The sequence below is a fragment of the Artemia sp. Qi Xiang Cuo genome, chromosome 4 (genome assembly GCF_049724085.1).
Source record: "Artemia sp. Qi Xiang Cuo chromosome 4, ASM4972408v1, whole genome shotgun sequence".
Lineage (NCBI taxonomy): Eukaryota > Metazoa > Arthropoda > Branchiopoda > Anostraca > Artemiidae > Artemia > Artemia sp. Qi Xiang Cuo.
In genome coordinates, this window is record NC_142797.1 from 44,945,933 (window position 1) to 45,018,021 (window position 72,089).

Genomic DNA, 72,089 nt, shown 5'->3' on the forward strand with positions numbered 1-72,089 from the left:
GCTTCTAGCCCATGCAGTGGCCGACACAGGTTCAGTACATCATCTGCATAACCAATCAAAGGCAAATCAATACCACGCAGGATATAAGTCATAAAGGACTTTGATTGTGGCCTTAAAATACTGTTATTAAATGCTGTCTGTGACGAAGTAGCACTTTGTCTTACCGCCTTCTTTACTGGCAGAAGGGGATTTCCACGCGGAGAAACGGCAAAATAGTAGAGGAGGGGGTACCAGCGCGATCAGTACAAAATTCGGTTATCAAAAGAACGTATCTCCGATCAGTACACCAAATATGGTCATAGAGTCCCTAGGGAGAAAGATTACGTAATGGGGTCAATGACCTCTTTTTCCCAGGTCGAGTTATTTGATGTTTCTATGTGTAATAGCTCCGGGGCGAAGGTTGTACAGGCGCATTGAATTCTCACGGGGACAGTGTTATTGATCTGGGACTCGAGGGGGAAGTGAATGTCCGAGAAATTGATTGCGTAATCGAAGGGGAAGTGGATTTCCGTGAACTTGATTTACATAATCGATTGGTGAATTATTGATTCACGAGCGTGGGGAATTATGAAACAATATGGTCATAGAGTCCCTAGGGAGAACACGTGGTTAATGGGGTCAATGACCTCTTTTTACAAGATCGATTTATTTGTTGTTTATATGTGTTATTAATCGGGGGGCGAATGTTGCACCTGCGCATTGAATTCTAACGGGAACAATGTTATTGACCTAGGACTCGAGGGGGAAGTGGATTTCCGTGAAATTGATTGCATCATCGATTGGGAATTTTATTGATTCGATAGCGGGAAACAGGATCACGTGTATCCTAACGAATCAGGGACAGTCTAGAGTCAGCAGTCAGAGTGAAAGGATTGAAAAATGAATAAATTTGAGAAAGAGAGAATTAGATCAAATCTAGTGTTTATGGAAAAACATTTGATTTTGGATGATGATTTTCTCAAGTTATCTCTTTAACGCAGGATATTCACTTGGGGAGCACTTGACAATATAATTAGGAGTGATTCCCCCCCATTGGACTATTGTATGAAACGTTTAAAATGTGATTCAAATGCATATACTCAATTTATAGATATATTAATTGGAAAAAGACAGAATCATATTGTGAATATACTTTGAAAATATTGCCAATTGATTCAATGTAGATGGCTCCCCCATCATTCAAAGGAGGTAACGTCACAGAGCTACTCCTCCCTCCTTTCTTCAAATTTGAATTTATCGAACGAAGAGGATTAGTCTCGTGTTAGCGGTGAGTGAGTTGACATCGAAAACCGAAAAATGTTCTATATATGTCCATTGTGCATGTACACTCTTGGCGGTTGGAATCAATGTGAGACTTGTACAATTATAGATGACTATAGTGAAAAGTGTAAATTATGTAATCATTGTAAATTACATAGAGGCTATGCAGTACAAATTAAAGGATGTAATTCATGTCTTGAGGAGGTGTGTGACTCACATCCTAGAGGCCACATGTGCTCCAATTGTCACAATGATAAATGTGATCAGTGGGAGAATACTTACACAGCTATGATTGGAAAGAACCCCAACCGTGATTTCAGTTTATTTCTACGAGATTGGTATCGTCGCGGATTTAAATTATTCTGGGAAGAGGAACCTGGTCTACGATTCAACTGTTGGAACAACAAGACAATATGGTTTCTAAGTCATCGTTGTGATGACACCACCTGCTATGACTATAAGCCAAGTGATTTTTATTTTGCTGTGACGGAATGTGATTCACCATTTGAAAACACTTTATGTGATATTGCTTCAAATAGACAGATTTAAACTCTTGAATTTCATAATATGAATGTAAATAGTATAATTGAATATACAAAGAGATATGACAAGAGTGAAGTTACATTGTACTGTAGAAAATGTGACCCTGACTTTGCAGTCAATCAATATCAATATACATTGATTCCAAATGATTTACCGAAATTAGTTGTTCACGACACTTGCCTATACATCGAAGATGAATAAATCTAAAGTGGAGATTTAAAGACATTGTTGTATATATATACATTTTATTAATAAAAAAATTCACAAACATTTTTTAAGCACTTTACTCTTAGGGCACTCAAATCAATACTATATAGGTCTGAGAGGATTTTTTCCCCTACAAAGTCGTTCAGACGAGGATTGTCACTATAAATGTGGAGAAACTGCTTGTAAGTATAGCCATGATATCGGAACACACAACATTGTAGTGCATGGAAGCCGCAGCTTTTAGTCGTTAGATCCTGAACCCTCTTCCGATTTTGAATAATAGTTTTCCCACTACTCTCAATATAGTTGCTGATGTGAGGTGTTTAGAATGTATAGGATAGCCCAAGAGGATCAAAAAATTCGATATTCGTCATTGTTTGATAGATGCACAGCTAATGACCCGTCAGCACAGTTGACGGACTGCTATTAACAATAATCAAGGTCTTGTTCACGCTTTGAATTTTTCCGAGATAGTCTGAGGGGAGACAATAGAAATTGTACTGGGACATGCAGTGGTCCATATTAAATATACTGATTATTTGACTGGTGTTCATGGCGCCAAATTTAGTAGAACGCCGCCTTCGGGAGTGATTTCTTAATGGATTTCATATAGATTTAGTGAGATTAGTGCAATACTCTCAGCCAATGGGTCGGCAAATGTACACTCTAAACGCACACTCCCCGTACGTACTATACTCAAATCCTGTGTACCCGACAAATCCAGTACAATGATACCATGTGTCTTAGCAAACATATATTCGGTTATATCATTTTCAAATAGTTGCGAATCATGATCTAGGGTTTGCATGGTCAACTCATATAATGTTCTATAGGATTTATCAAAAGATAGATTGTAGAGTGGGATGCCGTTTACTTTGAACACAAGAGATTAAAGTCCAAACATCTCGAATTTATGTGGACATTCAGTCCACGATCCTAGTGCACTGGCACTTTTTACACAGGTCAAAGCTAGTTTTGATAGACTTTAACCGTTGATAAAGGATGAGTCGGTGAAGGTACGTAACCCCAGTTCAATATGGAGTTGAGTGGTTATTTTAAGAGGACCAAGTAGTTTAATATTGTTACCATTTGTTCTCAGGTTTTGTACTGCCAATGCAACAGAACCTTTGACCTGCTGTGTGCGTACATGTAGCACTGCCAAGGTGTGGGAGATACTCGCAGCGGGATTACCAGCAACGTCCTTTCTCAGAATGAAATAAAAGGGTGCAAGCGTCAATTTTATATCCAATTTAACAGTGGGCAGCAGCCATTTGGGTAAATTAAATATTTCATGATATATTTTTCCAACTAGATGTAATTCACTAGTTGTAGCATTTTTAAGTGCATCTGTACTATCAGTATTAGTAATATATTCATATCCATTGGAGGCGCCTCTCAATTCCTTGTATGACTTGGGTGTCATCAGCATGAATTGCATATAGATTGTATAATTTGAGAGCGTTCTGCTTGTGCTCACCAGCGTTACATTGATGTAGACACTAATTTGACGAAATAAATTATGTAGTGTACAATTTTCATATGATATTCCATCGGACCGATTCGGCATTGAATTATCTGATTTTCTGACTTTCATTTGCAAATCTATAAATGTTGAAGACAAATCTATGAATTAGTCTTCATTGGAATAAATTTGAAAGTGGATATTGTCGGAGATGGGTTGTTGTGGATAAAATTGTTCATAGTATCCATGCTTGACACTCACATCAACATTTTCAGCATTGAATAGATTCAATGTGGCGGTGCTTGAATGTTGGGAATCCTTATGTGTTATGTAGGACATTTTATGAGAAGAAATCTAGTTTCGATCTGACAACTTTCTTCATGGGGCTTCTGGTTACACTACGTGTCGGCTTTTTCCTTCCTTTCTTTGACAAAAGGGGTGTCTTTCGTTTCCTTCCTGAGCGGTGACTGATGAGGGATGCGCTGTTTCGTGACCTTTTTAAGCCTTTACCAGTTTGTTTTAATCTCTCGCCAAGGGTTCACGCACTTGACCTATGATTTTCCGACGCACTTTTTTTAAAATCCTTGCCAGAGCCCCAATCGTATAGTGTAGAGGATGCAAAATCTGTCACAGCCGGTACAAGATATTTTCCAGCCAGTGGTAGTGAAGAGAGAAACAGCTTAGAAAACCAACTTCCAAGACCGTAGCCAGACCTTGACGAGCGACCTTTGTAGAAGTCCATTCCATTGCCCTGCTGTCTTGGGCCAAGAGTGTTAACATAGCAGTCAATATCAGGACAAGTGAATACCACTTTTTTTATTAGACATCTTGCAGTTGAACGATGGGTCGAAAATGGCATGTAATCACAGCCAAACTTTTTGAAATTGCTATTGGATCACCTAATTCGGTTCTTAGTGTTAACTGACAGAGTTCCAAATAGGAAGTGTTCACGGGAATATACTGAAGATGCTTTATATTGTAGTGGTGAACATGTTCTTGATTGGTTTTTCGTTCAAGAACTCGCAGGAGGTGATCGTTTGCATTACCATCCCGAGATGTTTCCACAAATGAATTATAGAGAAATATTCAAGTGTCCGTGGAGAAGGCAAGCAGGTAGTCAGCGAATATGAAATTAGGGTTTCCGGCACTTCTACCATTGATTATATTGAACCTAAAACCATGAACATCCTTTAGATTATAATTGAGAATAACGTTTTCGCTGGCAATAGGTGAACTAATGTATATCTTGCTCTCCTTGTTTGAATAGTTGAAAGGAAAAGCACCTTTTTTACAAGTGGAAATTCTTTTATTGATAGTACGACATAAATCATTCATACAGGCAAGTTCCTCGTAGGGTAATTCAATATATGAATAATCCAACCAATTGATTTTTTGAATTTGTTCTTGATCACCTGGTGGTGGCGGTCTATCATATTGTATAATTTTTATTTTATATTTACAATCCTTTCTCAGGATGTCCTAGGTATTTTTGAGAATACAGTCGACAATAGACACTTCATACTTTCAATCGAAATTAATGGTGGGGAAGAGATTCGTCCAAAAATCACTTTTTCTATTCAGATCATTGTAGAGAGGATCAGAAACATTGGACATGAAAGAAACATAGAAATCATTGGGCCTTGTTAATATCTTCAGCACTGATCCAAGAATCAAAATCCGAGTTGTATCCTATCCAGCGAACAAGCAATTGTTTCTTACCGTGGCGTGTACGACTCTTTAATATCTTTTCAATTTGATAAATTTCACTAGTGTTACTAACTTTTTGAAGTTCATATTCATAAAGACCGCCGAGAATATCATCATCTTTGGTGTCTCTAAGTCTATAAGTTATGTGTTTAGTGTTTATGATTTTGTACAATTTAAAAATTTAGGTGCTCCATAAATAATTTCCCTATTAAAAAACATTTGTGGTTCTATTAATTAGAACAGTATCCCCAACATTGAATTTCTTCTTCTTCTTCTCTTTTTCACCTTGGAAGTATTGCTTTAGAAAAGCATCAAATGTATTTTTATTGTAGTGAACATCCGGTGGTGTAGAGTTGGACAGAGATCGATGGGGTCGTTTATTATAAGTAAACATTATTTTATAAAAATAATGAAAAACATTCGGCGTATTTTTAAGTTTTCAATATATTTAAATTAAAATAAGACTCGGTATTATCAAAAGTTAGGCCGAATCAGCCTTTATCGGGCTGTGACTATGATAAAGTGTTGTATTATATTTCTCTAGTACTTTTGCAACATGAGGATTAACAAATTCACTGCCACGATCCGATTGAATTTTTCTATACGAATCCTGTTCGAGAATACTTTCAATGGCCCGAGCAACTTCAACACCTCTCTTTGATCGTAGTGGTCTTGCATATGCATAGCGACTAAAGACACTGATTGCCACTAGAATGTACTTGTACGGTGTATTGTGACGTTGTTGAAGTGCGTCTAGAGTCAGGAGATCTGCTTGCATTATATCCAATGGGTAAAAGGCTTTAGTTTGTCGATATTGTTTGGCACGAAGTCTATGATTCCGATGTAGTGTGTAACTTGGTTCATTTTCTAGATAGTCTTGTACACTTTTAGGGCGAACACCAGTGACTTTGGAAAGAGTTTTGGGAGAACTTAAACTTCCCACCTCGCCAATATTTTCATAAACACCTTTCAAAACTTCATCCATTTTGAGCGTAAACACGTAGTGTAATGTCCACTCCCCTTTTGCACACTGGCGGGCGAATCAATTCGTCTTCGCTTTTGACTAGCAGCCACAGGTGTTGTAAAATTAGTGGTGCTGCTAGTATCTTCTTCTTCTTCTTCTTTTTTAAATGGTGTTGTTGGATGTTCATTTATTTTCTTTATAATTTGCTTATTGAAAATAATACTTCTGTGGAAGTTTGATACACACAGAAAGTTGTATATACGATCGTCAAATGATAAGAGACCTTTACGATTCGACACCATATCACAAATTAAATCAATTAGATTATAACTTTTCCCCTGAATAATAAGTCGTTTCCCTGTGCCCTCGACTTGAACTTGATCACCAGTTTCCAACATGAGATAAGATAATACTCTTTTACTCTGTTCTCGATAGGTCACTGGCAATAGGTTCCCAATTTTCAATACAATTGAATTCAATTCCTTCTCCTTTGGTGCTGCTTCTGCAGAATCTTGAGATGTTTCCTGTTTAGGGGGATCGACGACGGTGGCAGGTCTCTCACGATCAGTTTTATGTTTTTCCACACTTCGCAATGCATCTTGAAGTAAAAGCAGTTTTTTTTCATCGGCAATATTCTCATCGTTAATGAATTTGCTTAGATTGTCTTCAAAATTTTCGAAGGGCGAGAGGACAAGTTCAAATGGTGTAAATTTATAGGGTTTTGCCATCTAGATAAAACTGTTTACAAGTCCTGCAATTATCGGTAGTAAAAGTGTGAAAAAGCTACCACCCACCTGAAGGAGGCGTGTTCGTATAATTCTTTTTCCCATTTTTTTTAAATCCCATGCGCGGACCCGTGCAAGCTGGTTGGGTGGATGTTTTCTAAAAACATATGGTAGTTGAACAATGCACACCGTTAAATTTAAACAAAGTTCAGATATTATATTAATGAAATCACTGTCAACCCCCTGTTTGAGTATAGCCTTCCTAAACAACGGTTTTGAAGTGCTTAAAACGGAAAACATATGCCGTTGTTCGTGAATTTTCTTAAGTGTCATAATGATGACTATTAGTCTTTTCTACTGTTCACCGGCAGATATACAGTAATTTCATTGTTGAAAATGTCGGTGACTACACTTAGATCCTCGGGCGTGCTCTGATTAATATCAAACAAATTATAACCATTGGGCTGGATAGTCACCTGAGTTTACGCCTAAACACTACTTTGAGTAGTGCGACGTTTTTGCGGACTTGTTATATTGTGTCGCTAGAGCTAATACCGGACAACTAGATAGAAAATATAGCCGGTGCAATTAAATGCATGTGATTGCATACATTTGCTCTGATGTAACAGAGTGTGTATAACTATGGTAATGGAACTGTCCTCATGATAGGAGTGACTTGTGAACAGTCGTAGTATTTCCAGTGAGAACTGTTCAATGGATTCAGCCAAATCATCAATAATCAACCACGAGTTCGATTCAATACTATTGAAAACATCAAGTCCTCGTATGATTTGTATTGGTATGGTTATGGCAATAGATTTTATTTTATCATAGGATTCCTGCCAAATACTATATCAATAGTTGATTTTTTTTGGCTTTTCCAAAAACATTTTACAGCAATTTTTAATTATTCTAGTTAAAAGTGTTGTTTTCCCCGACATTGACGGTACACACAGAAACGATCTGAAGGGTGTTTTAAATTGATACATGCTGCTGACAACAGTCTGACTGCAACTAACTGTAAATCATATGTGCTCAATGAATAAGTAGCAATAATTTTCCCCGTCTATTCAAGAACAACAAAAAACAATATTTCATGGCAGCATTTATTTCGACACTGCATGAAAACAAATATTTGTTCAGTCAACATGAACAATAATAAAAATAATAACACAAGAACAGTTGACAAAATTTCATGGTCAACATTAAAACTCTATTTGCAGTCAACATGAACTACAATGATAACACTTTATAATAAAGCACTTTTTGTCTATTAGCAGCACTTTTTGTCTTTAAACACTTTTCTGTACAACAACAACACTTTTTGTCCAGCAACTTAAACACTTTTTGTCTTTAAACACTTTTTTTAGTACAACACTTTTCTATACAATAACACTTTCTACACAACAGAAAATACACACACTTGGAAATTGCTAGCACAGTTGAACATGATGAATTTTAAAGGTGGGATCCCCCCCCCCCAGGGCCGCGGGGCCGAAGGCCGGCCGGCCGTGGGCGGGACCCCCCACCCCTCGGGGGGGCCGCGGGAAGGGACCCCCCCCCCCCCGGGAGCCGCGGGGGTGACATTCTCTAGTTGTCATCACTGCTATGGGGGTTAGTGGTTGAGGTAGGGCGTGGCTTAGATGTCCAGTTGAGTGACGGTCGTGACAGGTTGGTTAGTGGTTAGATTGTCAGATTAGGTTGATTTATCCAGACCAAGTTGATTGCGATAGTCAATGCATTCAACTCGATCTGAAATACGGTAGTGACCATGACGTAGGACACTCACACCATTCTCGAGCACATAGAACTTGTCGGATAAACATGACATTGCATTCTTTTCTACTCTCACAGTATAATTTCTATACTGTAGAGAGCGAATTGCAAGCACTTGTGCTCTTGGCACTAGGCTACTTTCTACACAGTCTTTGTACACACTAATGTTAATATTGCTCTTTAAACCGTGTGTAAACACCCCTTGCCTCTCCTTCTTTTCTTCCCTGCGATGAGTTTCCACTCAAGAAACGTTGTGGCCCGGGCACACTCATATGGAGGTTACATAACTTCATGTCTCAGAGTTTAACAGGACGAGGTTGGTGTGGGATTGACGTTTCACAAACTCAGGGTCGAGTGATGGGTTCCAGTTGGTGAAATCCATTCGATGGATGATGTGTTCCCCCTTTTGCAAATCACCAAACACATCTTCAGTCCCATTTACCTTTAACAGCAAAGAATCTGTCTCAACATAGTCAACTTGAACCTCCCCTCCCGTGGCCATTGCACCTTGCACACATTGTAAAAGAACGACAACATGAGCTTTTTTGAAATTTCCATGACTGAACTACCACCTGCTATATTCTTGTTCAGTACTACATTTCGCTTTCACCTGTGTAGAAGAACCAAACCGGTCTCTATGCTCGTGAACGAGGTACACTTGTGGTCGGCCCTAATTCTTGCCCACTCTCGCGGGTCAGTCACGACATCACAGCGAGATCTATTGCGTCCGCTCTCACACATTTTGTCAAACTCGGACTTTAGGATGAGCTTATACAGGTCCGTCTCCACCATTGAATTTGCCCGAGAGCGTGTATCGACACAAGTATCGATAAACGTTTTCAAGTAAGGTCGCTGATTGAAATTCAGGACCCTAGGTATTTTAGTGATTTTGAAGACATTGTTCAACATCCAAAGCAAAAGCACCTGGTGAACAACGAGAGTATCCGGAGTGTCCAAATCATAGAACTGTTTCTGGGGGTTGTGGGTCCAATGAATACACATATCCACCCCCACTGACAGAGTGTAGGGGCTCTGCGAGCCCTTGCTCCACGGTCGCGTGATCCCGGGAAAAACAAATCAGTGACTTATTCGTGACGTGACAGTGGACTGTGAACGTCTATTTAAAAGAACCATCCTTGTGGCCCAGTGTCCTCGACTGCGGTAATGTCGGGGACCTCAAAAGGTTTCTCAAGCCATTGATAGTTCCCACAAGGCAAAGAGAGTGGGACATTGCCGAGGGGTACAGCGAGTTCATGTCCAAGAACACTACATTTGACTTTGCACCAGTGGTGCTGTGTCCACTCGGATCAGTTGACAAGACACTGTCCCCATAAAAAACATACCCCCCCCCTCATTGAACGCGCTACACAAGGGTGCTGGTCTTCGTCCGTGATTAGGCCTATGTCCTCCCTGCTAATTTTTAAAATTAAATCCAGCACTAACTGGGGTGTGGAAAAATAGTAGCCGATATCTAGTCCGAACTCTGAATCGATCTGATCTGTGTTCTTACAGACTATATCCAACAGAGTTAAAACGTCACTGGCCAAGTACAGTCTACAAGAATCCCATCAATTGTTACAATCCCACTTGGACCACACCTTCTTGGTAAACTCATACTCCTCGGCTGTGCATTCACTGTTGGTCAGTGACTTGTAAAAAGCTTCAATTGGAGGTAGTTTCTCCTCACTTAAGCGTGTGTCAGAACAGTAATAATCGTACGTGTATATACCTTTGCAGGTCAACAAGTCATACATTTCACCGTCTGGAAAGTGCTGTTTAAGCAAGGGAAAGCTATCAAAATTTTCATTTTTTGGCACTTGAATCAATTGAATCAATGCCTCGGGGAAAAAACTAAAGGAATCTAAAAACCTGATTTTATTCCAGCACGTACGACCATTATTCACTGCCTGCCATTTCAGTTCGAGAAGCAATAACTTCTCGGCTGATTTGGGAATTATGTTGTAGGTAAATGAACTATTTACCCACGGACAATATACTCCCCCTCCCTCCCTGTGCATACGTGCCAGCGCTGGTAAAATAAATTTTAAATCATAATTTGAATTATGAATAAAAACAGGGATAAAAAACTGCTGGCTAACATTTAAATTACACGATTGATGCGCACCTCCTCGCAATTTACTCCCCCCCGCGGATATTTCCTGCCCCACCAGGTCCTTCGCTCAGACTGTCCCCCGCCCCCCACGGGGAGCGGTAGGCCCCTTCTCTGTAACCTCCCCCTTACAAACCCCCCCAATGTTTTTATTTTTACTCGCGAGACGATCCTCTGCAGACAACACCATTGGATACTGGGTATTTCTCACGCAAGAAATAGCACCATTAGCCGTACCAATCAGTTTTGTCAGCGCCTTGTCCATGCACTCCCGCTCATCCAAGGTTTCAACTATTTCTAACAATTGCATGGTGTTAGAATTATCTCTGTGTGCGTGAGAATAGGACACTGCAATAGCCTGATGTTCTTTGACTCGGTTTGGAAATTGTGGGTCATTCACTTCCACCAACTTAGCCTCACAGTCCATAGATATTTTATTGCACTGAAGAAGGGTGTTCTGGAAATTTTTAAAACGTAGAATTGCCTTATCCCCTTAAACCGTTTCCACTGTCTGAGATCCGTGGCGGTTACAATGCTTCATATGACCCCACAGTTTTATATCACTACGGAATTGTGAGAAGCATGTCGGACAGTAGAAACGGACCCCTAGAGCTCTACCACCACCAAGAACTCTACTGATGTCAGTGATACGGTTAAAATAACCAATTGTATTTGGTTGACTAGGTGGTGTGTATAATAACCAAGCCCAGTGTTTAACCAAATCAACTGAGGGGCCCCTTACGGGGAAGACCACCCCCTTCTTTTTAGAACGAGTTCCATCTTCAAATTCAGTTTCGTATTGTACCACAGTAACACCGATGTTCAAGTGGGCATTAGCCCTTTCAAACATGTCAATGGAGCTTAGCGTTACTGGATATTTTCCTTCTAAGCAAGAAAAATCTGCTACTGGAAAACGGACCCGTCCTTCCCAGGTACAGCCCAATTGTCTAAATTCGTCTTGGTAGCGTCCCGGGCTAGAGGCTCGAATGCTGAGATGAAGAAAGCATATCTGAAACACATTTGACCTGTTTCAAAACAAATCTTTTGGAACCCTTTACAAACTTCGAGAGCAGTATTTTAATTTAATACTACTGGCCCTACTCCCCCCCCCCCTCTGAAAATAAATTCTATATTAAATTTATATATATTAACGCTTAAATTTTCAATAAAAAGAACTACTGACCCACTCCCATTTTCACTAAATTTATCGAGATTAGCTATAATTTGATCCACCCAATCAGTGAAAGCATCCTCAAAATTTTTTAAATTTGAATAAACCACACGCATCTCGGAATTTACAAAATGATAATAAACTTCGCTTTTTCCCTCATTCAAATAAAACACTTTTAGAACAATGGAGACCTTAATTGAATCCCTACCACCCCACAACTGAATCTGGTTCTCCAGAAGTGCACGAATTTTATATACATAGCTGTGTACAAGTACTATACGGTCATAAACAAAATTATAAGACACATTTTTCTTAAAAGTGTCCACGCACATTGCAGTTAACCCATGAATAAGCTTCAATTTTCTTGTTGACATCGGAACGTCCGGGCGAGTTTGACGCCCCGGGCCCGAGGCGAGAGGTCCCCCTCCCCCCCGCGGGTCAACAAACACAGGCGACTGCTCCACGTCAGTTGTTCGAAGTGGAGTCGTTAGGGTATAGGAGGTTGGAGGGTTACCTGTAAAATAGTATAAAATTTGTAAAGTATTAGGGCTCAAGTATAACAGCTAAACTGTTCTATTATATAAATTATTTAAAAAATAATCAAAAAACTCATCAATATTAGATTGTACATCCATTGAATTGATAATACCTAGCCAGTCACTGATGTTTGAATTGTCATGAAGGTCCAGGGCCCCGTCCTCCTCGTCGTCACTGGACGGAGAGTAGGGGACCAATGCACCAATCTCCAAATGAAAAAATAACTTATTTTCAGAGTGTTAAAATCATCCCTACATCTTTTAAATTTGGATTTTTATTGCTTAATAACACTTTGTTAATACAACTGAAGATAATCTAAGATATGAAATAGAAGGCGACAATTTGGTCGTTTATTTTCATAGTGTTCAAATTTTTTTTTTTTTTGGTGCTTACCCTGGCGCTTCTCGGGGCCCGTGGCGCACCCCTGTGGCGCTTCCCTGACCCGTGGCGCATCCTGTGGCCCATTCCTGGGCCCTTGAGCATCTCTGTGGAGCTTCACGAGCCCATGGGACATCCCTTTGACACGTCTCGGACCCGTGGCGCATCCCGGTGGAACTTCTCGGGCCCGTGGCGCCACCCCCCACCCATACCCGCCCCACAGCACTTCTTGGCCCCGTGGCATATCTTATATTAGTATAAGATATTTACAACCTAAAACATCGCATGACATAGTATTTTTTTATTTTGTTAGAACAATTACTCAAAATAAATTTTATTATTAATAAATATTATATGCTCTGTGGAAAAAAAAAAAACATTTTTTTTAAATTAAATCACACTCGTCATGGTACACAAAACCTTAATATAATAAGATTTATTTGAAATATTAGTATAGTCATTGTGAAGCAGTATTTTATCTCGCTATTGAAACTAACACTACATATTATAACCAGAATATAGCGTCTTTTTTTGTCCTCGCTCATATAATATATAAAATGGTAGAAAACATGACAGAGTTGATTTTTTTTTTTTTAAATCAATTCCTCCAATAAAATTTATTATTAATACTTTTTATCTGCTCTGATGAAAAAAAATGATTAGAATAGGATGGCCTTCTCCTGTCATTATACAAACCTCCGTAAGATATAAAGTTTTTTTTTGTAATATTAGTAGAGGCAAGGCGAAACAGTAGTTTATATCCAAATATAAATTACCAAACCTTACTATTATCACAATATAGTGCCTTTTTTTTTTGGCTTAACTAATCAAAGTTAGCAAAAGGGCGAGTGCGTGCACTTTACGTGATTCAAAATGTGTAATATTATATTTACTTTGGAGAGAAAAAATAATTAAATATTACCGCTGAGATATACTTTTACGCAGTTTTCGAACATGTTGCATGTGGAAAAGGGCTATAAAAGTTGGATGAAATTGATAGATATTTCTATAATAGTTAGGAAAAAAACGCTTACAGTTTTATATCTCGATTGCACTTGGGTGCCAGATGGCCCGGGTAGCGAGTGTTGGAGGGTGGATGGAACGACATCGCTATGGTCCTGTGTGACTGGTTCGGATAGTTCATTATAGGTAAGAAGTGATTCCTTTGGGGTATATTGATGAAGATTATACATGAATTATAGGGTCGGTGTTCTCAAAGTCTGTAGTGGGATGGCATCTTCAACTTTTGTGGTATTTATTTTAGGTGGTCTTTAGTCTTCACACTTTGAATTAAAAAGAAGAGAAACTAACGTTATCTAAATAATTCGCCCCCCTTTTTTTTACAGAAAGAAAGTTAGCACCCTCATCTATGCAATTTTGTTTAGTTTATCACTAAGAAAGCAAAAAGTAAAAAAATTTCGTGAAATATACTAAGTGCATCCTTTTTGAATCTGAGAATTATGGTCCACTGAACCGTTCAAAAGCCGGCAGTGTTTGTATCTTTATCACACACCCCAGAAAAAAAAAGTCCACGGAAAATAACCCCCACGGAAAATATCCCTGAGAAAAGACATGGTAAAATACCTCCTCCCCACACACGCAAGTTCTATCATACTGGGTTATGATTTAATAAAGTATCCATGAACCTTTAACAATACCGAAAATTGATTTTTTTGATCACACCCCCCCAGCACAAAATAAACAGTACAATAACCCCCACGCACCCAATAAATGAGAAAAAAGCCATGTGCCAAAATCCCCTCCCCCACACCAGCCCGATCTGGTCCAAAATCTAAGAAATTTAATCCAAAAAGTTAAAAAAAAAAAATATAGAGACATATAATAATTGCATACTTTTTTGAATCTGAGAATTACGGCTCACGGAACCATTCCAAAGCCGGCCTAGTTTGTCTAATTATCACACCCCCCAGAAAAAAAACCGACCACGGAAAATAACCCCCCCTGAAAGAGCCCTGAGAAAAGACATGTACAAATATCCCCTCCCCCCCACCGAACGATAGGGTACAAATGCGAGTGAATGTATGCATACTAGGGCAATATAACTTTTTCTTAAACCAAGTACACCATAATTGTAAATTGAATAAAAAGTTTGTTTTCACCTTACAATGGGGGTGTTAGACTTGACATTCTCTTTTCACGCGAAACTGCTTTTAATTTAACGGGAAAAAGTATCATTTTTTTCAGCGGAAGCTTTTGCTATCCAAATTCATAAGGATTTATCAAAGCCGGATGTACTTTAAAGGGGATGTCAGAAATTATCAGATAGATAAATTTTTGCAAGAAATCTGTATGTCAAAGCCATAGCGGACTGTATATTAAGGGAATGACAGAAAGTTGACAGTTGCTTTTAGATAATATACTGAATTTATCAAAAACAGAATTAAGGTCGTAAACAGAGGGGGAAGGAAGGATGGGGTTTACATAACGAAAAAAGAGCGTATTTTACGCCTTTTATCGAGTATGAACATCATATAGTGGTGTTTGTATAGGGGGGGGTTTAACCGAAAAAGGTAGAGGGTGACCACGGAAAACAATTTTATTTTGAAAATAAAAATAATGAAAAACAGAACTTACATTGCTAATTGTGGCTGCCAAGACTTCAACTTCATCAAATTTATCCATTGTTGTTTACACAGCGTCAAAATACTTTCTGATAAATGAATCACAATGCATGTCCGTTATATATGAAATCTCAAAGGTGAATTGTTATGTAACGGGAAAATCATATGTAAGCACGTCTCTGATTGGCTGAGAAGGAGGATGTATCCGACTCGATGATTGGCTGAGAAGGAAACACGTGATCTAACTGTTTCCTATTCCAGGACACCATGACATTCACCCCTTGCATGCACATGCCCAAAACAACAATAATAAATAAATCCCTCAGACCTAAGATTAAAGAAACCTTAATGTTTCTTAATTCCACCCCTCATGACTCAATAAGTTCCCCGAGAAATTATGTAAATCAAGTTCTCAGGAGAGCCTATCCATACAACACTGAATCCATTTTTGTTTATTAATTTAAACTAAGTGGATCATTAATATACCCTAGCGAATATGTAAATAAATTTAACAGGACAGGCTAGCCAAACAACAATGAAGCCATTTTTGTTTATTAATTTCCCCCTCGTGAATCAATAATTTCCCCTAGCGATTATGTAAATCAAGTTCTCAGGGCAGGTTAGCCGAGAAAAACAGCAAATAACTCGACCTTGGAAAAAGAGGCCATTGAGCGATTACGTAATCTTTCCCCCTAGGGACTCTACGATCATATTGTTTCATAAGTACACATGCTCGTGAATCAAAAATTAACAAATCGATTATGTAAATCAAGTTCACGGAAATAAACTACCCCTTCGATGACGCAATCAATTTCTCGGAACTTCACTTCTCCCACGAGTCCTAGATCAATAACACTGGCCCCGTTAGAATTCAATGCGCATGTGCAACCTTCGCCCCGGAGCTATTACACATAGAAACATCAAATAAATCGACCTTGGAAAAAGAGGTCATTGACCCCATTACGCAATCTTTCTCCCTAGGGACTCTATGACCATATTTGGTGTACTGATCGGAGATACGTTCTTTTGATAACCGAATTTTGTACTGATCGCGCTGGTACCCCCTCCTCTACTCAAAATCATATAAGAGACTAGTACACTCATTAGCTAGTAGAGGGAGCGTAAGTCCCGCTTTCAGATTTTCATACATGTCAGTCAGTGGGGCTGGGATGCAGGGGTCCACAAAAATAACCAACACCAAACAAAACAAAACCGGCCAAACAAAAATGAAATATAATCTCCTCGTGGAGAAGTAAATAAAATGCGTGTCTTACATCATGGGCAGCTAAAGCAATACTTTCACCGTGTTTTTTTTTTTTGCATCAACTAAAGCAAATACCAAGGTAGAAAGGGTATGACCACACCCAAGGTGAGACTGAGAACTGAACTGGTGGGCCTGAACTGTACATTTAGTTCACAATTCATCAATTGTAAAATTCTCAAAATTTTACAAAATAAAGTTGCAACTGCTATTGGGTGGAAAGACGAGCACTTAGAAAGAGGTTTATTCTTCTTAGGGATAGGAGTCAAACATCCAATTGAAAAAGAATCAGGGACAAATCCCAGATTAAACATCATTTGATAAGGGAGGACTAAGTGTTCCATAAACAGTTCACCAGACAGTGACAAATGCTGTGCAGAAATCCCATCAAATCCTCTGGGCTTTTTTTCCTCATTTTACCAATTGCAGAAATTATCAGGCTCTTGTGTAATAATCAGTCCCGGACTGGAAGCATGCTAAAAAAAAACTCAGAGTTTCACTTCATAACTATTTTGAAGACGTGGATCTGGAACAAAGAATTTTTTTTTGTAATGCTCAACCCATGAGAAAAGGGGTATACGAGACGGTATTTGACTTGGCATATCTTTTACAAGACTGGACCATAACTTATTTGGCCAAGACCGAACTTGACCGAAATTGACCGAACAGACCGAACTTTTGAACAAGACAAAATAATTGAACTCTGATGCAGAGAAAACTGCTTTAAAACTGGCTTTTAATATAAATATATAGTTTTCGCAGACACCCAACGCGTGGTTTATACGCTTCAATCCAAACTGAAAATCAAAACTTAGCAGAAAGCAAGTATTTCACAAATTATAATTAGTTGACCAGCCGGGCTCTTCAGTCTTAAGTTTTACTCGCCTAATAGGTACTGCCGATTTTTCTGCAAGAGCTAGGGCATGAGTAAGCTCACTAAAATAAATGTCCAGTCTAACTCGAGAATCACGCATATTCTTTCTTTAACTATCAGGCTCTTGTGTAATAATCAGTCCCGGACTGGAAGCATGCTAAAAAAAAACTCAGAGTTTCACTTCATAACTATTTTGAAGACGTGGATCTGGAACAAAGAATTTTTTTTTGTAATGCTCAACCCATGAGAAAAGGGGTATACGAGACGGTATTTGACTTGGCATATCTTTTACAAGACTGGACCATAACTTATTTGGCCAAGACCGAACTTGACCGAAATTGACCGAACAGACCGAACTTTTGAACAAGACAAAATAATTGAACTCTGATGCAGAGAAAACTGCTTTAAAACTGGCTTTTAATATAAATATATAGTTTTCGCAGACACCCAACGTGTGGTTTATACGCTTCAATCAAAACTGAAAATCAAAACTTAGCAGAAAGCAAGTATTTCACAAATTATAATTAGTTGACCAGCCGGGCTCTTCAGTCTTAAGTTTTACTCGCCTAATAGGTACTGCCGATTTTTCTGCAAGAGCTAGGGCATGAGTAAGTTCACTAAAATAAATGTTCAGCCTAACTCGAGAATCACGCATATTCTTTCTTGAACTCCGCATCAACAAATCAAACGGTATACAAATTTTCGCGAGAACATCATCGCACGCATTCTGGAAAAGATTTGGAGACGCCCTGTCCCAATCTTTAGCATAAAATACAGGTTGCTTTTTCGGAAGCCGGTTAGAATAAGGACCACATTTACCAATCAGAGCACTAAAAGACAAAGGAAAGTGATCTGGCGTAAAATTGGAATCACTAACAACAATTTCCGCGATAGATACAGATGACGTATGACAAACATCGTCCAAGTTAGATGTACTACCCGAATTATGGATGTAAGTAAAACTCTCATTCTTCGGTGCAACTACATAATCATCACTGAACAGACCGAAAATAATACTTGGGCGATCATAATCACCAGAAGAATTAAGCGGGTCGGTTAGATCACAATTGAAGTCACCAGTCGCGATAGAGCATAAACCCTGCTCTTTTATTTTTGGTAAGCATTTAGATAAACGACCAGTACTAATGGCAAAAAATCTCTCAGATCGGTCGTTACGATAGTTCGTGGGCAGGTAAATGTTTAGCATAACAAAATTCTGGATTCTAATTGTCATCAAATGAAAGTAAGGAGCAACATTAAAACTGAAAATGAACAGAAATTATTACGTATATGAGGGGGTTCTCCTCCTAGTCAATGCCTCGCTCTTTACGCTAAAGTTCGAATTTTGTTCAAATCACAAACCCCTGAATCACAAAGGCCGTTTAATTAGAATAGATAGCGCTTTTGAAAGTACTAAAAAAAATTTTAGCGTAAAAAGCGAGGTATTGATTAGAGGGTGAACCCTCTCACATACGTAATAATTTCTGTTTGGTTTAAGTTTTAATGTTGTTCCTTACTTTCAGTAAAATACTTGTTTTTTTTATTTAATTTATAATCGTTTTTTAAATAATGCTGGGAAATCCTGCACCCCTTGATAAAAATTTCCCTTCCCCCATGAAAATATCCTCCATGGAAAGATTCTCCCATGTAACCCCTCCTCCGATCCCCCGCCCCCCACACATCAGAAAAAGTCCCTCCTGAAAACGGCTGTATACTCCCCGATAACCAATACTATATGTAAACAATGGGCAAAGTTCATAACTTGCAGCCCTTCCCCCGGAAACTATCGGAGATGAAGTCATCCTCAAGGATATATTTCTTAGATTTGCGACTAAGTTGAACAAAAAGCCTATCTCAAAATTTTGATCAGGTGACTTTGGGAAAAACCTGAGCGTCGGAGGGGGCCTAGTTACCCTCCATTTTTTGCTCACTTAGAAAGGGAACTAGAACTTTTAGTTTCCGTTCGAATGAGCCCTCTCACGATATTCTAGGACCACTGAATCGATACGATCACCCCTGGGAAAAACAAAAAGAAAAAAAAAACAAAAAAATAAACACGCATCCGTCACCTTTATTCTGGCAGAAAAAATACAAAATTTCACATTTTTGTAGATAGAAGCTTGAAACCTTACAGTAGGGTTTTCTGATACGCTGCTTCTGATGGTTATATTTTAATTAGGATTCTATCACTTTCAGGGGGAGTTTTCCCCTTTTTTTGAAAATAGGAGAAATTTGTTCAGGCTCGTAACATTGATTCAAATATATTTGAAATCAACATAAAAATCCAATTCTTTTGATGTATCTACTGGTATCAAACCTCTGTTTCTTAGAGTTTTGGTTACTATTGAGCCGGGTCGCTCCTTACTTACAGTTCGTTGCCAAGAACTGTTTGAAAAGGTCACTTATTGAATTAAAAATAGACGAAGGAAGACATGACTTTACAAAGGTTGCTAGACCACCACAAGACCGAGAGTGACGAGCAGCCACCGATAACACTTTATTATTGGTTGATCCAAAAGGCTCAGGCTCAAAGTAGTTGCAAAGTGCTCCAGAATGCACATTATGTCACAATTAGATAAAGTCATTTAAAAACACAGACTGATTTACCAAATTTCCATTTAGATTCCATGAGATATTCGCATTAAAGATGGGTGGTCCTTGATTCATTTCTTCATTGCACCTTGAGTGGGTGGGTTTTAGACTCATTTTGATAGGGGCTTAGCATTGCTTATCGTCTTATTAGCCGGACCCCTTACACCTTAGCATTATGGCCTTTCTTTTTTCCCAAAATGAAAAACTTATCTTTCGTTCACCTATTATCCTTCGTGGAGGTGTGGTCTGAAGCACTGCAACGACCACAAATAGACGGTTGTACCCAGTTAGCCACTACGTGACTAACTCCATGGCAGGAAAACTACCTTTTCGAGAGAAAGCTGAACTCTTTCGCAGGCAGCTTCTAAAACCGTTAGGTACTTCCCCTTTTTAAAAAATCCTATTCATAATCTTTAATAACTTATTTCTAACCTCAGAGGCACCTTATTTAAGAAACTCATCAGTACCTGGTGCCTTATTATTTTTTAATCCTTTTAGTACTGTCGCTAATTCTTCCTCCCAAAACAAATCTTCCTTCACTTCCAAGGTCATTACAAACTTTTTCCATTTTCCTCTATATCTTTTCCTGCCACTCTATTTCCGTTTAGCAAATTCTCAAAATGTTCTGCCCATCTCTATTTAACTCTTTCCTTATCGCTAATTGTGGCCCCGTTCCTATCTTTAACTGGGCCAAGTCATCTTTCACATTATCTAATTTTAAACTCTTAAGTTTAGTATTCAACTGTTCCTGGAAAGTTTCTCTCGAATTCTCATCCTGGAGTCTACAGACATCATCATTTCCGGGGAGGTAGTTACCCTTCCAAAATTTCAGCTTTAAATTAACTTTTGACAGAACTAGATGGTGATCTTTACTTTTAACATCAATAACAGCAATCCTATATACCCTAGTATCTTGTATTGATAATGCCAGTCTATGGTTTACTATAACATAATCAATAAGCTTTGCTGTCTTACCATCACGTGAATAACAAGTTAATTTACGATCCATTTATGACCAAACACTGTATTAGTTATACCTAGATTGTTATACCTACAAAATTGCCTGTATCCATTACTGTTTTCTTTTCCTACGCCGAATTTACCTAGGCTAGGATATCATCCATCCCTATTTCTACTGACCTGGGCGATTAAATCTCCTAGTAAAAACATCCTATTTCTACCTGAGACCCTGTCAATTTGATCCTGTAACTGTAAGTAAAATTCATCTGTGTCGCTAGTATTCCCGTCAGTCGGTTCTATAGAGGCATATACTACTATAGTAGATACCCTGAACTTTTCCATGATAAAATAAACAATTAGTATTCTATTATTAATACCTTCCCAGCCTAAACAAGACTTACAAGCTTCTTCATTCATCATGAGCCCTACTCCATGTCTATATACCCCATCTTTCCTGCCTGAGTAAACAAATTCCGTATCCCCTAATTTCATGCTTCCTACCCCTGGAATATGAGCTTCTGTAACTCATAATAAGTCCAATTCGAACCGTCTGAATTTTTCAGTTAAAATGTCGATATGATAGTCATTTTGCAACGTCGTAACATTCCAAGTTCCAATTTTCATGTTCTTTAAATCATTGAAATTATTTTGGCCTCAGGGAAAGCCAATGATCCCGGATACCACTGCAGGACGGGGATCACATAACTTTTTAAGTCTACACCGAAGTGCTTAAGCCGGCTTAGAACCGGATAGCAAGAAGTCCAGTATGGATGTAGGCTTTGTGCAATCCTGGGCCTATCTTGGTCACAACATGGTTTTCAGCACTTCGCGATGCTCTTCTATCAACAAGAATCGAAATCCTGCACAGACAATCTCAAGCCTATTACCTCCTACTCATTATATATTCATTCCTACAAATATGATACTACTGCGGGGAGGCAGCCCATAGTAGATAAAATATCTATGAAGAGGTTATTCAGCCCGAAGAAACCCGTCAAAACAGACCAAGCCCAGAAGAATTGTTGATTAATGAGAATCCCGTGCGAATGCTGTGTCGTTTACTAGGCTATGATTTCCTCGAGGCGTGCCACTCCTCAAGTGGGAATAAAATTGACTGCAAAGTCCCCAGTCTTGCAGTTACCACGAAAAGGGTTGAGGCAGCCCTTGCAGAGGCCGTTGTTCTTAGATCTGGACCTTACACCCTGCCGCAGTTGTCCTCCTATAGAGGATCCTCCCGCGATGGTGTTCTGCATCACCATGCAATTTAACCCATTACTGGGAGAAGGTTTGTAACTCATGGGACTTGTGAACACACCGGTGGGCCCTATTGACTGTACATTTGAGGAGCCTTCTTCCTCCTCCACCTGTATTTATAACCCTGGGAGAGGGATTCAGAAGATTTTAATCTTCAATAAATCTCTCAGCCTTGAATATTCGATGCATAGGAAACCTACGCATAATGATAGGTATTTGCATTTCTCTTCAAATCACACTCCTTGCGTAAAAAGAGGAGTAGTTATATCTTTAGTCAATTGCGTAATAAGAATTTTCTCAAAAGCTCATATAATCCCAGAATTGAATTATCTGAAGGACATTTAGTTTTGCAATGGATATCCAATCAAGTTACTGGAATCCATCAATCCATGAATTGAAAATCAAGTATTTTGCTGTAGGTATCAACACATGGCTAATGTAGAAAAAAGCCAAGACAGATAGTCCAAGTAATTGAGAGGCAAATGTTTAAATGACACGGGTAAATGGCAGGAGTAAGTATGAATCTCTTATTGGACGGCCAAAGGCCTGAGATTTTTGATGCTGCCTTGGCTCAACATGTACATGACAATCCACGCAATTTCATTTTATCTGACCATACCTCCATTAATGCCCCCGTTAAAGGTCTCATGCAAGTTTTCAGGGAGACAGTTAAAATAAAAAAAAGCACATTCACCGAAAGGTAGCTCTCAATAGAGACACCGGAGAATCCTATTTAAGTCCCATTTACACTGAACTAATTAATTCGAATCGTTTTTAAATAAACCAACAAAATCATATTTTGCAACCCAGCCTGGTCTGTGATGGCGTCTTAACTGAGAAGTGATTAGCTTTTAAAAATGCTCTATATGAATTAAAAAATTGGATTTACCATTCAGTATTGTATTTATATTCAGTTCCCTTTCACCTTTAAATTGAGAGGGTCGTCATATTTTTGTGTTTGTTACGTTTGATTTTTGATATAATCATTGGATTTTATTAGTAATTTGGATTTTATTAATAATTTGTATTTTATCGTCGGGCACTGAGGACGGTCAAGCAGAGGTCTTGACCGAAATATCTACATTATAGTCTACAATTTTCACTGGCTTGTATTATCCTTATTTCTCTCTTCTATACTCTTTTTTGTTTTTTCAAAATATCAGAGTGACTTTTTCCAACATTAAAGTTTCGAACTTGTACATCACCCTCAACATTCCCTGAAAGTAGTCACTAGTAGATGTAGTAATTGTTGCAAGTAGACGCAGTCAAAGTTGCAAGTTGTCGCAGTTGGAAGCGGTCGCAGTTGCTGTTACAACCGGTCTTAGTTGCTGCCGCAATAGCTGTAGTAGTAGTAGTAATGATCATGAAAATTTCAAGTTAATACCATTTACTACAATACTACAGACGCGCCTTTTGATAACTTAAGCCTTTTCAAATACACCCAGGATCAAACATTCCCCGTTCCCCAATGACAAATCCTGCATATAAGAAATGCACAAATTGAATAGTTTACATTCCTTGCCCTGGGAGATGTGGGGGCATAACATTAACAGATACTTAGCTGTTAGACGTTCTGACTATTTGAATAAAATAGCCTTTTAGGCTTCTTAAATGAAAGGTCAAAAGGGGGGGGGGAGGCGGTTGCCCTCAGTTCCTTTTTCAATGTTCGTCTCGACATGCCTTTAAAGTTTCAGCCTAATACCCTTAGCTGTTCCTTAGATACTGCAGTTGTGTTACTTTGACAACCCTTCTGCACACAGATTGTTTTGATTTTGTTTGACATCCCCCTCGACATTTTCTAAAAGTTTCACCTGAATACCCTTAGTGTTTCCGGACACTCAGGATCAAACATGCCTCATTTTCCCGATAACCAACCTTGCATATAAGCAATGGGCAATTTCTGTAACTTACATTACTTAAGCCAGGGACTGTGGGAATTTATGTCATCTACGAAGGTATAGTTATTTGACTTTCCGAATATTTTGAACAAGATGGCTATGCAAAATTTTGATTAGATATATTTGGAGAGAGTGCAACTAAAAAAGAAACGGGATGGAGACTGCTTGGTCTCCGATCATTTTTTGCCCTGACCGGAGGAGCGACAATATAGATATCTTGGTGGGTTTGTCTGAGAGAGAGAGAGCAATGCAGGTACATTTATAATACCTGAAACATAAGGGAAAACTTTACAGAAACACAACTATCGCAGATCTTCATGACCCTACTTTTCAGTGTGGCGTCTGTTGGACGAAGTTTTTCTACCTTGAGAAGATTGAAAACGTTGCTAAGAAATAAAATGACGAAGGAACAATTCACCAGACTTGCCCTTCTTCATGTTCACCAAAATATTGTCATAGGTGTAGAAAACATTATTGATATATTTTCTAATAGTGAAAACAGGAGGCGAAAATTCGCTATATAGTGTTTATGGTGTTTCTTAAATTATTGTCCCAATATTAATCCATCCCTCTTCTATATTGGCAAATTTTAAACTCACCAGTTCAGTTTTCAAATGTTCCTGAAAGTTTCTCTCAAAGTCTCATCCTAGAGTCTACAAACATCCAAGCCTTCCGGAAGATAGTTTTCCCCGGAAGGCATTTTTTGTTATTGGATTTTGTTAAATTGTATGCTATGTATTAAAAATTGTTAGATATATAAAATATTATTAATAATTTATCATCTTGGCATACGAAAAATATTGTTCAATGCGCTAAACGTTTTCAATTAAATACATATGGCACTTATTCCGTTTAAAGTTTTGAGAGAGAAAAGGGAATTCGACACTGCTATCTCTTGTGCATTTGGTCTTTCTTGGCCAAAGGACTTAAGGATTTATATTATTAACTGATTGAAAAACGTTTTGGTCCATTGGGGAGTGTATACCACCAAACAATTTTTTATTTATCTTAGCCTCCTCTTGACCAGGGGGTTGTGACTGCAATATTCAGACTTATAAGGCAAAACAAGGTTTTCAGCCTTTTTCTGGGCCTCCTAATATTGCACCCTTCCAAATAAATATGCTCGGCATCCTAAATCTGCAAACAATATTTGACAATGTCAAGCCATTGGGGTAAAATGGTACTTTTTGAAAGCAATATAGAGGTTGCCTGTGCCTCCAAGATATTTTATTTAATTTCAGGTTAAATCAAAATTTTAAGTCAACATGGCTGTAAGTTTCAAAATGATTAGGTCTACTAAGTTTTTTTGGCCCATTTTAGGACCTCATAACATCATTCCTTCTTCCAGCAGAACATCTGGTCACCTTAGCCTAGGCAACAATTCTTGGAAATGTTAAGCTAATTGAAAAAGTTTCTCTGGACTATTTTCGACCCTATATTTGGGAGCTATGGACGCCAACTAATATTTACAGCTCTTCTTTAGGTGCTATTTTCTTGGGAACCAAAATCTCTGTTAGGTTTTGTATTGTACATCGGGGTCTTCATGGCCCGAGAAGTTAAAGACATAAGGTTCAAGTCAATCACAAGAAGTTGGCCCATTTTGGAGCCCCATCTCAGGGGCCAATGCCCCATACTAAAATTACTATTATAAACTAGGTCTCACTTGGCTGATGGACTTATTGTATTAAGTTTCAAACTATTCAAAATATTACTGTCTTTCGCCCTTCACGTGCCCTATTTTTGAGGTGTGCATGCCCTCTGACTATTTTCTTATCTTAGTTTCATTTTGGCCTGGGGGTTTAGGGCTCCAAATTTTAATTTAAATAAGGGAAAAAATGTTTTCAGCCGATTTCCAGATCAGATTATACTCAATTAACCCTAAAGGGCTAGGCACACGTAGCTGATTTCAGGAACTGATTTCCAAATCAGCGCCGATTTTAAAGGAAATCAGCGTCGATTTGAGGTTGAAAAATTTTCACAAAGATTTACAAAATCAGCGCTGATTTTCATCTTGATCATCACCAAAAAATAGGGATACAAATAAATAGTCAGCCAGAGGTATCTGTGGCGAAAGACCCGACTACTGAGCTTGAGAATTAAACTGAGAACTAAGCTAGGATTAATGAAGTAACTATTAATATACTCCAGTTGACTATTTGTGTCCATGATTTTTTGTTTTGAAAATTTGGCGCAATAAAATTTTCTTTCAACCAAATTTTTCTTACCGCTATCGTTTGTCCACTGATGCTGAAATCAGTTGCCGAAATTATCTACGTGTGCCTAGCCCTTAACAGAAAATTTGTGGTAATAATCGGAAAGTTCAAGCCAATCGAAAAAGATAAAAAAAAAAAGCTCTTCCGGCCTATTTCTGACTCATAGGACATCGAATTAACGTTTCAATTGCTGGGTCTTTTTTACAGGGACAAGTAGCAAGTTTGTCGACCGACCTTGCTGCAGCGAGGATCGAACCCTGGACCCTGTACTGCCGAGCAGTTTTCATTACTTGAAAAAAACATTTTACGAAGAAAAATTTAGTAAATAATCTAGGAGGAAGGAAACAGTGAACAAATATGCGTTCCCAGGGAATATATACAACTAAATTCAACGTTTGTTCCCAAGGAAGAACTGAAATCCAATTTCCTGGATTTCATAGCGGCCTCGGAAATAGCATGCTACTATCCCAACTTTAGATGCATTTGGGTTCCAAAAGTAGCAAACTTTTATCACGATTAACGGTCCTAGAAAACACCGGCTCAGCTACTAAAGGCTTAAATTTAGCAAGAATTGTTATTATTTTAGGTCAATTATATTATATTAGGTCAATTCTACCTCCTATTTTCAAACGAACCATTATTTTTCCATTTTTTTCTTTTTTAATTAGGGTCCCCTTGATCCAAGGTCATCCAGATAAGAATGTACAAATATTAAACCAGCCGAGAAGAATATGCTTTGCCCATTGTTTTTGGGGACCCATCCCCACGACTTTTTTTTTTGCGTTAGAATTCCCGTACCGCAGAAATCCAGGGGTGAAATTTTCAAGTTATATTAGGAAAGCTTTTGATTTTTTTTGGGGGGGGGGGATATATCCTATTTCTTGCGCATTGCAATCCTCCTGGTCCGAGGGCTTAGTGATATAATTTGTGAACTGATCAGAAAAAAAGTGTTTGGTCTTTATTGGAACTCATTTTCAAAGGAAGGGGAGGGAAATATATTTTCAGTAACGGGAGGGGAGGACTTACTCCTGAATTTTTTTTTGTATTACACTCCCCATAGCCAAAGAACATCTAGCTGCGAGTTTAAAACTAATGAGAGACTAAAAGTTTTTTAGCCTATTTAAGGGCCCCCCTAAAACTTTCTCCCTCCCTAAAAATGCTGGTTACCTTGGTCCAGGCAATGTTTCTTGAAAGTTTCAAGCCAATTGGAAAACTAGTTTCTCTGGACTATTTTTGGACGCTATATTTAAGGAGCCTGGGCCCATAGCCAATAAAGAAATATATTTCGGAAAAAAAATTCTAGAAAGACTTTTGACCCTTTCGGACCCCAGTTTTATGGTTTTACCGCTTTTGGGAAGCATTTTGGGTGTATTTTTGAAGAGGTATTGCATATAAACAAGAACCTTTCTTAAAGTTAGGACCCACTCGGGCAGGGAGCATTTGCAAAATTTTTGGGGCCCTTGCTCCCAGCCTAATTTGTTTTTCGGTACACGAGGCCCTCAATCTTGTTTTAGCAACTTTATAGGTGTTAATTTTGAATCTTACGGAGAAAAGTTTTTTTTTTAGCCAGTTTTGCGGGAGAACTGATATTTTTTTTCACTGGAGTCCTCAGAGCTAAGGAAATTAGGATATGGGCTTAAGAAGTTATAGGCTGGTGATTATTGTTAGGTTTTGGGAGCGTATAGTGAAGACGTCACGAATGCGGTTACTTACATCTGCTTATTTAGAAGCTTTTAGAGATGAATCTCCGAGTTCATGGCCGTACTAGGTAAAGAGGATCTTACAAGATGGTGGAGGGGGCGAAATGTGGAATAATGAATTTGGGCTAGATAAAGAGGTTGCAAAGATGATAGTTAATATTTTACGAGATTAAGAGACAAATGTTTGGCAGTCAATGAAGGAGACATGGGGTGTAGGGTCTTTTCAGTGAATTTAAAAAAGAGGAACTGAAGTTTATAATTAAATAAGGGAGAATAGTCTACCACTCGGGGTAAGAAGGATCTATTTAATGAGAAGTTGAGGGCAAGATGGTCCTTACTTTTGCCCGATGTGTGGAAGCATGGATGAGCATGTGGGTCATGTGATATTTGTGTGTGTAAAATTGAGTGAGTTGAGAGATTAAGTGCAGGGAAAGTGTGAGTTTGATGAGAGATGACTGGAGAATATAATGAGGGATTAAGGCTATGCAAGTTTTAAAAATTTAGGAGGATGTTTCAGGTTGGTAATGGAGCAGAGAAGTAGATTTATGTGATTTGTCTTTCTCTTTGTCAGTGTTTTTATTATGTTTATTAAATGACAATTATTTAAAAGTGAATTTTTTTCTTTTGTACTGCCATGGCTCCAGGGCTTTTAGCGCAATAAAACTTACTTACTTACTTACTTCATTTTCCCGCTATAAATGTGAATGTAAACAATTGACAAGATTCGTCTTACGTGCGGCCCTTGATTCAAGAATTGGGGAATATATCATCTCTATAGCCATATCGGTTGGACCTTTGACAATTTTGAGTAGAATTGATATCATGATATTTTGATTGAATATCAGACGGAGCTGAAAAAAATAGGGCCCGGGAGAGAGACAGGTCACCCTAAATCAGTTTCGGTCCTTAAAAAAGGCGTTAAAACGTCAAATATCCAATCGAATGTGATCAATCTGAAATTGTTATGACCTCCCTTTACATACACTGTGGTTGGAGAATAACTAAACAAAAATTGGACATAAGGGACACGTGACCCTTCACTCACGCAGCACTACACCCTCTGGATAAAACTATTTGAAACACTCGATATTCTGCCTTATTTACGACATTTTCCTGAGGAACTGTCAGAGTCATGTCATCCGTGGAAGTATGTTTGTTGAAGCTTTTGACTATCCTAAATACAGGAAATTTTGATGGAATGTTGTGGTGGGCTATGAAGGGAGGGTATTAAAAAGGACACAAGAGGGGGACTTTTAAACCTTCACTCAATTTAGTGTTTCATGAGGGCACTAGGTCTACCAATTTGCAATCAAAGGAACCTTGTCCTAAGTTTTTGACCAGCCCTACCATATGATGTAGCTGGATCTAAAAGAAAATGCATTAAAGATACATGGTTCCTTACTTTAGGCAATTCTAGAGTATTGTCTGAATAAAACTGATACAAAATAACGACCAGTATTTAGAGAATCGTTAGTTTCAAGCAACATAGCAGTAGTGGCTTTTTATGTTGGTTGTTCGGCTCTGAAGCTAAACTAAAACCATAAAAATAATTTTCCTTGCAAGGATATAAAACGATCCCTTTTAAGCTTTCACTAGAATTTTTGAAAGCGGTGACAAGTGATTAGATAATAGTTATTCATATCCGTTGAATCTTGTTTCTTGTGGAGAGTAATAATCATGCACTTCACATTCATCAGGACATAATCAAGCTAAAAATATTCAAATTCAACATTAGCAGCATCGACCGAAAAATTGAACCGGCAATAGTTTTCGATACATGAGCCATAGGCTAAAGAGTTTCCAATTCCAAGAACTGCAGGCATTTAATTACTTTCGGAAAAAGAAATTTGAGGAAAGATTATTCCTGTATATATTGAAGTAAAAATAGTACATTTGATTTTAGACTGTAGAGCATTAGAGGCCAAACGAAAACATTTTTTTTTTTTTTATACACAACCTCCCAGAAGACAACACAAGAAACAGACAACAACACAAGCTCCCAATGACTTTTGAAAATCAATAGCTCAAAATGTGTTATTTTAATTTGTTCATCCCGTTTTCACTTTCAATAGATTCCAAGTTCTCGAAAAACAGTCAGAATTCTAAGAGATCTATAATAGGAAAATCTTTCAAATTTTCTTAAAAGTTTAACCAGAGATTCTCTTTGGTTTAAAAATTGAAAGTGCTGTTTTTCTGCGTGAAATCATATTTATTATTTATGAAGACTGTTTTTAATAGTGCATTTCAATAGGGATTCACCTGTCCATGGTTTACCCGGGATTTGTTTTTCTTAATGATAATATTTCCTATAATCGCACAAGTCGTTAAATGTACTATGATTAATACCATGAACTTTTACTCAATGATGTATTGAAGTCTTTATCGCTGAAGACCAGGCTACAATCGCTATATCCCAAGGGCAACAGCAATTTCATCAAATTTTCACGAGAGAAATGTCCGTATAGTATGGCAAAAGCTTTTGTGTGGTATCCTATCTGTATCCAGCTGATAAAAAAAGAAATTAGAACAAGTGCTTCGAAGAATCGCTTGGGATAATTGAAGTCGTGTAATTAACGTGTGCTAAGACTACTACTCCCTGCAGCTAACACTACTACTACTACCACTACTAATACTACTAAAACTAGTACTACTACTACTTCTACTACTACTACTACTACTACCACTACTACTACTACTACTACTACTATTACTACTACTATTGCTACTGCTACTTCTACTACTACTACCGCCGTTACTACTGCTACTACTGCTACTACTACTACTACTACTACTACTACTACTACTACTGCTACTACTACTACTACTACTACTACTATTACTGCTACTACTACTACAGCTACTACTACTATTACTACTATTTCCACTACTACTACAACTACTACTACTTCTAGTGCCATTTTTAAGTGATCAAAAAGATTTTGCCACGAGAAAGCGGTGTTTTCTGTCATTTTTTAGCCCCAGACCACAATTTTAGCCTATAAAGGAATAATTTGCTCTCAATTAAAAATTCTAGGATAGCGAGCAGATATGAAGTTTTAAAGAACTTTATATTGTGTTTTCCAGTTGCAGAGGAACTAAGCCGAATGAAGTCGCATTCATTCCTAAAATTCAAGTAACCAATACAATATAAATGGTTAATATGGATATTTCTCTTACACCTTAATTTAGCTAAGTTGACTGACTTATTTTCTTATGAGGCTATTTTATCGGTGTATAACTGCTCATCTGCTGTTAGAGAAGGAGCATCACTGGATAAATTTATTGGAAGGACTCAGATACCTAAAAGGGCGCATTTCAATACAGAAATTTCCCAACTATCCATTGGCCTTTATATAAATATTGACAGGAGTGTGAGGGGGCATAGGAGTCAAGCATTCAGCTCCCTCCATTTAGAGTTAGCTGGATAAGCCAGCTGCTGGGTGATATGTTCATTTTTATTGCAGGAAATGTTCCTGATATTAATTTTAAAGCTTTATTTGCCTAATCTGATTGAACCTCTAGAATAGGATTCTCAGATGTTTAAACATATTATACTATTAGTAACATTAGTAGCAGTAGTGGCATGCAGATATTGCTTTTTTGTAAGTTTTGTATGCTCTGGAAGTTTCAGCTTGATATACAAACCAAACCCAATCAGCAGATATTACTTTTTAACTTATTACCCCGAGCCGCTTCTGAGATATTGCAGATACACGTGTTCAACAACCTGGATGCATGTAATATCTGTATTTGTAGTTCCTGAATTGTCCTGTAAGTTTCAGCTATGTACTAGTCGTTCATGAGATATTGAAGACGAAAATTTTTGAAAACTTTGATGAACTTACCGCCTTATTATTTGATTAATAATCCACTCAAAATATCCTGAAATTACCAGCTTAATACCCTAAGACGTTTCAAGATATTGAGAAGTGGCCTTTTCGAAAATGTAAATACATGTTCAACATGTTCATCTAAATTCTTCAAATGTCTAAACCTAATTCTCTTAGCATTTCCTGAGATTTTAGAGATACAAGATTTCAATTCCTTTCAAGACTTTGTCCTGAGGGTTTTTTTAGGGGGGGGGAGCGGTTTTCATCTTCGAAGACATAATTTCCAGAATTTTTAAATGCGTTGGACGAAATGGCTATATCAAAATTTTGATCGGAAGTGTTTGGAGAAATGATGGTGGGGGGGGGGAGAATTAGCCCTCCGATTACTTCTGACTATCAAAAGGGACACTAGCTCTCTTAATTTCAAATCGAACTCTAAATATAAAATTATAATACAATTCTTTAACATAATACAAATATATATACAAATTCTTATAAGCCATATTATAAAACATAATACATATAAAATAAGCTTAAAAACTTAAGTATAAAAATAAATATTATTTCAATAACGGCTAAGTTATTGAACATCTTACAAAAATAATGGATTGACTTATCTGGTAACATTTTAGTATCACTAACTACAATACCAATAGTGAAGTTTCAAGTTTCTTTTTGAAGTTTCTGCGGCAACACTTTCTATAAAACCTTATATGCCCCCAGGCATAATTTACAACCTTCGCCCTGAGGGGCGGGGGGGTTATCATCATCGAAGCCATATTTTTGGACTTTTCAACCATGTTGAACAAAATGGTTATTTCAAAATTTTGATTGGATGTGCTTGGGAAATGATGGGCTTGGAAGGGGTGTTAGTTGCCCTCCAATCACCTTCGACTATTAAAAAGTCTTTTGCCGTTTCATTTTAAAATCGAATGAGTATTTTTTTAAGTTTCTACGACAACTCTTTCGATACGAAGTACCCTGGTCTAAGACAAAAATAAATAAATGAATAATACATTGTGCCAACATCATTCTTTACTTGGGCGGCGCTATTGCGCTGCCTATGATTTGATCACTTGGCGCTTTTATAAAATGTTGAACTTTGACTTCTGCCTGGCTTGTCTTGTGTCATTATGAAATACATATCACTGAAACTTTATTTTTTAACAAAGACATGGTAAGTATTGATGACCTTATCCATACCAAATCCCAAACCCAATTATCAAAACTATCATTTTCAATTTTGGTAAGTTTTGACTCCACTGTCGCTTATCTTCTAACCCCATATTTCTCTCTTCTTCTTTTTGGATTTTCACAACTTCAGACAATTTGCCAATGCACTTTGCTTTAGCTGCCCTTATTGGTCTAGTTTTAAATGACGGTTCAGGTTGTAGACTTTTTAATTGTTCAGGTGGTGGAAAACAAATACTTCTTTTTCTTCCAATGAATTATCATTTATAAAACTTGTAAATTTTCGTTTTTGGGTCTACCTTTAGATAAGTTTTTCATACTGATAGGTTTTTTCTATTGCTGTCTTTTCAAAGATATTTGGTAATTGAATGAATGAGTGAATGTTCTTTATTACCAATCTATAAAAAAAACGATGGAGTACAATAAAAGAAAGGAAAACAAAACAAACATGTCATAAAAATATACATAAATTACTAATAATTCCAAACCTAAAATAGTATGCCCTTCCACGGGTGAGAAGAGGAGTGGTTACTCAGTTTCTGAAACTGTTCATCCCCGGCCTGAACTGGTTCCATTATACCAAAACGGTTAACGATATACCTATTCTTGAATCATCGAGGGCCTGAAGCATAAACTTCGCGTACCTAAAATAGCACTTTCACAACACTCACCTATCAAATTTAGTAAAAATGTCCCTAAATGGGGTCAAATATAGAATATGCGGGAGAGCCACACTATTACAGATTCGAGAAAGGGCTTTCCGTTCAAGATTAAGCTGTGATGTAAAAGCACTAGCATAAGCAATTCTAAGTTTGCGTTCGGCATTAAGAATCAAAAGCTTTGGTGCATTTTTTTTTTTATCTAAGACCCAATCGGGAGACCTAAATATGTTTGTACACTAATGGGTGCCACCTCACTATCACGTAGACAGACATTATCGGGCACATAACTACCGTGTAAATTAAGGACTTGGGACTTTGCGGCATTGATACTTAGTCCTATTCGTAGATATCTATCAGATAGGTTATCAAAACTCCGTTGAAGATTAGCTATTGACGGGCACGGATTTAACAAATCGTCCGCATAACAAAGTACTGATGTATCCATCCCTTTTATAATGCAACTAATAGGTAGGCCAATCTGTGCAGGAAGAGACGTGTTGTTGTAGATAATCGGTGATGTGATGGCTCCTTGCTTTTTTCCGACGAATAAAGGGAGTTCACTTTCCAAAAGTACATTTCCCAACTTAAAACGAACTTTTAGATATCTATACATAAAATATAATGGGAAAATTACATCAAAACTAACACTACGGCTATACAACTCCAACATGATCTGCGAGTGGATAAGGGAACCAAAAGCATTCATAACTTCGTATGCTCCGAGAATCAGAGTGCTAATTGAAGCAAGTCCGATTTCTAACACCGATTGTTTACTAAGCTTCAAACTTCTGATTTTCTTTTTGTAAGGTTTTCGAATTGTTGTAATCCCTTGTTAGAATATATACAAATACTTTAGCATTTACCGGTTGTTTGTTCTTTAAGTAAATTAATGTCTTTTCATACTGTGTCTTGTCAAAGATATTTGATTATTGAAGCAAATCTGATTTCTCACACCCAATATCTACTAAGTTTCAAACTTTTGGTTTTCTTTTTTAAGGTTGAATTGAAGTTATCAAGTATTTTGGGCAATAGGTTGCATAGGTTGCGTCAAGACTGGGCTGGGTAATTGTAGACAGAGAAAAGCCAAGACAGATAGTCCAAGTAATTGAGAGGCAAATGTTTAAATGGCTGGGGTACGGGTAAATGGCAGGAGTATGAATGACTCTCTTATTGAACACATACTTGTCAGGTTAGTTTTTGGAAAGGCATGCCTGCCTAGAGTCTTAGGCATGCTGATCAAGAATTTAAAAAAGAGGCAAACAAGGCACACCCGCCTATGGTCTTAAAAAGGTTGACCAAGAATTTAAAATTGACATAGGACCATAAATTTGCTTGAAATAACAGGAATTTTTGTAATTACCTCTTAAAATATATATAAATATTTTTGCATTACCAGTTTTTTTCCACAGAAGTGTGACAACGTCATTACAATACTGCAATGATGTATAAAAAATGACTTCACAGACATGAATATTTTTTTCCAAAATTAAGGCTCTGAACGAATTTTCTCAAACTTGTGACCGATCGAGATCGTTTTTTGCAGGAATATCCCAGGCTGCAAATTTTCCCGGAAAAATATCGAGCCGTTTTTAAGAAAAAACAAGTACATACATAAATAAATACATACACAATTATTGCTCACTTATTAAGATAGTATATACCTTTTTGCCAACACGGATGCACATAGTATTTTTATTAGTTTAACTTCCCCCCATAATATGCGCTTATAGTTCAAATTCAATAACCCCAGCTTTTCCTGAGGTGATACCATTATGATAAACCATATACACATAGTCTTCTTCAATATAATTTAACCTTCTCCTCAACATGGCCTGAAAGTTTCAGCTTAATACCCAGAGTTGTTCTTTAAATGCTGTAGACAGGAGTGTCCCGAGCCGCATTTCACTGGGGGTGGGGGTGATCTTCTTAAATTTTACCTAATCGCTACCGGACATATACCGAATTTTCTGCAGAAATCAAGAATTTTGCTAGATTTCTGTCGATTTTGCAAACTTTTTACCAAAGATTTTTTCTTCGGCAAAATTTTTTATCGAATCCCAAAAAGGTTAGCCCCCCCCCCCCAAATTAAGATTAATATTCCATTAGGATTCCGTGAAAGTTTCAGCTTAATACTTAGAGCCATTCTTGAGAAATTTTAAATGTGGCCTTTTAAAAACCTGGATGTACACAATTTCATTTTTCTATTTATTTCAACGTCCCCCTTAACATGTCCTGAAAGTTTTAATATCGCTCTCATCCTTCTTTCAAAGTTTCCATTAGATATCGTTAGCAATTCCCAAGATATTTTAGATGCAGTTATGATATTTGCAGATATTTGCAGATATACCTTTTTTACAACCTCGATGCACAGAAAGTTTTTGCATTTATTTAACACCCTCCTTAACATTCTCAGATCGTTTAACCTTAATACCATTAGTTGTTCCTGAGATATCACATATATACGCCTTTTTTTTTTTTTTTTTTTTTTTTTTATTCCAATATTCACGGCGCCAGGTACTTAGAAGTATCTGATATGCCGCTATTAATTTACCTCGTTCAATGGCCTCGAGGTGTTAAATGTCTATTGAACCTTTTTTTGAAGGTGTCAACAGAGGGATTTGCAGGGATAATATCCCCAGGAAGATCGTTCCAGATAGAAGTGCAACGCCGGATGAAGCTGTTCCTCAAGTACTAGGTTATCGGCGTATCCTCCTTTAGATAATTGGACCGAGCTGTGTGCCTTCGCGTCTGCCTTGTCGGCTTTACAAAGGGGGGCACAATTAGAGAGAGCTCGTCTGAGGGAGGCGAATTCATGTACTTGTAGAAAACAGCCATCGACGCTACATCAAACCTTTCATTTAGAGGCTGGAGTGGTTCTTGTGTAGAGGCGCAGCCCGCCCTATTTGCCCTATTCTAGATCTTTTGAAGTGGTGCCAACAGCGTTTTCGGAGCACCAGCACATAGCGGGCATCCATATTCAGCTATGGGTCTGATGCAAGACTTGTAGAGTGGGATGATCGAGCTTGATGGAAGAAGGCTTTTGCAGCGAAGAGTAACTCCCAGCTTTCTTGCACAGGAGGTTCTCACCCGATCAAGGTGGTTGTTCCAAGAGAGATCGGTGGAGAAATGAATCACCAGTAGACGAAGCTCGTCGACTCTCTTTATAGCTTCATTTTTGAAGATGAAACTGGGGTGTTCACGTGGCACCTTTGATCGGGTAATTAGAAGCTCCTTTGTTTTCGATGCATTGAAGTTGATCAACCATGCATCAGACTACTTTTCAATTTTCAAAAGATCCATCTGTTGGGAAAGGGAGGCTTGTGTTGGGTCTTCGTGTTTAGGGACGGCTGAGTGTGTCGTGGTATCGTCGGCATAGTGATGCAGAGGGTTTGCAAGGTTGTCTCCCATGTCGTTTATGTAGATAAGGAAAAGCGTAGGTCCAAAGACACTGCCCTGGGGTACCCCTGCTTTCACTGGATATTCGCGGGAAATAAACCCATCAAGAACAACCCGCAGTGAACGATCGGAAAGAAAGCTCTCAATCACTTTTAACAGACATCCACGAACACCTTACACATAGAGTTTCTTTAGCAGGCCACGGTACCATACTGTCAAAAGCCTTGGCAACGTCGAATGATAATAGTCTGATTTCGTATCCATTGCTAGAAGTTCATCCACTTCTCATACTGGGCCACTGGTCAGTCTAATGTTGAGCGTTTCCAGCGGAATCTATATCGGCAATCGCCTAGAAGGTTGTTTGATTCCAGGTACTGATGAAGTGTTTTATTGGAGACGCTCTCGTAGACTTTGCCAACACAGGAGAGAAGGCTAATAGGCCTGTAGGAGCCCACGCTCGTTGGATCACCTTCTGGATTTAGAGTAGGTATAACATGGGCGGACGTCCATGTTCGTGGGAAGGTTCCGGAGAGAAAGCACAGCTGGAAAAGCAATGACAAGGGTCCAGCTAGTTTGGCACTGCAGGACTTGAGGACAACATTTGGTATGTTGTCAGGACCCGTGGCTTTGGTCACATCAAGATGCTGCAGAATGCGAAGGATCCTGGGAGTAGAAAATTTCACGCGTTTCAGGACTGTGTTGGTTCAGTCGGAGAAATTTGGCACTTCTTTACCGTCGTCCTCTAGATTCGAGAATTCGGCAAAAGTCTTAGCAAGAGCTTCAGCCTTTGCCTGTGGATCTTGTATCACTGTCCTGTTAGTCTGGAGAGAAGGAATTGCGGTCCCCTTGGACGACGGTAAAGCCTCCTTGACAATTCTCGACCAACTCTTTGCCGAAGCAAGTTGAAGCTTGGAGGGCGAATTTCTCCTTATACTGAACCCGGGACTGCCGAATCGCTCGAACTGCATCTTTGCGCGCATTTATGAATGCAATTCTGTCCTCTTTTCTCTTCGAAAGTAGCCATCGCTTGTGTGCCTTTTGATTTGCTCGGATTGTCTTCTTACACTGCGCGTTGAACCAACGTTTGTCCTTACTGGACACCTGGATCCGCTTTGGAGGGATATGCTTTTCGACAGAGTCAACTATTGGCTGCTGGTACTTATCTGCAGTTTTCTCTGGGCCTTCCAGGAGAAAGGCTCTCCACTGCTGAGAAAAAAAAAAAGTGTTTCTCAAACCGTCCCAATCACCTCTTTTGTATAGCCAGATTGTTCGCTCATGCTTTACTGGAGGCGGAATACGTAGGTTTCCACGTGCAACAACGGTAACGTGGTCACTGGTGAAAGCATGAGCGTCTACCTTAAAGGAGTCAGGGTGATCTGTAAGAAAGAGGTCAAGACGAGATGATCCGTTTAGGCCGTGATACGTGTCGAAATCGACAAGTTGTTCCAGCCCGTAAGAGAGAGATAGATCATACAAGTCCGACCCTTCCCTATCAGTATTTTTGCTGCGAAGCCACACGCTGTGATGGATGTTGAAGTCTCCATGAAGGATAATGGCAGACATAGCGCACTTGCCCCAAATATATTCGAAGGAGGCTTCAAGGTAGCTGGTAATCTGGTAAGCTTGAGGGTTATACACGGAACCGACAATCACGGATTTATTTGGGAGGGTCACCCTAACCCACAGAGCTTCTTTGCCTGCTGAATCTGGTATGTTCAGGCATGAATAAGGTATATGGCTCTGTATATAAACAGCGACACCTCCTCCTCCGTACTTAGCGCCGTCAGTACGCTCTCGATCCCGCCTGAGGAGCGTGTATCCCTGTATGGCAACCTCACTGCTCTGTATTTCTTGGTTTAGATTGGTCTCAGTGATGCACATGATAGATGGTTTGACCGAGTTCACTAAATATAGGAACTGGTCAAACTTAGATCTTAGACCCCGTACATTGCAGTGGGGTACCGTAAAAAGGTCCGTATGGTTGGTCGGTGGACGTGCTAGAGATTGTCGTCAAAATGGCTGTTTGGTCCGAGGCTTTTCGTTGTTAATCATAACCAGGTAAAAGAAGCTTTGCCAGGTGGTTATCCCAACAAAGCCCTTAAATTCATTGCCATGCATCATTAGACGGGGAACGGTGCCACCTGCCAACGCACCTCATTACCGCATCTTCAACATGGAGATGGTACCCCATAATGGGTTAGGATTTGGCACAAGTGCCTCCCACCAGACAAATGAACACCTGAATGCACGAAAGCTCTTTTGATTAAATTTGACGTCCCCCTTAACATGCTCTGATAGTATCAATTTAGTATCCTTAGGCGTTCGTGTGATATTGAAAGATATGCCCTTTTGGCAACCCTGATGCACATAGTTACTTTTTATTTGGTTGAACATTCCTATCCCAATGACCACACCTGATACGTCTTTTGACAACCTTGATTCACATAGTGTCATTTTATTTAGTTCAACACACTTTTAGCTGTTTCTGAGATTTTGTAGGTGCACTTTTTTACCACGTAAACGCACACAACAGCTTTTGAATCAGTTCAGAATCCCCTTCTAGTGCTCAAAAAAGAGCACTAGATGGAATGACTACTTTCCAGCTCTAGAACACTAGAATAAAAAGAGCACGTGTAATCTACTTTGACTCTCAAAAAGGCCACTAGATCTGGTTTCCAATCAAATGAGCCCTCTCTCAAGTTTTTAAAACCAGCTTTTTCATATGGTATAGCTGGGTGTAAAAGAACAAACTTCAGGCGGATAGTTCCTTACTATAGGCAATGCTAGAGTACAACCTCTGATAAAATCTGATGCAAAATGAGGAGTAGTATCTAGTGAAACGTTATTTCCAAGTAACAGTAGTACCTTTTTTAACTTGATTAATTTTAAGACTTTTTGTCTCAAAGTGAGCTTATCACAGAAAATTAAAGAGCTACATTAAACCAAAAATGAACAAAAACAAAGTCAAATAATTTTTCAAGCATAAGACTACTACAAAACACCATCAATAAATAAATGAATATATATATATATATATATATATATATATATATTAGTAATAATATATATATATATATACATATATATATATATATATATATATATATATATATATGAGACTCTGACCATTTCTTAGATTTAAATATTAATATTTCAGATAATAATAAATTAGTTTTTAAAATACATAATAAAACGGATGATTTTAATTTTGAAGTAATTAATTTTCCATTCCTTGAAAGTAATATACATTCAAATATTACTTATTCAGCTTATTATTCCTCTATTATTTAGGTATGCAAAAATATGCAGTAATTACACAGATTTTAAAATTAGATGTAAAAAGCTGAGCGAAAAACGGATCTTAAGAGGTTTTTCTGCCAAAAAAATTAGTTGGCAATTCAAAAAATTTAGTTTTATGTATCATGAGCTTTTAGGTAAATATACAAAAAATTATAAAGAAATACTGAATGATATTTTAATATAATTTCTCTTTCGCTTTTCTTTTTTGGAATTTTGAATTTGTAGACTGTTTTCAAACAAGCATGAAGAACTTTAAATCTGTAATTGGTTCCGGATACCAATAAAAGACTTTTTTTGTAACTCACATCTGGACCAGTCTTCATTTGTTCCAGAATGGTCTTTGCTCATTGACCTCTGGGATTCTATTAAGGAAACAATGAAACTCATTTCGTAGGTAATTTTTAATAGCTTTACTAGTATGCTTGTATTTCACAAGTTTTACCTGACATAGGGATACCATATAGATCTTACGGTAGAGGCTTCACTGTGCTGGGTAAAGAAATTAAAGCCTCGAAACCCGTTAAGGCAGGTGGTATTTCTTCTGATGAGCCCTAAAGGAAGGTTCTACTTGGAAGTATTTTGCTAGATTTACTGTGCTTTTGATAGTAAATTTACAACGCCTGACATTCATTAATTACGACCTTACATTAATTTGGACATTTCTATTTGGCTGATGGTTCGGTTATACTGTTTGGTCCTAGGTATGTGGATAAATGGGTAAGGTCAAAACCTTGTTCAAGTGCACATTTGTCTCAATTGCTGGATTAGAATGACATTTGTTTTTTTTTCTTTTTTTTTCTTGCCAGGTAATTACCTCTAAAACATAATATATATATATATATATATATATATATATATATATATATATATATATATATATATATATATATATATATATATATATATATATATATATATATATATATATATATATATATATATATATATATATATATATATATATATATATATATATATATATATATATATATATATATATATATATATATATATATGTATATACAATATATATATTATCTCTCTGGAAACATCTGGGAAAATTCGTTAAAAACCTCAATTTTGGAAAAAAAAACTACAATAATCAAATGACTTTGAATAGATGCAGTATCAAAAAGATATTAAATTGCCTAAAGAACAAAAACTGGTAATTGCGAAAATATTTGTATGTATTTTAACAAGGGATTACAACAATTCAAAAAAAAAATAAAACCAAAGGTTTGAAGCTTAGTAGAAATCTCTGTTAGAAATTAGACTTGCTTAATCATCAAATATCTTAGAAGAAATTGCAATATGAAAAGATATTAAATTGTGTAAGAGCAGAAAACTGGTAATTGCAAAAATATTTGTATTTATTTTGACAATGGATTACAGCAATCCCAAAACCTTAAAAAAGAAAACCAACTCCATATTTTTTCGGAAAAATTGGTATCCTAGTATATTCTGGCCTAAGAAAAAAGATTTAGATGGGTCAGAAGTTCGAGACAATTTGATAAGAGCCTTAAATTTCTGTTTTTTCAAATGACGCCATGTAATAACACATTTTATAGGTCATGTTATTCAGATCAGGAATTTGTTAGATCTACGTTTAACAAAAAACGGTTTTAACAAAAAAAAACCTGATTTGTCAACTAAAACTAAAATAATTCCTGAAAATTTTGAGTAAAATACTCTTATTTAACTACAAACTGCAAAAATATTTATGGTGTCTGAGAAATAATTATAGTTTTTTAGTTCAAACCAGAAAAATACCTGAAAGTTTTTAAATTAAAAGTCAACGTTCAACATATTATAAAACCTCCAGAACCTGATACTATATCAGCCTCTGTTAGAAAAACAAAAGTTCGGTTTTATGTTTCTCATAATGACAATAGAAAAGCCGAGGCAAAAGAAGCGGATTCTAAAGGAACACAGACACAAGGAAAAAAGTTTTATATAGATGGATTTACCAAAAAGGACAAAAATTGGAGAAAGACAAACAATGCCTAAAAAGCAAGATGAAAAGAGATTCTAGTCATGCAGTGGCCAGGGAGTTGCTTCATCAGGAAGAGATCTACAGAGACAATTGGCAGCCCAAAACAAAAAAAGAAGGGTAGCCTAGTCAACAGAAATAGAACCTGTCATTAGAGAAAATTTTCAAGTTTCAGTTAATCCGGGTTGCAGTGGATCTACAGAGACCATTGGCAACCCAAGAAAGAAGAAGAAGGGTAGCCATATATATATATATATATATATATATATATATATATATATATGTATATATATATATACATATAGTACCGGGAGCTTCGTCGCCGGGCCCCGGCAATAGGTACGCGGCAGGCTTCTAGCTATCTATTCTCAATGTCACTTGTCTTCTAACCGCAGACAATTTGAGACAATATGCTGTTTTTTAATACTCGAGTCTTTTCAAAGATATTTCATAATTAAAGCAAGTCCGATTTCTAACAACAATTTTCTGAGACAGTTAGCTGTCTTTTCATCCTGGGGTCTTTTCAAAGATATTAGATTATTAAAGCAAGTCCGATTTCTAGCAACGATATCTACTAAGCTTTAAACTTTTGGTTTTCTTTTTTGAGGTTTTTTAAATTGTTGTAATCCACGTTAAAATATATACAAATAATTTTGCAATTACCAGCCGCGGGGCCTCAGCACTCGGCACGGGGAGGGCTTCTATATATGAATTCATATTGTCGCTTGTATTCTAACCACAGACAATTTACTCTCTTTTCATACTGGCTTCCTTTCAAAGATATTTGATTAATAAAGCATGTTTTTGAACTATTGTGTAGCGATTATTAAAGCATTAATAATTTTTCTCGAAGTTATTGAAGCACTATTAAAGCATGTTTTTGAACTATTGTTTACCGATTCTGAACTGAACTTCAAAATTTTTCAACTTTAAAAAGACATTGCTTACACTTCTAAGATAAGAAATCTATACAAGCTAGTACAGACAAGAGTTCGCTCTTTACTATAAGTTTTAATATAACTACCACTGCAACCCGGATTAACTGAAAATTGAAAATCTTCTGGAAAGACAGGGGCTATTTGTGTTGGCCTGGCTACCCTTCTTCTTCTTTCTTGGGTTGCCAAATGTCTCTGTAGATCCACTGCATCCCGGATTAACTGAAACTTGAAAATTTTCTCTAATGACAGGTTCTATTTTTGTTGACAGAGCTACCCTTCTTTTTTTGTTTTGGGCTGCCAATTGTCTCTGTAGATCTCTTCCTGATGAAACAACTCCCTGGCCACTGCAAGCCTTGTATCTCTTCTCATCTTGCCTGTCAGGCGTTGCATGTCTTTCTCCATTTCTTGTCCTTTTTGGTAAATCCAACAATAGAAAACTTTCTTTTTCCTTGTGTCTGTGATCCTATAGAATTTGCTTCTTTTGCCTCGGCTTGTCTTTTGTCATTATGAGAAACATAAAACCGAACTTTTGTTTTTCTAACAGAGCCTAATACAGTATCAGGTTCTGGAGGTTTTATAATATGTTGAACGTTGACTTTTAATTTAAAAACTTTCAGGTATTTTTCTGGTTTGAACTAAAAAACTATAATTATTTCTCAGACACCATAAATATTTTTGCAGTTTGTAGTTAAATAAGAGTATTTTACTCAAAATTTTCAGGAATTATTTTAGTTTTAGTTGACAAATCAGGTTTTTTTTGTTAAAACCGTTTTTTGTTAAACGTAGATCTAACAAATTCCTGATGTGAATAACATGACCTATAAAATGTGTTATTACATGGCGTCATTTGAAAAAACAGAAATTTAAGGCTCTTATCAAATTTTCTCGAACTTCTGACCCATCTAAATCTTTTTTCTTAGGCCAGAATATACTAGGATACCAATTTTTCCGAAAAAATATGGAGTTGGTTTTCTTTTTTTAAGGTTTTGGGATTGCTGTAATCCCTTGTCAAAATAAACACAAATATTTTTGCAATTACCAGTTTTCTGCTCTTACACAATTTAATATCTTTTCATACTGCAATTTCTTCTAAGATATTTGATGATTAAGCAAGTCTAATTTCTAACAGAGATTTCTACTAAGCTTCAAACCTTTGGTTTTATTTTTTTTTTTGAATTGTTGTAATCCCTTGTTAAAATACATACAAATATTTTCGCAATTACCAGTTTTTTATTCTTTAGGCAATTTAATATCTTTTTGATACTGCATCTATTCAAAGTCATTTGATTATTGTAGTTTTTTTTCCAAAACTGAGGTTTTTAACGAATTTTCCCAGATGTTTCCAGAGAGATAATATATATATTGTTAATATATATATATATATATATATGTATATATATATATATATATATATATATATATATATATATATATATATATAAAAAACCAACAAAGAGAAAAATCTCTAAAAAAAAACAAAAAACAAACAAACGAGACTGTGGCCAGTGGAGAGAAAAGGAAAACAACAGAAAAAAAACAACGCGGATTTTTCGCATTTATACAAACAAGGCGTCTTAAGAACGAAAGACACAAAAAAAAAAAAGATAAAACTAAAAACCAATAAAACCACCACCAAAAAAAAAAAAAAAAAAAAATGTACAATCGGCGCAAACAAATCCACGTAGGGAAAAGATTCTAATATATATTTAATTAAGTGAGGACACCAGAGGAACAGAGGCAAAATAAAAAAACTGTAAATTACTTTAATTATTCAGTTGCGAAATAATCCTTTTGTTAGCTATTACTGAAGCAAATCGTTTTGGTCTAACAGGTAAAATAGTCCCCTGGTAATTATTTAAAATCTTTACTCCCTTATTGACAATTGATTCACTCTTTAGAAGGTTATCATAAATTGGGTCAATATTTAAATTACCCGTGTCCCTATTTATGGAAAGGTTAGCAAATATATCTTTTTTAATTTCTATGGCTTCCCTGGCCCATTGGGTGTACCCCTTATCATTAGAAATAGCCAAGGCTTCATCAAATTTTACAAAATGGTCTGGTCGAAGCCAAATATGCTCTGCTAAAGCTGAAACGAAAGTTTCTGGAGGCTTGCTTAATTGTAGGGTTTTTTCTATTGAATTACGGTGTTCAATAAACCTTTCAACAAATTGTTGGTGAGTCCTACCCCAAATAACATATATTTGAGTCCTTAATTGTAGGGTTGAATATTCCCTTCATCATACCATGGAAATTTCATCTTGATACGGTAAGACGTTTCAAAGATATTGCTGATGCACTCTTTTGATAATCTGTATGCACATAGTTTGTTTAGATTTAGTTCAATTTTCCTCTCAACATTTCCTCAAATTTTCACTTCAATATCTTCAGCCTTGGTAGTACTCCCCACCGAAGCGGTTGTTGTAGTGGTATTAGTAGTAAAAGTAGTAGTAATAGTAGTAGTAGAAGTAGTAGCATGAAAATACTGCGAAGTCCTAAACTATAACACTCGATCATTCCTGAGTTAAGCCCTTTCGTCAACCTGTATAATACACGAAGTGGTTTTATTTAGTCCAACACTCCCCTCAACATTCTCTGAAATATTCACCTGAATGCCATTCGTCCTTTTGGACACTAAAAGTCAAACCTTCCTACTTTTCACAATGAGATATACTAGATGTAAACAATTGGCGAATTGTATAACTTACAGCCCTTGCCGTGGGGGCTGGGGGGACCGACATCACTGGACCTTTGAACTATGATGAACAAAGTGGATATATTAAAATTTTAATTGGATGTGTTTGGGGAAATAACGGACGTGGGATGGCGAGCTCAGGCAAGACGACCCGCTTGATTTAAGCATATTAGTCAGCGGAGGAAAAGAAAATAACAAGAATTTTCTTAGTAGCGGGGAGCGAAGAGGGATAAGCCCAGCACTAAGTGTCAATTGTATCCTTCGGGAGGCAATTTCGACAGATACAGTGTTTGGGAGTCTCGTAAGACCGTCGTTTTTCCACTCTAAAGTCCTCATGAGTGTGGCCCGATTGCCAAAAAAAGGTGTCAGGCCCGTAGGACGGATGAACGCTCGGCATTCCGAGGTCTCTCTAGAGTCGTGGTTCTTGTGAATGCAGCGCTAATAAGGTGGTAAACTTCCTCAAATGCTAAATACTAATGTGCTACCAATATAAGACAACTACCTTGAGGGAAAGTTGAAACTTTGGCAATAAAAACAAGCAGTAACTAACTAAAAAAAAACTTCCCAAAAAGAAGTTTTTCAAAGAAACGTAAAGAACTAACACTATACTTTAGGACAGCAGAAATAAGCTCTATAATAATTCATACTCTAAACGACCAAAAATTACTATCACAGAATTAAATGATCCCAAAACGACCAGAAATCAAGTAAGTAATGATAGCAAACAAACATAAAACAGGTACTAATATAAATGAATAAATAAATCTTAAAACGAGCAAAAATTACCTTAATCAAGATATTGGAAACTTTCCCTTTTCACCCTTCCTAACTGTCAAAGTCTAAAGACTAATGTGACATTAACGGATTACCAAAGACTAATTATTATTTAAAATATTTTTTTTGTACTTATAACATTTAAAGTAAAAATAAAATTATAGTGTAATCAAATATAATCCAGTGCAATATATTCAGTTTAATATATTTATATATCAAATATTCCTTGGGAATAAATTATTTCCAAGGACTGGTTAAGACACATATAATTTTCAATAACACTCAAATAACGCCGTAGACTTGAGACTATTGCAGCTAGGGTAGGGAGAAGAGGGCAGTTGCCAAAATTTTGTTTGAGGTAGTCTTTGTTCAGTTTAAGTTTGATTTGAATATTCAATTTAAGTTTTACTTATTGGATGTTTGTTTGCTATAATTGTTTATTTAATTTCAGTTTCTTTTGGGTTTCCTTTATTCTTTAATAATAATTTCTGGTCGTTTTGAGTCTGAAATATTATATGAATTTATTTCTGCTGGTCTGAAGTTTAATATGGGTCTTTACTTTTCTTTGAAAAACTTTTTTTCGGATGGGTTTTCTTTAAATTAATGCCATAAAAGGCTGTGAGATTCTAAAGGAATGTGGAGGGGAGTAGTGAACTGATTGAAAAGATACGCTTGGTATGCAAGTTCTCAAAAGGGCGAGCCTGTAATATCTCAGGCTTGCAGGCACATAATATCTAAGGGCATGCAGTTGAAACTTTTGATGCAGGTTGGGGAAATCTAGAACTAAACCAAATAACACTCTGTGTATCCAGGTTGTACCTAGAAAAAACAAAGTATTCTTCGGTACCAAAAGAATCGTTAAGAGGGCGAAGTTGAAACTTCAGGACCATGTTATATCAAAAGACAGTATTTCAGCCAGGTTACAAAAAAGGGTCTATCTCTGATGTCTCGGGAATTGCTAATAGCATAAAGGTGAAACTTTCAGGTAATAGCGGGAAGGATGTTTAGCCAAATAAACAAGTGAACTCAAGCTAAAAGTTGATTTGAGTTAAAACCTTCAGGTATTAATAGCCCAGTAAAAATAGCTCAAAAAAAGGCCCACCTCAAACAAATTGCAACAAAAATGATTTTTACACCAAAAAATGCAAAAAAAATCAGAGAATAACATACTAAAAACCCACCAAAATCCACCGATGGGAAAATCTGTCGTAGGGAAAAACGGGGGAACCAGGGGAAATTTCGCAAAATGCAGAAATGTTCGGATTGATCCAAGTCAAGATGATTTCCGATGTAATTTTTAACGTAGAAGCCAAATCTTGCATCGGAATCTCGATTACTCTGTCCCCTGGACATTTATGAGGGGGGAAAGGAGGGAAGAAGGGGAGATTTTGGTTTTTCAGGTCATTACGATGTTAAGATGCGACCATCCTGCTAGCAGGATATAGGCCTGGCATCAACAAGTTAGCATTCGGCATGACACCTAGCGACGAGTTCTCCAGACTGACATCTAGTGTCTCTTAAGTGACTGAATTACCCAAAATGTAACGCGCTGAATACTCAAAATAGGTAAGTTTTCTTGTGAATATTTGGTCATTTTGTTCCGAATCTTCAAGAATGTTAGTTATTTTTTGTTTATCTTGTACCATTGAGAATTCTTTCGCTTTTAAGTAACTACTATACTCAGTTTCGTGACATTTTATCTCTATTTTTACCAACGCCATCTCGCGGCTCCTGGAACCGAATCTTAGTGCTTGAAATGATCAATCCGTGGAAACTGTGTTAGTTCCGTCACTGACAACAATTAACCCTGTAGGCTCAATGTGTGCTTGAATTTCAGTTCTCTACAAGAAGAGGAAGAAAATCCTGAGTTTATTTACTCCATATTTCCCTGAAAAAACAGCCAAAAAATTTCGAAAACAGGAGTGCTGCAAATATATTAGTAGTTGTGTAAAGTGTTCAGTTTTCTGTTTGCGTCGAGGACTGGTACGTTTAATTGGTTTTACCGTTTCTTGTCATATTTACACTAGTTGATTTGATTATCTACTGTATATCTTTTTTAATTCACTGATGATTATTTGGGTTATTTTTTTTTACCAATTGCGGCTTGATGCACTGATGTTTATATTATTTATGTTTGTTCAGTATTTAGGAGCCTAAAAAAGAAACATGTCGCGTACCTACAGAGCAGTGTATAATTGAGTTTTTTTTTCTCGTTTTGTGTAATTTGTTCTAAGAGCTGATCTGGATCTTAGTTCCAGCGTTCGTCACTAAAAACCACATGTATAACTCCTAAATTTATGTCTATTGCTTTTTTTTGCTTATTGCTCCGTCTTTTCCTTTTTTGTATGACGGGTTCCAATAAATAATAATAATAATAATAATAAAGCTGATTTGCAGCTTTAGTCCTTTTCCCACATAAAGTTCTCTGTTACTGAATTAAGTTCTCTGCTATTTTAATATTATTCTAATATTCTAATTAAGTTATATTCTAATATTATATTCTAATATTCTATTATTATGTTCTAATGATATTAATATTCTAATTATATAAATATTCTAATTATATTAATTATATAATATTCTAATTACATTCTGATTATACTCTAATATTCTAATATTAATATTTTAATTAAGTTATTCATCAAGTTCTCTGTTACTGAATCTTTCGTATCTTCATTTCAGACGAATTTGGCTTCAGAATGTGCAATCTGTCTTCACAGCGAAGGAGATGATAACAGTCTCTTTACGCTTGGAATCAAAGGTGCCGTCACAATTAATACTGCCAGTAAAGAAAGAGGTGATTCTGTTGAAGTTAACCCCGGTGACAAAGTTCATGTTAACTGCCGAAGAGACTTCAGTAACCAGAGAAGGATTTCTAGTCTTAAACGTTGCAATAAAAGGGATTCAGCAAGAAATCAAGAAAGTAACAGTAGATCCTTATGTTCTGCAAGTTCTTTATTCGTATTTGACAAAGACCGTCAGTGATTTATGACCTTTCTTATAGCTTGATTAATTGATACAGGGCATTCGCCGGCCCATACTACTGGGAGAGGAGCATTTCAAGCCAATAATGAAGTTCTGTGCTTGCAAGGACAAGATGAATAGTTGACAAAACTTTTGGGAGGGTTAAATGCAGCTACTGCTTATCTCCACGCAGCTGATGTTGTCTGTCACACAGTTTGTTAAGTGAACTTCTGGACTGGAAAAAACTTGCCTCAGCGCTATTCGAAATGAAGTGGTGAACCTGAAGTAAAGAGGTGTAAAAATGGCAGACCTTCCAACAAGGTTCGAAAAGAAGCGTTTTACAAAGCTGCGAACTTCTTTGTCGGTCTGGACGATGTGCAGGTTACACTGACGAACATTTCGAAAAAAACGAAGGTGTTTTTAGCCGAAACGGATCTGAAGCCATACAGCAGCGTTTACCTGAAGAAAGTGCTAGTTGATTACTTCGGCGACAATGTGATCATTTCTGATGTTCTCGGGAAGCAAAGTATACTGACGCTTAGGGAAACGGCTGCAAGCATTCTTCAGGATTATTACCAATTTCCAAAAGACATAAATCCGGAGAAAGAAAAAGTCAAGAATGTGAAAGCTTGTGCAAGAATAGGTGAGAGCTAAATAAAAACTGTGATATCGTTCAAAGAAGAATATGACCAAATACCCACCTTAATTTCGGGAGAGGTCACTTTAGAGTTACTGGTTCCATCCCTACGGCTTTTCCTGTCCATTTTGATCAAACACAACAACGCAGAATTCCGAATCAATGAAGAATTCCGAAAAAATGCGGCGGTTTTTTGCCGGAAGAACTGAGAAAAGCATCAGATCATCAGTGCAGGTGAAAAGCTCACACTGCTTGTTTATCGGGCTAAAGCTGATACTAACCTTCAGGATTTGCGTCACACCATGTTTGTCACGAAACTGGCTTCTTCGACCTCGTTCGCCCGCACAGAAAGCTTGCCTCCGACATTGTCAGCTGCGAAGTTTCACTTCTTCAGAGTTTTCCTACAGGTCATGGAATGGATGGGTTGCTCAGCTGATCTGGACCCATGTGACTGGGGTTGGCGGCTAGACAGAACCAAGTACGTACCTGTAACGATGGACTCGAAACCAGCACCTGAAGCACTACTGAGAATGGCACGATGTGCTTGCAAGTCAGGTTGTGAAATAAAGCGTTGCAGTTGCAAAAGAAACGGACTTCACTACACAAAAGCATTTGCCGAGTGTCATGGTACCGACTGCCAAAATTCAGAAAGCATTGACCTTGATGATGATTTTAACAACAAAGTTCCTGTTTTGAGTTTTTTATTATTTGATCTGTTTTATGTCTGTGATTTGCCGAAGTACAATCAATCTGTACCAATTTTATACACCGTGATGATTCTTAATATAATGTGATCGAATCCTTGTTGAAATGGGCTCTGCAGCCAAAAGAAAGAAAGAGAATGTAATTTCCCTACCTTTCACCCTCTGCCAGTTTTTTCCGATGAGGGAAAACTAGTATTCTGAAGGAATATTTTGATTCTGCGTCTCAAATAATAACAGAAATAGTCTTTACAGCGATTTAATCGAGCGAATCTGAGTCTTCCTCATTTTCCCCTGTTTCTCCCGCTAACCCTATCAGATACCCCCGGTGGTGTGATATAATAATTCTGATTCAAAATTCGAGTTCTGCAACTTGAACTACGTAGGACTGGGTATTTACAGAGCTAAAATCAGAGGTCCTGGCATTTTTTCAGAATTTTCCCTATTTCCCCTCTTTTTTCCCCTGTCAAACTTTTTACCATCGGTGGATTTTGGTGGGCTTTTAGTATGATGTTCTCCTGATTTTTTTGCATTTTTTGGTGCAAAAATCGTTTTGTTGCAATTTGTTTGACCTCAAACACTATTTTTACTGGGCTATAAGCTGAAACGATCGGAACAGAGTGAGCTAAATCAAAATATAACACATTTGTCCGGATTATCAAACAGACTTACTAATAACATATGAGTAACAAATGATATTTCATTTCACTGATATTAGCTATTTCTTCCAAGTGGAGTATCAAAAGGGATTATGTACTTTACTAGGTCTGGTTAAATAAAACTTTGCGTGTCATCCTTATTCGCATTTACATCTACTATACATGATTGATACAGTTCTTGTAATGATTCCAATGATTTTATCATAAATTAGGTTGGATACTAGTTCTCTTTCTTGATATAAGGAGCTGCTTAAATTACAAAAAAATGTTTTAACGGAGAATGGTCATTATTAATTAAATGCATAAATAATTTTCAGCTATCACAGTTAGATCTCGTTTCCATCCACCTCACGCAGTTTTTTTTATTCCAGCATATATAAGTTATTCTTGGATAAATGCAATGGATGTCAAGATAGCATATAATTTTAGACAAAGGCTAGGAAGATTAGTTGGATTTGTTGTTTCTATTAGATAGTTGTGCAATAGAAACGACTAATCTAGGAAGATTAGTTGTTTCTATTAGATTTAGACATGGGCTAAATTCTTTTTTTTTTTTACTACAAGACTTTTTCCAATAGTTTACAAAATGGGACAGAAAAATCTGACCACTTAACCAACTCAATTACCCTTTAAGCTGGATTTAGTGAAGTTATAATAAATAAATTATGATTTCTTGTGAGCTATGTAAGGCCATAATCTTTTGCTTCTTATGAAGCTAATGTTCTACTCCAGGTTTCACAAAAATAAGATATTCTGAAGCAACTACAGTAAGAATCAACATCTCAGCTAAAATAACTGTAGCAACTGTTGATCAAAATCGACACTCTGTTTTAAATGAAAGCAAAATGGATGATTAAAACGGGACAGAAAATCGGTCACAAGTATTCAAATCAAGTCAAATTTTGACCATTTACTATTAGCCTATAAGATGTTTTGGAATCCTGTCAAATAGATAGGAATCCTGTCATGCTGCTCAGTGTCGTTACTAGCCAAATCGTTTGGGGGGGGGGGGGTCAAGAGATTTTAACGACTGGCTGGCCAATTTTACCGACTGTTTTTGTCAGTATAATTAGCATAATGTCCGTTTCGAATACAATACGTAAAATCACTGTATGAGTCGGGTATTTACCAACCGAGATTTAGATTCCGGTAAATACCATGTCACTATTTCAATGCTGATTCTTTGACCAAATAGAAAGTTGGGGTGCAATCTGTAAAATCACGGCAGGACTCGGTAAAACTGCTGTGTTTATCGATCAAGTTCAAAATTTCTATAGATGACGAATCAGTATTGTCGTGGTCTTTATTAAACCAAACAAAGAATTTTAGTGGCGTCGGAAAAATCCTGCCGCAAAGTGCCACGATTTTACCGAATTGTATTACCGAGTGACCAAAAACATTGGGGGCGTCCCCCTCCCCCTCCATACATGACGGCCCTGATGCTGCTAACCGTGGTTGCCAGAATGAGTTAAATTAAAGGCTTGAAGCATGGAAATGACTCAATGCTTAAAATATTTCGTTTTCCCAGAGTATAGTTTTATACGCTACCTATTATGCTATTCTAGAATGCAAAAGAAAGTGAGTAAAGTATTAGATGGCAGTGCAAGCTGAATAACAATTTTAGATCATCGAAAATGCCATGATTTCAAGATTTACTCTATGAAGTTGAATGAAAGAAAGAGTTTAAAAGCTGTTCTTATTTGTTTGTACAATAGGAATGATTAAATACACTAATCTAAAATACCATAAACCTGAGTAAATAATGACGATGAAGAAGTTTAAATTGTTTAACTTCCATATTTATCGAACCTATTAGAATGAAGTTGCTTGAAGAAAATGCAAGCTTAATGTTAGGATATCACAAGGGCATAGCTGTTGATATATAAAGTACACAAGTAGTTTAAATTTCATTACTGCTGTATCGGTTTATCCTTCTCTGCCACTTTTAAGATCTTGCTCTCTGCTTTGGCATAGCCACTTTGAACATAGAAATAACTACACAAAACCAATAAATAATACCCATTGAATACATTTAATCACTTTTTGGAATTAGTCATTTTGAATTTGGTTATTCTGTTTCCCTTTTGTTTTTTTGCTATCTTGTTTTTATCGGTTACTATCTTGTTTATATTTATTTAATTTTTTATTTTCAGATTCTTAGGAAGTTATCCTATTTTTTATTTGTTGATTTTTTTTTAATTGATTTATCTAGAGCATGTTTTTTGTTCTAGGCCAAAACAAGCTGAGTTATTATTTTAGGATTGATATATTATTATTAGCCTTAGCCCTATTGTTGAAACTCACGATATGGTTTCCCATAAAATTTGTTTTTTGTTTTTCAGGCGAATGGAACGCAAAGTACTTCTAGTTATTGTCGTGTTTTCGACGTTAGGATTTGTGACTTTACTTGGATTTGTTGTTTATATTTGCTTTTGGTGCCTTCAAAAAAGGGAAAGGAGTGATGAAGAATCAGCATCAACTAAAGGAATACTTCAGACTGCAAGATCGAAAAGTCAAATACCCTCCTATAAGTCACAGGTTATTCGAGCCCAATTTATTGGGTAAGCTCCATTTGATTACTATAAGTCGTTATACATAAAAGAGACCAAAAACTGTTAAGTAAAAATAGAAAAAAAGGATATTTAAGATATAGAAAATACTGATCATTGTCTTGAAATAACTAGTTTTAACAAAACATTTATCAAGTGGCAAATGCACTTCATTTGCTGGAGATGAATTATCATTTACTATATTAATTAAAAAAAAAATCTAAAAGGAAGTTATTTAGTGAAGCACCAATGAAGTAGTAGGCTTTAGACTTTTACAGTTGGGGAAGGGAGCAGTATCCAACTGAAACTATATTTGTCTCGAACAGTCTTGGAAAGAAAAAATAAAATTAAACTGAATATTTGATATATAATGATATTAATTGCTGAAAGCTTATCAGTTCAAAAAAAAGGTGGTGGTTACTCTTCAGTCCTTTTCCAACATCCCTCTCAACATGCCTTTAAACTTTCAACTCAATATATTAGCCGTTCCTTAGATATTGCTGTTATGTCCTTTTCACGACCCCGATGTTTTTGTTATTTTATCGTTGGACTATTTCAAAGAAAATGGCTATCTCAAATACATCGGATGCATTTAAGGAAGAGAGGGTTTAGGGGGGGGGGGGGGGGTAGCTGCCGTCTGGTCACTTTTGAATCTTAAAATGGCAACTGAAACTTTCAATTTCCAATTAAATGAGCTACCTCTTAATTTTATACGACCAAACCTTACATGAAAACCTTATATTCCCCCAGGGCCTAATTCAAAACACTTTCCACTGGGCTCTTGGGCGTTGTGTCAACCCTGGAGTTTCAGTTATCTGATGTTTGAACTATTTTCCATAAAAAAGTTATCTCAAAATTTGTTTGGATGGGTTTGGGGAAAGTGAGCGTGGGGCTCGTTGACCTCCGATCTCTTCTGACTCCTATAAAGGGCACTACAACTTCTGATTTCTGATCGAATGAGCCCCTCAAAAGTTTATACGACCGTCCCTTACATATAAAATGCCTCTGTAAAAAAAAATCGATCCTTGTGACCTTAGGGCCGGTGGGGTGAGGGGGAGGCTAGTTGCCATCTGATCACTTTTGAATCTCCCAAAGGGAACTAAAACTTTCAATTTCTAATCATTTCAGAACCCTTCGAAGTTTATACGACCACCTTTTCCGTAAAACCTTAAATGTCCCTGGGGCATAAGTTATAACCCTTTTCCTTTTTTTGGGGGGGGAGGGGAGGGCATGTTAACCTCGAAGTTTTGTCATCGGATTGCTGGACTGTTTTAAACAAAATGGCTATCTCAAAACTGTGGTCGAATGTATTTGGGGAAAAGAGGGGGGGGGGAGAAATATATCCGCAACTCACTTTTGATTACTCTTAAAAAAGTAAATAGAAAGTTCAATTTCCAATTGAATGAGCCCTCTATGATGTTAACCGAAAACCTTATCAGCCCCTGGGGCATAGCCTACAACACTTCTCCCGGGGGGGGGGGGGAAATAAAAAGGGAAATAGAACTTCCAATTTCTAATCATTTGAGTCTCTTTCGAGGTTTATATGACCACTTCTGTTATAAAAAACTTTATATGTCCCCAGGGCATAAGTTACAATCCTTCCTCCAGGCTAGGGTGGGTTGGGGTATTACGACCTTGAAGTTTTTGCTGTTCGATTATTGGACTATTTCAAAGAAACTGGCAATCTTAAAATTTTGATCGAATGAATTGGGGGAAAAGCGGGTGTGTGTTTGTGTTTGGGAAGGGGGGGGGAAATAGGCTCTCCTATTCCTTTTTAATCATAAAAACGAAACTAAAACTTACAATTTCCAATCAAATGAACCACCTCGGAAGCTTCTACGACCTCCCCTGGCATAGAAACCTTATATGCCCTGGGGCATAACTTAAAACACTTCCCTCGGGCTCTGGGGGGTTGCGTCGACCCGGAGTTCTTATTATCTGATTTTTAAACTATTTTTAACAAAATTATCTCGAAATTTTTATCGGGTAGGTTTGGGGGAAAAGGGGCATGGGGTGGGGAGCTAGTAGCCCTCCGATCTCTTCTGACTCTTAAAAAGTGAACTATAACTTTCAATTTTCAATCAAATTAGCCCTCTCTGAAGTTTGTACGAACATCCCTTCTATAAGAACCATATATGCCCACAGGGCATAACTTACAACGTTTGCCCCCGGGCCCTGGGGGGTTACGTCGACCGCGGAGTTTTTTTATATGATGTTTGAAATATTTTTAACAAAATGGCTGTTTAAAAATTTTATCAAAATTTTTGAAGAAAAAGGGCCATAGGGGTGGGAGGCTAATTGCCCTCTGATTACTTTTGACTCTGAAAAACAGCACTATAACTCCCAATTTCCAATAAAATGAGCCCTCTCCGTGGTTTATACTATGACCCTTGCTAATGAAGTGCCCTTAGGCACTTTTGGTATTTTTCTTTGGTACTTTAAAATCGCAGTAATTTTCTTATACTTACGATCTAATGTAATTTATACAAATGTATATGGCAGAATCTTTATTTGTGATCACCACAATTCTCCTATAACTTTTTTCTAAATAGCCTTTAATGCCTAAAACATTTTCACGGACTATTATTAATTTTTTTAGATCTATTTGTTTCCATTTTCTTCTTTCATTGTAATGAGTCACTTCTTGAGAGCTTTATATGTAACTTAACGTAAAACTTGAGAACTGTAATGAGGACATCTAACTTCACTTACTTTCAGTCTCAAGTTTAAGAGAAAGAACTTTCCAGAGCTTCTTGAAGCTCACTGGAACATAAAATGAAGTAGTGCAATTCCGACTAAATTAAATTTACAGTTTCTTTTGAGTTATTATGAAACCATTATACCTGATTAGACTACAGAAGAAATGGTTAACGACATAAATTATAATCTATGACAATTAATTTACTGAACGTTAGTTGATTGCTTTACATCATTCCTCTGTAATAATAATGTTAAAAGTGAGGTTCATTTGTTATTTAAGTGCTTCATATTTAAGTGACTGGATTTTGTAAATCTTCATTAACTTAATTAAATTTATTTTTCATTTTTTTATACTTTTACTAGATTAGGATGACGTAATATAAATTAATTAAATATTTAAATCCGTTTAGTAATGGTTTGTAGCAATATTAATTAAAAAAAACTTTTCCCACAAAACAAGTTTTTCAAAGAGAAATAAAGAGCCAAATGAAACCAGAAATGAGAAGAAATAAAGCCAAATAAGTTTCAAAGCGTAAGACTACCACAAATTACCATCAATAAATAAAAGAAACCCATAACGAACACAAATTACAATAAATAACCGAGTCAAACTCAAAACGAGAAGGAACTCAGATGAGTAGGGCTGACAACCCGCCTACTTTCTAAAAATCTGCACTGAATTTGCACTTTATTGAAAAAAAATTATGTTTAATTTTTTGTCTTTTTTAGTGTTATTAAATCAGAAGTTATTTATTTATGTATTCTTTCTCAATAACGGCTCAAATGTGGCAAAGTGAAACCGAGCAACAAAGGTAAAGGGTATTGAAAAATAATAAGTCTATTTACAAAAGATGTTTTAAGCATTTTGAGTGATACCTAGAGGACAAATGAATAACTTTGGCCATCAAATATGACAAAACCAAGCCGAGCTGCTATGGTAAAAGGTATTGAAAAAATGCTTAAAGTAATGATAAATGAAAAGGAAGAACGAAAAGATATGCGGTTAGAATACTTGCGACAACGACAATTATAACGAGTGAAAATTGAAAGTGACGAAAAAAGAAATATCCGGAAAGAAGATAAGTGACAGCGATAATTAAAACGAGTCAAAAACAAAAGGGGAAAAAAAATATGGAAATGCCACAGCGAGAATAAAGAAATCTATAGTTAAAAGATAAGTGGTAGCGAGAATTACAAGCGACAGAGAGAATCAGAACGTGTCAAAAATATTTTGGGAAATTGATATCCTGGGGTTATTTTAGCCTGCAAAAACGATCTACATAGATCACGAGTTTGACAAAATTTGTTAAGGGCTTTAATTTTTGAACAAAATTTATAAGAGTGACGTCATACTTATGAGCATATTTAAAGAGAATAATTTACATCATTTACCTCCCAGGAGGGATCGTATCGTTTTTATATCTGTGACACATGCAACATTACAAAAGGAATATGGTTAAGTATAAAATACCAAGTTTAATGAGTTTATTTACAAAAGGTGTCTTAAGCAGCTTTATACTGCCTAGAGGATACATGAATAACCTAGACCGTCAAAGACGACAAAACCAATCTGAGCAGTTAAGGTAAAGGGTATTGCAAATAATGAGTCGATTTCCAAAAGGCGTTTTAAGCGTTTTAGTGATGCCTAGTGGACAACTGAATAACATAGACCGTCAAATGTGACAAAACCAACCCAAGCTGCTGTGGTAAAGGGTATTGAAAAAATGTATGAAGTAATAATAAACGAAAATGAAAAACAAAGAAATATACAATTAGAATATTGGCGTCAACGACAATTTCAACGAATCAAAACGAAAATGAACAACTAAGAAATATCTGGTTAGATGATAAGTAGCAGCAAGAATTAAAATGAGTAAAAAATAAAAATGAAGAGCAAAGATCTATGCGGTTACAAAACGTATGGTAACGAAGAGCATAACAAAATTAAAAATGAAACTGAAGAACAAAATTATATGCAGTTAAAATAAATGTCACAGTGAGAACAGAGAAATATGTGGTCAGAAAAAACTCGGCAGCGAGAATTTGCAAAGGACAGCGAGAATCAAGACGTTTCGAAAATGAAAGTAACAAGTAATTGTGACCCTTCAACGTTACATGTATTCCCTGTGGAGCCCTCTATTTTCCTGAGGATAGAGTAGCAAACAAAGATAATTCATTTAGAGGTTGCTACACCTACAACGAGAATCAATATATACAAGCCTGCCACGTGCCTAGTGCCGGGGCCTAGCCTAGAAATCGGCTCACAGAGTCAGAAACAAAACCACATAAAAAAAAGAAATAGAGACAAGCAAACATCTGTTCAAACACACAAGGACAGAGAGAGAAAGAGAAGCAAAAATACCTACAACACAAAGAGTCAGACAAAAAATCACACATATTAAGACACAAAATCACACAAAGACAGACACAGAGACAAGCAAACATCCACTCAGGCACACAGCCACAGAGAGAGTGATGCAAAAAAATACCTACAAGAACATGGAGTCAATCACAAAATCATACAGACAGACATAGAGACAGGCTTACATCTGTTCAGACAAACAGGCACAGAGAGAGAGAGGCAAAAATACATACAAACACACAGAGTCAGACACAAAACCACAAAAAAGACATAGAAACAAGCAAACATCCGTGCAAACACACAAGCACAGAGGGAGAAAGAGAAGGAAAAATACCTACAACACAAAGAGTCAGACACAAAATCTCACATAGACAGACATAGAGACAAGCAAACATCCACCCAGACACACAGGCACAGAAAGAGAAAAATATACCTTCAGACACGCAGAGTCAGACAAAAAATCAGACAAAGACAGACATTAAGAGAAGCGAACATTTGCTCAGACAAACAGGCACAGAGAGAGAGAGAGGAAAAAATACCTACAAATACACAAAGTCATGCATCAAATAACACAAAGACAGACATAAAGACAAGCAGATATCCGCTCAGACAAAAGGCACAGAGAACGAGAGAGGCAAGAATACCTACAACACATAGAGTCAGACACAAATCACACAAAGACAGACATAGAGACAAGCGTACATACGCTAAGACACACAAGCACAGAGAGAGAGAGGAAAAAATACCTAAGAACACACGGATTCAGACACAAGATCACACAAAGACTAAAAAGAGACAAGCAAATATCCGCTCAGACACACAGACACAGAGAGAGGGAGGCAAAAATACCTACAAAAACACAGAGTCAGACACAAAATCCCAAAAAGACAGACATAGAGACGAGCAAACACCTGCCCAGACACACAAGCACAGAGGGTGAGAAAGGCAAAAATACATACAAGCATATACATTTTTGCATTTCTCTCTCTCTCACTCTCTCTCTCTCTCTCTCTCTCTCTTTTTATCTCTCGTTCTGTGCCTGTGTGTCTGAGCGGAAGTTTGCTTGTCTCTATGTCTGTCTTTTTGTGAATTTTTGTCTGACTGTGTATGTTTGTAGGTATTTTTTCCTCTTTCTCTGCACCTGTGTGTTTCAGCAGATGTATGCTTGTCTGTTTGTCTGTCTTTGTGTGATTTTGTGTCTCAATCTGTGTATTTGTAGGTATTTTACCTCTTTCTCTCTCTGCGCGCCTGTGTGTCTGAGCGGATGTTTGCTTCTCTCTATGTCTGTCTTTGTTTGATTTTGTGTCTGACTCCGTATGTTTTTAGGTGTTTCTCTCTCTCTCTGTGCCTGTGTGTCCAAGCCTGTGTGTCTGAGCGGATGTTTGGCCTGTGTGTCTGAGTAGATGTTTGCTTTTCTTTATGTCTATCTTTGTGTGATTTTGTGTCTGACTCTGTGTGTTTATATATATTTTTTTGCCTATTTCTCTCTCTGTGCCTGTGTGTCTGAGCGTATATTTGCTTGTCTCTATGTCTGTCTTTATATTCTTCTTTGTATGACTCTGTGTGTTTGTAGATAATTTTGCCTCTCTCTCTCTCTGTGCTTGGGTGTCCGAGCGGATGTTTGCTTTTCTCTATATCTGTCTTTGTGTGATTCAGTGTCTGACTCTGTGTGTTTTCAGGTAGTTTACCCCCCTCTCTCACTTTGCCTGTATGACTGACTGGATGTTTGCTTGTCTCTATGTCTGTCTTTGTCTGATTTTGTGCTTGACTCTTTATATTTGTAGGTATTTTTGCTTCTCTCTCTCTCTGTGCCTGTGTATCTGAGTGGATGTTTGCCTGTCTCTATGTCTGTCTATGTGTGATGTTGTGTCTGACTCTATGTGATTGTAGGTATTTATGACTCTCTCTTTCTCTGTGCCTGTGTGTCTGAGCGGACATTTGCTTGTCTTTATGTCCGTCTTTGTCTTATTTTGTGTTTGACTCTGTGTGTCGTAGGTATTTTTGCCTCTCTTTCTCTCTCTCTGCCTGTGTTTTTGAACGGATGTTTGCTTATCTCTATGTCTGTCTTAGAGTGATTTAAAAAAATATATATATTTTCAACTGAAATTAAGGAGCGACATTAAAACTTAAAATAAACAGAAATTATTCCATATAGGAAAAGTTCTCTCCCCTTAACAATGTTTCACTCTTTACGCTAAAGTTTTTTATTGTTTTAAAAAACAGAGTTGCGAGATAGAGTCAAACTTTAGCGTAAAGAGGGAGGCTTTTAGGAGCGGACCGCCCCTTTCAAATACGGAATAATTTCTGTTCGTTTTAAGTTTTAATTTTGCTCCTTACTTTCATTTAAAAAAAACTTGGGCATTTTTGTCTCTCTTTCTCTTTCTGTGCCTGTGTGTTTGAACGAATTTTTGCTTGTCTATATGTCTCTTTTTGTGTGATTTTGTGTCTGACTCTTTGTGATTGTAGGTATTTCTACCTCTCTCTCTCTCAGTTCCTGTGTGTCCGAGTGGATGTGTGCTTGTCTCTATGTCTGTCTATGTGTGATTTTGTGTTTGACAATATGTGTTGTAGAAATGTTTTTCTCTCATTCTCTCTCTGTGCCTGCGCATTTGAACAGATGTTTGCTTGTATCTATGTCTTTTTTTTGTGATTTCGTGTCTGATTATGTGTGTTTGTAGGTATTTTTACTTCTCTTTCTCTCTGTGTAGCTGTGTCTGAGTGGATGTCTGCTTCTCTATGTATGCCTTGGTGTGATTTTGTGTCTGACTCTGTGTGTTTGTAGGTATTTTTGCCTATTTCTCTCTCAGTGCCAGTTAGTGTGAGCGGATGTTTACTTGTCTCTTTGTCTGTCTTAGTGTGATTTTATCTCTGACTCTGTGTGTTTGTAAGCATTTTTGCCTCTCTCTCTCTCTTTCTCTCTCTCTCTCTCTCTCTCTCTCTCTCTCTCTCGCTCTCTCTCTCTGTGACTGTATGTCTGAGCAGGTGTTTGTTTGCCTCTAGATCTGCCTATGTAGGTATTTTTGCCTCTCTTCCTCTGTGCCAGTGTGTCTGCGTGGATGTTTGCTTCTCTCTATGTCTATCTTTGTTTGATTTTGTGCCTGAATCAGTGTGTTTGTTGGTACTTTTTCCTCTCTCTCTCTCAGTTCCTGTGTGTCTGATTGGATGTGTGATTGTCTCTATATCTGTCTATGTATGATTTTGTGTCTGACTATGTATTTTAGATATTTTGCCTCTCTTTCTCTCTCTGCGCCTGCGTGTTTGAACGGATGTTTGCTTGTCTCTATGTCTTTTTTGTGTGATTTTGTGTCTGATTATGTATGTTTGTAGGTATTTTCACCTCGCTCTTTCTCTCTGTGCCTGTGTGTCTGAGTGGATGCATGCTTCTCTATGTCTGTCTTGGTTCGATTTTGTTTCTGACTGTATGCGTTTGTAGATGTTTTTGTCTCTCTCTTTCTCTCTGCGCCTTTGTGTCTGAGCGGATGTTTGCTTTTCTCTATGTCCGTCTTAGGGTGACTAAATAAAAAAACAAGTTTTTCAACTGAAAGTAAGGAGCGACATTAAAACTTAAAACAAACAGAAAATATTCCATATATGAAAGGTTCTGTCCCCTGTTATGCGTTTCGCTCTTTACGCTAAAGTTTTTTTTTGTTTTAAAAAATAGAGTTGTGAGACAGTGTCAAACTGTAGCGTAAAGAGTAAGGAGTTGTGGAGGGGACAGCACCTTTCATATACGGAATAATTTCTGTTCGTTTTAAATGTTAGTGTCACTCCTTACTTTCGTTTTTTTTTTAAATCATTTAATTTCTGCAAGTTTTTGAATTAATGAAGCTTTAATTTTGGCTCATCGTACATTAATAATTAAAAAAAAAATTGCATATTAATTTTACTTTTTTATGATTTTTCGTATGGTACGACAGATACGATACAATCAAATTTTTTCCGAATCAAAAACCCACTAATCACAAACGCCTTTTAATTAGAATAGATAGCTCTTCCGAAAGTACAAAATAAACTTTAGCGTAAAGAGCGAGGTATTGATAAGGGGGTGAACCCCCTTAAATACGTAATAATTTGTTTTCTATTTAAGTTCTAATGTTGCTCCTTACTTTCAGTTGAAAATCTTGTTGTTTTATTTAATTTCTGATTGTTTTTTAAATAATGCTGGGAAATCTGGCACCCCCCTTCAGAGAAATATCTCTAGCCCCATGAAAATATCATCCATTGAAAGATCCTCTAACGTAACCCCATCCTTCGACCCCTCTCCCCCCCTACCTCCCCCCGCTACCAGAAAAAATTCCTCCTGAAAACGTATGTATACTTCCAAATAACCAATACTAAACGTAAACAATGGGCAAAGTTCATAACTTGCAGCCCTTCCCCACGGAGCTATGGGGGATAAAGCGGTATCAAAATTTTGATCAGGTGACTCCGGGAAAAAAAAATGAGCGTGGAAACGGGCCTAGTTGCCCTCCAATTTTTTGGTCACTTAAAAAGGGCAGTAGAACTTTTAATTTCCGTTCGAATGAGTCGTCTCACTAAATTCTAGTACCACTGGATCGATAGGATCACCCCTGGAAAAAAAATATAAAAAAAACACGCATCCGTGATCCTTCTTCTGGCAAAAATGCAAAATTCCACATTTTTTACAAATAGGAGCTTGTAACCTCTACAGTAAGGTTTTCTGATGCACTTAATCTGATGGTGTGATTTTCATTAAGATTCTACCAATTTTGGAGGATGTCTCCCCCTTTTTCGAAAATAAGGCAATGTTTTTCAGGCTGGTAGCTTTGGATGGGTAAGGTAACTTTTGATGGGTATTTATAAATTTGAAATAAGCATAAAAATCCGATTCTTTGGATGTACCTACTGGTATGAAAATTCCGCTTTTTAGAGTTTCGGTTATTATTGAGGCGGGTCGCTCCCAAGCTCCCGGTCATTACCACGAACGGTTTGATTTTTTGTTCTACTCTGTATGTTTGTAGGTATTTATGCCTCTCTCTTTATCTGTGCCTATGTGTCTAAGCGGTTGTTTGATTATCTCCATGTCAGTCTTTTTGTGTTTTTGTGTCTGACTCTGTGTGTTTTTAGGTTTTTTTCATCTCTCTCTCTCTCTCTCTCTCTCTCTCTCTCTCTCTCTCTCTCTCTCTCTCTCTCTCTCTCTGTATGCCTGTATGTCTGAGTGGATGTTTGATTGTCTCTATATCTGTCTATGTGTGATTTTTTGCTTGACTCTGCACGTTTGTAGGTATTTCTTCACTCTCTCTCTCTCTCTATGCCTGTTTGTCTTAGCGGATGTTTGCTTTTCTTTATGTTTGTCTTTGTGTGATTTTGTGGCTGACTCTGTGAGTAGATATGGTCTTATGGATTTGCTCTCAGCTATAGAAATCACCGTGCTATTTGCTATTAGCATGTTCCTTGGTGCTTCTCCAGGGTAGTTTTGAGGCTAATGAGCTCTATGAAGGCCCGGTACCTTTGAAGGTCAATGAGCTCTATAAAAGCCAGGCGCTCATGAGAATCTCTGAAGCATATCAAGGCTAGATCACAATAGATTTGAGGTTTACTGACCATTCTTGATGTTATTGTGAAAAAGACTGCAAAACGATCAAAGATGTTCGCTAAAGATTTTCTGATGATTTCAGACATATTTGACTGGTGTAGTCTTGATGTTATTGCAAAATAGATCATTAAGTGAATATAAAGTGGGATTTTAAATGTTTTATATTATAAGGCACCGAGAAAAGAATTTTAGAATAGAATAATTAGAAATTTAGAAAAATTCCTAGATATTAAGTAGCGAGAGGGGAATGGATTTTATTACGCTCATAGGGGGTAGGCTATACTATTGGAGTTATTACAAATACTTCTTACAAAATACGTGTTGTGCTCTGTTTTGCACGAAAAGTTCAATGAAAAGAAATCCAGTAGTGAGGGGGTTATGGATTTGGCGATGCCCATAGTGGGTATACTATTGGAGTTACTACAAAAAGTCGTATACATTTTAGGCAATGATACGAAAGCCGTTAGGCATCAATGACTCAGCCTCCAAAACCCCCAATGTCCCTTCCCTCCAAAATTTTTCATCCCCCAAACGTTTTACCACCCCCCCCCCTATTTTACACTTTTTTAAGTCTATTTTTTTAACTTTTATTTTTATTTTTTTTGTATTTATTTAACATAGAAGTTTTTTGACGATGCCCATAATGGGTATACTAATGGAGAGACTACAAAAAGTCGTATATATTTTAGGCGTTGATACGACAGCCCTTAGTCATCAATGACTCAACTTCCAAAAGCCCCAATGTCCCTCTTACTCCCATCTTTTACCCTCCCCCCGATTTTTATACTTTATTAAGTCTATTTTTTTACTTTTACTTTTTATTTTTTTATATTTACTTGACATAGAAGTTTTTTGACGATGCCCGTAGTGGGTACACTGTTGGAGCTACTAGAAAAAGGAGTATATGTTGTAGGCGGTGATACGACAGCCCGTCGTCATCAATGACTCAACCTACGAAGGCCCCAATGCGCTCCCCTGCCCAACTTTTACCCCCCCCTATTTTTACACTGTTTTTGAAGTTTACTTTTTTTACTTTTTCTTATTTTTTTTATATGAAAATTTTTTTTTCACTTTTTTTAACATGTCTTAAAATGACACGAAATATACTTAAAAAATTAAAGTTAATATTTTTGAAATACAAAATCAGAATGATAGAAAAATATTAGTCGTGATCTTTACTATTACCAAAACAATGTTTTTAGTAAAACTTTTCTTTTTTTACTTAGAATTTTTTTGGACTTCAAAATTTTTCAACTTTTTTTATGCGGCTGTATCAATGGGACATTATTGTTACAGATAAACACTACATGACTGTCTCAGTGGCACTTCATGACTAATTATCGACACTACCAAGTTTATTGTGTGTATTAAATCAGTGATTTTCGTACATGGGAGGGATAAGCACTTGCATCATATTAAAAAAAGTGAAGGTGAGAGTTTCAAAGAAAGGTTTGCACACTTTAAAGTCATCGTCGCGTTGAATGCTGATAAATACACATATTTGAACTATAAAACAGGTACTAGTTGGGATCTCATTGGAAACGTATGCCTGCGTCCTCAAGACAGTGAGAGATCAAATTCATTTGGACTACCGAAACCATTCAAGGTTGATGATGGAGGAGAAGCGACCGTGAGATATCCAGAGATGATATCACTCAAAAAGAATGCCAACACAAAAATAATAGTTGATGAAGAGGTGCAACTTCTAGCTAATGGTTCTGGTAAAACGTTACCCGTTGATAGATCTTATCGTCATTTATCCGGTGTTAATATTCAAATGAAAGCAAAGAGAAAAAGAAAACCCTACTGCTACACTAATATCATATACTATATCTTGTCTACGTGCCCGAACTGTTACCTGTGTAAAAAAATTAATAATAGACAGTGAAATCGCTAGCAAAACAAAATGGGTATTGGCACAAAGTGGGTGCCAATGCCCATGGCACCCATTCATCAGGGCATTAAATATAAAGATGAATTTATGTAAAATAAAACACATGTGAACTTAATTACTACCATTGATCATATACCAGCAGCTATAGTAAATGAAGCCACTAATACCAAAGACGAAACGCTTATTGAACCTGTAGCTGACATCACGGTAGGTTGTGAATGACTCAAAATTGATTAATGATTATTTGACTGGTTACGAACTAAGAGAAGATAATACTTCCACTATCAAGAGAGAACATGATGAATTATATTACGGAACAGATTCAAAATTCCCAAAGTTTTTCAATGATACTAACAATATGTAATAAAATATGTAACATATGTTTATATTCATATTCTATGTGTCGTTATTTCAATAAAGATATTCTATGAATTACTTTGCAATGTTTTCATTATTTTAGGGTGATACGTAACAAAACAGAAGACACTTTGAAAAGAGCCTCTAAGGTGAAACATAACAAAACAGAAGACACTGAAAAAAAAAAATTAAGGTGAAAGATAGCAAAACAGAAGAAACTTTGAAAAAACTTCTAAGGTGAAAAATAACAAAACAGGAGACACTTTGAAAATAAATCTTTTAAGTTGGAGCGCAACAGCAGAGAAGACATTTTGAAATAAAACTTCTAAGGTAAAACATAAAAAAACAGAAGACAATGAAAAAAATCCTTTAAGGTGTAACTTAACAAAACAGAAGACACTTTAAAAAAAACTTCTAAGGTGAAACATAACAAAAAAGAAGATTCTTTGAAAAAAAATCTTTTAAGGTGAAGCATAGCAACACAGAAGACACTTTGAAAAAAAAGATCTTTTAAGGAGAAACGTAACAAAACAGAAGACACTGCTGTGTCTTCTGTTTTGTTATGTTTCACCCTAAAAATAATAGAAGCATCTTAAAGTAATGCATAAAATAATTTTATTGAAATAATGACATATAGAATATTAGCATAAAAATATGTTATATGTTTTATTATACATTATTCATATCATTGAACAACTTCGGGCATTTTGAATCTGTTCCGTAAAATAATTCATCATGTTCTCTCTTGATAGTTTAGATACTCTCTTCTCTTAGCTCAAAACCAGTAGAACAATCATTAGTCCATTTTGAGTCATTCACAACTTTTACTATGATGTCAGCTACAGCTTCAATATGCGTTTTGTCTTTGGTATTAGTGGCTACATTTACTATTGTTGCTTCATTTACTATGTATAAAATGTTGGAGGGGGGCCATTGGAGGTTGATTTATTGATGACTAAGGGATGTCGTATCATCGCCTAAAAGGTATACAACTTTTTGTATCCACTCCGGCAGTATACCCACTATGGGTATTGTCAAAAACTTCTATGTTAAGTAAATATAAAAAAATAAAATAATAATAAAAAAAAATTACTTCAAAAAAAGTATTATGAAATGGGAGGTACAAGTTGGGAGGGGGAGGGGCATTGGGGCCTTTGGAGGTTGAATCATTGATGACTAAGGGCTGTCGTATCATCGCCTAAAATATATGCGGCTTTTTGTAGTATTTCCAATAGTATACCCATTATGGGCAGAAAATTTTTTATGATAAATATATGTAAAGAACAAAAATTAAATCTTAAAAATAATTGGAATTCAAAAACAAATGTAAAAAATTGGGGACGGGGTAAAAAATTGGAGGGGGATAAAATGATAGGACGGAAGGGGCAGGGGGGCCTGGGGAGATTGGGTCATTGATAGCTAAGGGCTGTCTTATCATTGCCTAAAATGTATACGACTTTTTGTAGTAGCTCCAATATTGTACCCACTATGGACATCGTCAAATCCATAACCCCCTCACTACTGAATTTCTTTTCCTTGAACTTTTTGTGTAAAACAGAGGACGAATTCGTATTTTGCATTTTGTAAGAAGTATCTGTATAACTACAATAGTATATCCTTTTAAAATATTTAAAAGGTCAAATACCCAGTCAAATAATCATTAATCCATTTTGAGTCATTCAAAACTTTTACTGTGATGTCAGCTACAGGTTCAATATCTGTTTCGTCTTTGGTATTAGTGGCTTCATTTACTATAGCTGTTGGGGTATGATCAATGGTTGTAATTACGTTCACATGTGCTTTATTTTACATAAATTCATCTTTATATTTTATGCCCTGATGAATGGGTGCCATGGGCATTGGCACACACTTTGTGCCAAGGCCCTTTTTGTTTTGCTAGCGATCTCACTGTATATTATTACATTGTTTTTACACAGGTAACAGTTCTGGCACGTAGACAAGATATGGTATAGGATATTAGTGCAGCAGTAGGGTTTCGTTTTCCCTTTGCTTTCATTTGAATATTAACACCGGATAAATGACGATAAGATCTATCAACGGGTAACGTTATACCAGAACCATTAGCTAGAATTTGCCCCTCTTCATCAACTATTATTTTTATGTTGGCATTCACCTTGAGTGATATCATGTCTGTATATTTCGCTCTCGCATATCCTCCATCAGCAATGTAGAATGGTTTCGGTAGTCCAAAGGAATTTAATCGCTCACTGTCATGAGGAGGCAGGCATACGTTTCCAATGAGATCCCCATTATTAACTGTTTCATAGTTAAAATATGTGTATTTGTCAGCATTCAACGTGACGATGACTTTAAAGTGTGCACAACCTTTCTTTGAAAATTTAATCTTTACTTTTTTTAATATGATGCAGGTGCTTATCCCTCCCATGTACGAAAATTACTGATTTAATACATACAATAAACTTGGTAGTGTCGATAACTAGTCATAGAGTGCCACTGAGAATATCACGTAGTGTGTATCTGTAACAATAATGTCCCATTGATACAGCCGCATAAAAAAGTTGAAAAATTTCGAAGTCCAAAGAAATCTAAGTACAAAAAGAAAAGCGTTACTAAAACATTATTTTTATAGTAGTAAAGATCACGCCTAATATTTTTCTATCATTCTTATTTTGTATTTCGAAAATATTAAACTTAATTTTTTAAGTATATTTCGTGTCATTTTAAGACATGTAAAAAAAGTTAAAATTTTTTTCGAAATTTAAAAAAAAAGTAAAAAAATTAAACTTCAAAAACATTATAAAAATAGGGGGGGGGTAAAAGTTGGGCAGGGGAGGGCATTGGGGCCTTCGTAGGTTGAGACATTGATGACGAAGGGCTGTCGTATCACCACCTAAAACGTATACTCCTTTTTCTAGTAGCTCCAATAGTGTACCCACTACGGGCATCGTCAAAAAACTTCTATGTTAAGTAAATATATAAAAAGTAAAAAGTAAAAGTAAAAAAAATAGACTTAAGAAAGTGTATAAATCGGGGGGGGGGGGGAAAGATGGGAAGGAAAGGGACATTATGGCTTTTGGAAGTTGAGGTTGAGTCATTGATGACTAAGGGCTGTCGTATCAACGCCTAAAATCTATACGACTTTTTGTAGTATCTCCTATAATATACCCATTATGAGAATCGTCAAAAAACTTCTATGTTTAAATAAATGCAAAAAAATAAAAATAAAAGTTAAAAAATAGACTTAAACGTGTAAAAATAGGGGGAGGGTAATAAAACCTTGGGGGGATAAAAAAGTTTGGAGGGTAGGGGCAATAGGGGTTTTGGAGGCTGAGTCATTGATGAGTAAGGGCTTTCGTATCGTTGCCTAAAATGTATATGACTTTTTGTAGTAGCTCCAATAGTATACCCACTATGGGCATCGCCAAATCCATAACCCCCTCACTACTGGATTTCTTTTCATGGAACTTTTTGTGTAAAACAAAGCACGAAACGTATTTTGTATTTTGTAGGAAGTATGTGTAGTAACTCCAATAGTATAGCCTACCCCCTATGAGCATAATCAAATCCCTTACCCCCTCGCTACTTAATATTTAGGGATTTTTCTAAATTTCTAATTATTCTATTCTAAAATTCTTTTCTCGGCACCTTTTAATATAAAAAAATTTAAACTCCCACTTTATATTATCTTAATGATCTATTTTGCAATAACATCAAGACTACACCAGTCAAATATGTCTGAAATCATCAGAAAATCTTTAGCGAACATCTTTGATCGTTTTGCAGTCTTTATCACAATAACATCAAGAATGGTCAGTAAACCTCAAATCTATTGTGGTCTAGCCTTGATATGCTTTAGAGATTCTCATGAGCGCCTGGCCTTTATAGAGCTCATTGGCTTTCAAAGGTATAGGGCCTTCATAGAGCTCATTATCCTCAAAAGTACCCTGGAGAAGTGCCAAGGAACATGCTAATAGCAAATAGCACGGTGATTTCTATAGCTGAGAGCAAATCCATAAGACCATATCTACTCACAGAGTCAGACATAAAATCACACAAAGACAGACATAAAGAAAAACAAACATCTGCTCAGAAAAACAGGCATAGAGAGAGAGAGAGGGAGAGAGGGAAAGAGAGAGAGAGAGACAGAGACAGAGAGAGAGAGAGAGAGAGAGAGAGAGAGAGAGAGAGAGAGAGAGAGAGAGAGAGAGAGAGAGAGAGAGAGAGCGAGGGAAGAAATTCCTACAAACGCGCAGATTCAGGCAAAAAATCACACATAGACAGATATAGAGACAAGCAAACATCCACTCAGACATACAGGCACACAGAGAGAGAGAGAGAGAGAGAGAGAGAGAGAGAGAGAGAGAGAGAGAGAGAGAGAGAGAGAGAGAGAGAGAGAGAGAGAGAGAGAGAGAGAGAGAGAGAGAGAGAGAGAGAGAGAGAGAGAGAGAGAGAGAGAGAGAGAGAGAGAGAGAGAGAGAGAGAGAGAGAGAGAGAGAGAGAGAGAGAGAGAGAGAGAGAGAGAGAGAGAGAGAGAGAGAGAGAGAGAGAGAGAGAGAGAGAGAGAGAGAGAGAGAGAGAGAGAGAGAGAGAGAGAGAGAGAGAGAGAGAGAGAGAGAGAGAGAGAGAGAGAGAGAGAGAGAGAGAGAGAGAGAGAGAGAGAGAGAGAGAGAGAGAGAGAGAGAGAGAGAGAGAGAGAGAGAGAGAGAGAGAGAGAGAGAGAGAGAGAGAGAGAGAGAGAGAGAGAGAGAGAGAGAGAGAGAGAGAGAGAGAGAGAGAG